Source organism: Cicer arietinum, chromosome 3 (genome assembly GCF_000331145.2).
Source record: "Cicer arietinum cultivar CDC Frontier isolate Library 1 chromosome 3, Cicar.CDCFrontier_v2.0, whole genome shotgun sequence".
In the NCBI taxonomy this organism is placed as follows: Eukaryota; Viridiplantae; Streptophyta; class Magnoliopsida; order Fabales; family Fabaceae; genus Cicer; species Cicer arietinum.
Genome location: NC_021162.2, coordinates 68,956,775 through 69,028,863, shown reverse-complemented (window position 1 = coordinate 69,028,863; position 72,089 = coordinate 68,956,775). Strand labels below are relative to the sequence as shown.

General features: G+C 28.1%; 6 protein-coding genes and 1 long non-coding RNA gene across 15 annotated transcripts; 3 read left to right on the top strand and 4 right to left on the bottom strand.

Moving 5' to 3' along the window:
• Positions 1–25,218: 25,218 nt before the first annotated feature.
• On the bottom strand, positions 25,219–27,404 carry LOC101508745 (transcription factor MTB3). 2 transcript variants are annotated; one of them, XM_004493700.4, is made up of 2 exons: positions 27,200–27,404; positions 25,219–27,082 (listed from the first exon to the last, which is right to left on the bottom strand). In XM_004493700.4, the coding sequence occupies exon 2, from the start codon at positions 26,912–26,914 to the stop codon at positions 25,400–25,402; it is 1,515 nt and encodes a 504-aa protein (XP_004493757.1). In that variant the 5' UTR covers positions 26,915–27,082; positions 27,200–27,404; the 3' UTR covers positions 25,219–25,399. The 2 variants fall into 2 exon arrangements, with proteins under 2 accessions (XP_004493757.1, XP_027188841.1); XM_027333040.2 differs by having other exon boundaries at positions 25,219–26,938; positions 27,200–27,251.
• Positions 27,405–29,765: 2,361 nt separating this feature from the next.
• Positions 29,766–31,830, bottom strand: LOC101508433 (cytochrome P450 94A1-like). The gene has a single exon (XM_004493699.4). The coding sequence runs from the start codon at positions 31,489–31,491 to the stop codon at positions 29,959–29,961; it is 1,533 nt and encodes a 510-aa protein (XP_004493756.1). The 5' UTR covers positions 31,492–31,830; the 3' UTR covers positions 29,766–29,958.
• A 5,904-nt stretch (positions 31,831–37,734) lies between these two features.
• LOC101508116 (calmodulin calcium-dependent NAD kinase-like) lies at positions 37,735–41,708 on the top strand. The gene is made up of 7 exons (XM_073366129.1): positions 37,735–38,160; positions 38,252–38,428; positions 38,758–38,981; positions 39,165–39,229; positions 39,960–40,181; positions 40,744–40,870; positions 41,268–41,708. The coding sequence occupies exons 1-7, from the start codon at positions 38,142–38,144 to the stop codon at positions 41,598–41,600; spliced, it is 1,167 nt and encodes a 388-aa protein (XP_073222230.1). The 5' UTR covers positions 37,735–38,141; the 3' UTR covers positions 41,601–41,708.
• On the bottom strand, positions 40,437–47,778 carry LOC105851821 (uncharacterized). 6 transcript variants are annotated; one of them, XR_012162345.1, is made up of 6 exons: positions 47,030–47,778; positions 46,865–46,905; positions 46,557–46,771; positions 42,869–42,919; positions 42,654–42,731; positions 40,437–42,542 (listed from the first exon to the last, which is right to left on the bottom strand). XR_012162345.1 is itself a non-coding variant. In XM_073366126.1 (5 exons), exons 1-5 carry the CDS (start codon positions 47,043–47,045, stop codon positions 42,707–42,709), a joined length of 348 nt encoding a protein of 115 aa, XP_073222227.1. In that variant the 5' UTR covers positions 47,046–47,778; the 3' UTR covers positions 40,437–42,706. The 6 variants fall into 6 exon arrangements, 4 of the variants coding, with proteins under 4 accessions (XP_073222227.1, XP_073222228.1, XP_073222229.1 ...); XR_012162346.1 differs by having other exon boundaries at positions 40,437–42,534; XM_073366126.1 differs by having other exon boundaries at positions 40,437–42,731.
• LOC140919848 (calmodulin calcium-dependent NAD kinase-like) lies at positions 41,696–42,503 on the top strand. Its single transcript, XM_073366522.1, has 2 exons — positions 41,696–41,830; positions 42,267–42,503. Exons 1-2 carry the CDS (start codon positions 41,696–41,698, stop codon positions 42,501–42,503), a joined length of 372 nt encoding a protein of 123 aa, XP_073222623.1.
• A 146-nt stretch (positions 47,779–47,924) lies between the features above and the next one.
• LOC101507794 (uncharacterized) lies at positions 47,925–49,265 on the bottom strand. Its single transcript, XM_004493697.3, has 2 exons — positions 48,979–49,265; positions 47,925–48,881 (listed from the first exon to the last, which is right to left on the bottom strand). Exons 1-2 carry the CDS (start codon positions 49,165–49,167, stop codon positions 48,135–48,137), a joined length of 936 nt encoding a protein of 311 aa, XP_004493754.1. The 5' UTR covers positions 49,168–49,265; the 3' UTR covers positions 47,925–48,134.
• A 17,338-nt stretch (positions 49,266–66,603) lies between these two features.
• On the top strand, positions 66,604–69,291 carry LOC113785674 (uncharacterized). 3 transcript variants are annotated; one of them, XR_012162273.1, is made up of 4 exons: positions 66,604–66,809; positions 68,081–68,351; positions 68,957–69,044; positions 69,131–69,291. It is a non-coding gene; the product is annotated as an uncharacterized lncRNA (long non-coding RNA). The 3 variants fall into 3 exon arrangements; XR_012162272.1 differs by lacking the exon at positions 68,081–68,351; XR_003471764.2 differs by having other exon boundaries at positions 68,957–69,291.
• The last annotated feature ends 2,798 nt before the right edge of the window (positions 69,292–72,089 follow it).

Below are 72,089 nucleotides of genomic sequence, written 5' to 3'. Positions count from 1 at the left end.
TAAAAGTTAAAATAAAAAAATGTAAAAAGTTTATATATATATATATATATATATATATATATATATAAAAGTATTTTAAATTTTTTCATAAAATTTTCTGCATTGACTCATACCAAATCATATAACTGATTCTCCTTTTTTTTTTTTTTGAAGTATGCTTCTTGCTACGATTTTCGGTGGGATCCTTCTTGCATGCGTACCTTTTTAGTCCAATATACGAAATTGAAACGAAAATTAACCTTACTATCATTAAGAAACAGTCAATTGACCTATTATGCAAGAATTAAATTGACCTCAAAGTTATTGACTGTCATCTTCTGCTTAGCATTAGTCATTAACTATTTTATTTTTTAATAAAGGATTACTAGTTACTATTTTCCGAGTTATATTTGTTTTATATTCAAAGCGATTATAAAATTACATTTAAACTACATAATATATTTTACTTTTAAAGTATGATTTGACTTTTTTTTATTATTTTCATAATATTATTATATGTTTAAACAATTTGTAACTCTGTACTTCTAAATTGATAGAAAAAAAAAATTGTTAATAAAATTGACAAATTTAAAATGATTGAAATTTATATCTCTTCAAATTGGTATTGTTAGCAACCAAGTCATTAACTTAATTTATTATAAATCAAAGTTGATATATCAACGCGAAACACCACATTACAAGACAAAACAAAATAAACAAACAATGTTATATTAAGACAACAAAGAAAACAACACTGCATTAAATAAAATGTAAAAGTATAATCAAATACATGGAAACCAAAATCAATGCACATAGTTTAATTTAGTTATGACAGTTTTAAGCCATTGCAAAAGTGAAATCAAATTGCCCAATACTAAAAATTGTTTGCAATATAATCAAACACTGACATAAAAATGAACGTAAAACTTAACTTGTTAAATTCCATACTATATTTTAAATTTGAACTCGAAAACTTGCAATTATATGTGAATTTATTTACTTTTATATTTAAAAAAATTAAAAGAACAACCCCACAAAATGATACTAGTACTAAAATATTTGTCCAGTAATTTTGCTAAAATAAAAAGCTGCTAAAGTAATTAAATCTTCAATAGTTATTCCCATTTTACTGCATTAAAATGAATGAATTTGAAAACAGAAAATAAAAACATATGACTGCATGAGAAGTGTTGCAAAATTTAATCTAATAGTATCCAACTGGTTTTCTTCTTCTATTAACAAAGTAAAAGTATATAGTCGTCTTCATTTTCAAACATTTGTTGCGCGTGGACTATAGCATAATTTGGAGTCCAAGTTTTTTTCTTTTTTTTTTAAAGCTTGGTTTCCGATTCTAATTCAAATTCCTACCTTAAACCATTCGCGGTCAAAAAATTATTTAATTAATGTTATGGAAACAGAACAAAAGGGCCCTATTTAAACCCCCCTTCCTTCCACCAAAACATTTCATATCACAAACTCATTAATATTGCACTTCTATATACCAAAATAATTGAATTAGCCCAAAATACAAAAAAGAGCTAGCATTTTCTTTTTTCTATTTTAATTTGTCTTATTAAGTTTCTTGGGAAAAAAGATACTCAATATACATATGGATTTCTCTTATAGAAAGATCCTCTTCACATTTGTGCAATTTATGTTGATATTGGTCACCATTTTTATTGCTTCTCCTCAATCTGGAGTAGCTTGTAGACCGTTGTCATTACATCGTGAGTGGTCAAGGGAATATGGGCTTCTTTGGCAATTGCTTTCAAACAACCCTGCGCCAGGGTCCAATGGAGATCCCACTCACCCGTAGACAACAATTTTTATAGGGAAAAGTTAATAACTTGTTGTTTATTAGAAGGCTGGAAATTATTTGTTATCTGTGTAATATGTAATTAATTATTTGAATTATTTAATTTGTATATAGGCACAAATTCATCTTTAAAATTCAAATAAAGTTTTTTTTAATTTCTCAAGTTGGAAACAAATGTTTTAGTAATGCATGCAGACACAAACTAATCCTAATTAATTTCAAATTCTTGAGAGCTGACACGTGGTTGGAATAATTACATTTTCATTTGCATATATAAGTTTTTTTTTTCAATAGATTACTTCTATTGAAGATAATCTAATTTAGAGACGAAAAACATGGAAATACTGTACTTTTCTAAACTCTTCACTTATTTTTAGTGAGAATAAAATTAGAGAGAGGTTTTATTTTATTTATCATTATTTTTCATCGCTAATTTTATTTTTAGTAATAGTGATAACAATCAATTTGGATATGACATAAAAGTTTCCATATTATTTATTATAAAATTTAACACATGACTTATGTTTTTTTATATTTGAGTTATTTAGGGTTGAGACAATTAAGATGTAATTTATTCTATCAATTTTAAAATAAGTGTCATCTTTGATTGTTTCATACAAATTAAAGAAAAATATAAATGAATTAATGAAAAAATGTACCGTTGCAAAAATAAATTAATAAAAAAAAGTTGAAATTTTACAAAATTACCTTTTTTTTAGTTTAATGAATTTGGATGTTAATATTAAATAATTTTACACTGACATATAATAAAAATTATTCATTTTGTCATGTTTTAGCATAAAAGCGAAATGAAATAATGCGATGTGGCAGAATACATAAATTTCATTAAAACATTGGTGTAAAACTATTTTACACCGACCAACCACATCCTTTTGTCACTCTTTTTTTTTCTTGAAAATATACAAAATTATCTTTATTAACCATTGATTATTAATCACTGTCATCAATATATATATAGTGAAATATATAATACTCCCTCGTTTTCATAATAATCGAACTAGTCGATCATTTTATACAAATTAAAAAACAAAACAAAATACTTATAATTTTATTAATTAAGCCATCCTCCTCTAGGATTGATGTATTTACCAATTTAAAGAGAAATATTTTGAAATGATAATGGCAAATGTAGTATTAAATAGATGGTTACAATTAAAGAGAAAATAAAAAGATAAGTTTGTTTATATTTTTATCCGAATGATAAACTTATATTTCTAAAAACGAAATCTAAGTAAAAATCAACTATACATATCTTATTTAATGAAAGTATGTCTAAAATATCATTCATTTCAGTTAACTTTTTTCATTAATTGGGTTTAGCTTATTAAAGAGCCTCGTGTGGTTTTTCATCGGTATGGAAATCTTGCTCGGAATTGGGTTGTGGATTTTGAGTATTCGTCCTCACTTATTGTTGATGCAATGGAGGTGGTGTTAGATCCCTAGCTAGATTATTTTCGGCTTGTGTTTTTGCGTTTTGTTGCTTGTTTTTTTCTCTTTTGTAATTAAAAAAAATATTTTAAATAAATCTATTATTTTATGACGAATGAGTCATAAAAATAAAAAATAATAATTAATATCACATTAAAAAACAAACCACGTTTAATTTTACACTAAAAGAACAAGTTCATAACAACAAAAGCTAGAATGAACAAAACCGAGTTGGTTTGACTTGCTCACTGCTCGTGGTTTGAAGATTATGAATTGACTTTCAATTAAAATGAATGAATTTAAAACAAGTAACTTGGACGCCAAACAGCAAATTAAGTATACGAGTCAAAGGAAAAAGTCAAGTTGCAGGAAATATTTAAATAAGACATTAAATTTCCATGCAGTTATTTTTCCATCAATTTGCATATATTTCTTCGATTTCATAAATATTTAAATTTCTATTTTATTCCTTCACCCATTTTTCTGTTTGTCGTTTTATCAATGGCTTCTATTATATTTATTGGTAAACTCACATATGTAAAGTGAATATTTTATAGTTTGAATTATAGTCACTACAAAAAAAAAAAAATACTAGTACAATTTAACAATATCAATATTATTAATTGAATTAAGTCTTAATAATTTTTTAGTAAAAAATAAAATTAGGCAAAAAAAAATTATGTTAGTGAATTTTGATTTCCCAATATACAAGTCAAAATAAATTTAAACCTACGTTATAAAATAACACCATATGACATAGTCCAACATTTCGTGTTCTTTCTAGCGTGTAATGAGACTTTCATTTGTGAATCACAAACAAAACAAGTTCCATTCACATAGCATCCCAAATTATACGTGGACTGCGGTAGTATATGAGATGGGAGACAAATAAATCGGTCAATAATTAATTTGAGTAAATATGTTTGGATGAATTAAAAATGAAGGAAATGGATTAGAGTAAACAAGACTTTAAGGAGTTTAATTAATAAAAAAAGGTGTTACCGTGTAATTCTTCAAACTTCATACACACGAAGCTCAATTTGACATGTCATAAGATCGATAAAATATGCAACATCCCAACACATGCATAATTTCACAAATATTAATTCACACGATGATGGTTGAGTATAGCAAAAGAAAGACAATAGTCATTTATAACGTCAATCTACATTTCAAACTCTCGTTACGAGAGATTCTCACATTTTAAGTTCAACCACTTTTCCATCATAATGTCTAAATTATGAAATAAGTTTACCAAAAAATTATCAATTCACATATGCCGATGGATCAAAATCCTAATGTTAATTAAACAAATAAAAATGTTCTTTCCTGGTTAGATTTCTGGTCATTCAATTGTTTTTCTTCTTCTTTTTTAAATAGCTTTTTAGCTTAAAAAAACAAATGAAAGAGTTATTTAATTTGAGGTTCAAGAATAATGAAATCGAAATTTTAAAAATAAAAACTAGAGATTGCAAGTTTAGGGAACATTTCGTTTTCTAAAAATATATTTTATTTATATTTATTAAAATATGTATTAATTTTACTCGACGATGAAGATATAAAATACTTTTAAATCGGACATTTGTCTATATTTTTAGAAATAATGAAAATATCAAAAAATTATTTTTATTATTTTTAAAAATTTATCTTCTTTAAGTACCATTTCATCATATCTCTATAACAATAGTTTACTTCAAAAGTCTATCGTCAAATTAAAATTAACACACGTCTTAAAAAATAAAAATAAAAAATATTTTTATAATTAAGGTGAAAAATCTTGCATTTATGTGCGATTTTTTTTGACTATTTCATCTTGAAAAAACTTTACTTTAGACATTGGTCAACCCACCTAGTAAACGGCTACAACTTGGTATTTTTGTTGATTTAATAATTATGTTTTAGTCCACCAATTTAGGATAGTGTTTGGTTTTAATCTCTAAACTTTAAAAAAGAAGTTTTATTATATATATATATATATATATATATATATATATATATATATATATATATTTTGGTTCCTCTAATATTTTAAATGTATTACGATTGGTCTCATTAATTTATTTTTGTCCTTACAATATTTTCTTGAAAATGATATTACATCATGGGACTAAAATAAAGAAAAAATAATGTAATTAGAAGGTTAAATCCTTGTAATCAAAGTGATTAGAAGGTTCAATCCTTGTATAACTCGAAGTGTGTGTGATATGACACTTAAAGGCATCAATAATGTAATTCTTCTATTTTAAGTGTTTAAGCGCATAGATTTATTTTATTATAATTTTAGTGTTGCTACTTAGTACTCTATTGTGAATAAAATATTAGCAAAAGTAATTTTAAAATTCAGATTAATTTCTTCTACTTATTAAAATTATTTTTATTTTTATTTCAAAAGAGTATCTAATTTTTTTTCTTCTGAAAGGAATACCTAATTATTAACACTATATTTCTCCAACTCATTACATAAAGAATATTTATTAAATAAATTTACAAATTATTATATCATTACATTTCAAAAATTTCATATATCCTAATATAATTTATTAAATGAGATCTATAAAAAGTGAAGAGAAAAATCTTTTAATAGATATTTTTTTTCTTCATAAATATTACAAAATATAACCTCACAATTAGGAGTGTGCATGGTTGGTTTTTATTTTATTTTAAATCAAATCATATTCATTTTAAAACCATTATATGGATTAAGATTTATAGCCAAATTTATTTTTTTGGTTTAAAATCAGTTATAAAACCAATGGTAAAATCGATTATGGTTAAATAACCGGTTTTTAGTTATGTAACGACAAATTCAATTTTAAAATCGATTTTTTTTTTCAAATATGTTAATATCTGATTATTTTTTAATTGATTTGTGTACTTTTAATTGATTTGAAAACTTTAACATTATATAGGAAAAACTTGATATAACTTGTTAATTTCAAGAATTTGATGCATTAAGAAACTATGATAACAAAACTACGAGCAAACTTAAGCATATTTTTCTTTTCATTACCTTAAACAAATCATCACCATATAATTCAATCAATAATTAGTGTATATAAATTATAATTTATACACCATATTACACAACAACCAGTAGCATTCTCCAAATTTGACATTCATCATCAGGTAAAATGAAAGACAAAAAAAGATGAGAAATCAATAAATGATTTACAACCGGTAAAATATTGACAAAATATAATATATAACATTTATATAAATATGTAAGGGAAAAAATGGTTAAACTTATATAAGATGTCAAAAGGAAAACATAAAGTAAAAGTTTAAGATAGACAAAAAGACTAATTTGTACAAAATGAGGCATGTTTTTATGTATTATTTTCAAATTGAATGAATGAACTTTAGTTTATAAAAAAAAGGCAAATATGTTGTTGTAAAAAGATAAGAGTTTGTTAAGGTCATAAAAATAATGAAATTTCTACTAAAGACTCGTGCTACAAGAATAATGATACAAAGCTTAATACATGTAGAAATAGAGAGAAAAAAACGAAGTAATGTTAAGCTAGGAAGGAATTGAAATGTAAAAAAAGAAAGATAAATGGAAGAATGGAATTGTAGTTTTCGAATGGCTACCTCATTGTTGTCGTTGAAATCAGATAAGAAACAACAATTTTTGTTGTTGCGTTAATAAGAGAAAGAGAGGATCTTGCTAATTCAATTTTAATTGTATGTAAATTATATTTTAGAGAAAGAAATTAGGATTCCAAAAAAAGATTTATAGTTCAAATCCAAAAATAAAATATGAGTGGATAATAACCGGATAAAATTCAAATCCAAAAATAAAACATTAATGGATATTCAACCAATTGTAAATGAGTTGGATTATAATCATATTATTTTAACTGAATATTTAAAATGAATTTGGATCTGATTATGAATTTGAGTCTCAGAACTTGATTCTTTGCACGGCCCTGCTCACAATAGAGATATCTATTTAGCGTGATACCAAATAGATAAATCACATCAATTATAGATGTAAAATAAGAAAAAAAGTTGGTTTATGTATGTTAAAACTCCTATTAAATAGATCTAGTTACTCTCAAAGGAAATTTATTGAGGAGTAATTAGCAAGAAAAAACAATCACTTTTAAAGGAGTAACTTTCCTTTATAAAGAGTTTAATTATCATGTACAATCAATATAAAAAGTGTTACCTTGTCAACACATAACAATTATTCATATATATTATTTATATATCTCATATATATTCCGTAGGATGATTGAAATTGAATGTGAATACAAGAATCTATAAGGAATACCATATCCTTGTTTATTGCATGTGAGACATGCAATCTATAAAAAAATAAAATAATTAAAGCATGATATATAAAATCCACGGACACGTGGAGCTTCGACCACGAGAGTTATTAACTACTTCATAAATCGCATATATCATAAAAAAGTAAGATTGATTTGGTTGCAAGCAGCTTCCTGAGCAATCATATAGTATGGTCCATATTTAATAAATTTGAATTGAAGGTGTATATGTAGCTTAGGGATGAGTGGTATCTCCCTTTGTGCCAGGCGCAGGACCATTTGGAAGCGATTGCAAAAGAAGGCCATGATCCCACGACCATTGATAATAATGCAATAATAATGGCCTGCATTCTACTCCTGATTGAGAAGTAATAAAAATGTTGATTATGATTAGTACAAGGACCAAAACTCTTGAAAGGATCTTTCTATAAGACAAAGTCATGCGTACGTTTTTTTGAATCAATAAATCTATATATGATGATAAAGATTAAATTGTGAAATGTAATGTGTTGTGGTGGATGAAAGGGAGACACAAGGCATTTATATAGAGAGTGGAATAGAGTTGTTTATAGTGTTTTGATTTGACTATGGATGGTTTGAAATTTTGAATATTGAAAAAATTGGAATAGCAAATACGTTGGACTTCAAACACCCGTATCTACGCGCGACCCATACCACAAACACATGACCATGTCAAAAATTTGAACGACAAAGACTAAACAACTTCTTTTTTCTATTGTCAGAAACAATAAACATTTTTATCTAAAAGAAAATGTAACATGTGTCTGCGTTACTTAATTAAATCAGTAAAAAACTTACTTCTTATATCTTAGAAAATTTGAATTTTATTTTAAATAACAATATTAAACTTTTATTACTGAACTCCCAAATCATGATGACAAAGAAAATTAATTAAACTAAATTTAAAAAGAAAATTGCATCACTTCCGCCATTTCATAAAGACCGTGATTTTAAAAAAGAAAATCAAATTGATTTTATTTGGTGACTTTTATGCTATTATTCTATAGCAAATGAATTTATTTAACGAAACGAGTGCATGAGCTACTACAACCTATCAAGAACAACTAGTGATCATAAATTAATTCCTTAGCTGCATCAAACTAAACATATATTTTGAATAAACAATGAATAAGAAGGTTATTTATTTTTATAGCCATACTAAATATGACGAATACTATTTACACGAAGTTTGATGATAGCATGATATGGCTTACCATATACAGACAAAGTTGTAATATAAAATAAATGTATCTAAAGGAAGTCTTTTTCTTGCATCGTTAAATCATTCTTCGTAATAAACAACAACATTAGTGTTATTTTTATTCTTTATGTTTGTACCCGCGAATATGAATCTATATATTATGCTAGTAATTAATTATACAAGCATGATTGACTGTTGATAATTTGATTTATTTTAAATGAAAAGTTGATGAAATGATTAATTATATATATATACAAGATAATAATAATGTATTTGGTAGTCAATGATTGCCAATAGTAATTTTATTCTCTAAAACTCATTTTAGAAGATCAAACAATTGATTTAAGGATTGAATGAGCTAGAACTTGGAATGCTTCAAAGAGAAACGTGGCTCGAACCACTAAAGGAGGAATTCAAATTAAAGTGGCGGAAAAAAAACTTAATTCAAAGAAAAGGAAGCAACATAGGAAGGAAGAGAGTGAATTGATGAACAAAATAGTTGACCACGACCTGACTTAATTAACAAGCGTATCATCTTCTTCCATATGAACATCACCACTTCACACCCTTCCTCTGTTTATCACATGGTAAAAACATAGAAACCTAAACTTAATCATTTCTATTTCTATCTTTAGTAATTAAATTGCTCCAATGATATGACACTTTATTCTTTTATTCTTGGAGCAAACATTTAGCTCAACTTAGATTCAGATGATGACAATTTACTCATACTCGATGATTTACCTATAAAACTTATCATAATATATAGAGTAAAAATAAAAATTTGTATTTTGAATATAAGTGTGGATACGAGTAATTACTATAAGTGGGTATTACATGTCTGTCAACACATTGTTAAATTACCGACAAAAATATTTAATAATTAAAACATCTATAAAGTTAACAATTAATTTTATTATAAAATGTTAATTATTTTTAAATTTTGCTTTGCTTTTTATTCAAATAAATTTTTGTATATAATTTTAGTTAATTTAAATAGTTTAATTTATTATTGTTGTGATTTAATATTACTTTAAATATTTTTTAAATATGTTAAAATGATATGGTATCATGTAATTTATTAGTTTATTTTAGTTCAAAAATAGATAACAATTGCGAGTATAAATAATTAAGTACCAAAATAGTATAGGTACATGGATTAAGACTATTAACCATGCAGAAACATGTATAAATGTACAAATAATTTCATAGGACTCTACCCTACACAAATTCAAATCATCGTCATCACTACCTCGATAGCTAAATCGACTGAGTCTTTAATTTATCTATGTAATTTGTGAACATAATATCAAGTCTATATAATAAGGTTAGTCAACATATTTTTTAACACACTCATTTTAATTTGTTAAAATTCATATAATTTTTATCAAATTTATATGAGATAACATAATTTATAATGACTTATGTAAATTTTAATTAATCTAAAAACCTGTATTAGATGTGTATTAAAGAATATATTACTATTCTTTAAATTTTTAAAACAATTATATGGTAAGATGTTATTAAACGAATATACTATTAAGTACAACCGTTGAGATGTAATTTTATCTTTCATCGCTTATTGATATATATTGAATAAATATTTTTTATCATCATTTTGACATTATTAATCTACAATTGTTTTCTATATAAAATACCTTAATGTATCTTGTCATAATAAATATATGTCAAGATTTTGTCAACTTAAAGCATGAGATATGCTCAAATGTTATTTGGAAGAAAAAAATATAGTCAAATATTTTTTTACCGTAAAAAATCAAAGAAATGTGATTTTTTTTTTGTCAACTAACGAAATGTGATCTAAAATAATTTTATTTCTGGTTTTAAATATAAAAAAGAATGAGTGTTATGTTTTTTTATCAACAAAATGAATATTATGTTGATAAAAAACAAATTAATGAAATACCAAACAAACCCAACAAAACAGTGATTAGGTTCTGTACAGGCCCACGGATCCAACAGATAACCCATTTTCTGATTTTGGATTCTAGTTCAATAGTATCTATTAAAAGAGTTTATTCTGTCTCTCCAATACTCTTGGAATTGGTTGATTTAAATGTGTATTTTTATAAAAATTATGTATTTGAATTAGACAATTCAGTGATGTATTGTAGAGAATTCTAACATAATAAAAATTGAAAAAGAAACTATTATAAAATAATCATACAAGAGTAATTTGGACGTTTTGTAAAACAAAATAGTAAGTATCACACACAGCAATTCATCCATTCACGCGGAAGTGATTTACTGATTATATTTTAAACATAAAATATAATACTTTAATATATTTATTATTATTATTATTATTTACAACATATAGTATAATAATATAAAAATAATTGGCAAACTCAAAAGTCATAACATAGTCGGCAAGGAACAATGACTTAGATGTCATTAAACATGTCGTGCCACACACACAAAAAAAAAATTATATATATATATATAACCATTTTAAAATAAGTGTAATTTTCAACTTTTAACTTTTCTTAATTATATCTTTCGATTGTTATTATGTATACTACTTTTAAATCATTAATTCCATTAACTATTTATGATAGTAAAAAATATACTAAGAATTAAATTTAATTATACTTTTCATATATTTTTTGTCTGTTAATTTATTTTTAATTTTATTTTATTATTTATCATTTTTAAATGAGTCGTATTTGTTCTTTTGTTCTCCACATGTTAATTTGAGATAGATAAAATTATATTTGATATAAGTAAAACTAGATGTGATAAGTTTTAATTGTTACACATATTTTTGTCAATCATCTTAAATTTATACTTTTCTTTTTGTTGGGGTGCTCTTTCTTACAAATTCAAATCCATAACATTTCAAACTTAGAAAAATAAAAAATCCCTAAATTAATTCTCCTTTTTTTGAATTTATATGTGAATCAACAAATCTATTATTTAATTTTCTTTAAAGAACTTTTTTTAAAATAAAAATTAATAATTTTATCATCTTCATAATCCAAATCTAGAAATTCATCACCCCATTCAATCAAAAAAATTATAAAAATTCTTCAAATCCAGAGTTTTCGAATTCAACCTTAAATCCAGAAGAAAAAAAAGCTCATCAAACTTAAACATTTCAAACCCCAAATAAGCAGAGATTGCATTAAATCAATATTGAGCATGAAATCCAAACACTGTTTTAAAATAAAAATAATCTATAAACCAAGCACACACACATAAAAGTATATCTAAAACACAACATTATGTGATATCTGCAATACATATAAAAACACAAATATACCTAAAGCCATACGCCAATAAAATGTAAAAAAAAATATAAGAAAATATAAATCCAAACCCCTTGAATCCTATAAAATTGAAAGAACATCCTAACGCGACCTTAAAGCGATATGAATCACGTAATTAAGAAATAAATATGAGATTGGTGTCTGTTAATTTATTTTTAATTTTATTTTATTATTTATCATTTTTAAATGAGTCGTATTTGTTCTTTTGTTCTCCACATGTTAATCTGAGATAGATAAAATCATATTTGATATAAGTGAAACTAGATGTGACAAATTTTAATTGTTACACATATTTTTATCAATCATCTTAAATTTACACTTTTCCTTTTGTTTGGGTGCTCTTTCTTACAAATTCAAATCCATAACATTTCAAACTTAGAAAAATGAAAAATCCCTAAATTAATTCTCCTTCTTTTGAATTTCTATGTGAATCAACAAATCTATTATTTATTTTTCTTTAAAGAACTTTTTTTAAAATAAAAATTAATAATTTTATCATCTTAATAATCTAAACCTAGAAATTCATCACCCCATTCGATCAAAAAAATTATAAAAATTCTTCAAATCCATAGTATTCGAATTCAACCTCAAATCCAGAAGAAAAAAAAAAACTCATGAAACTTAAACATTTCAAACCCTAAATAAGTAGAGATTGCATTAAATCAATATTGAGCATGAAATCCAAACACTGTTTTAAAATAAAATAATCTATAAACCAAGCACACACACATAAAAGTATATCTAAAACACAACATTATGTGATATCTGCAACACATATAAAAACACAAATATACCTAAAGCCATACACCAATAAAATGTAAAAAAAAAATAAATCCAAACACCTTGAATCCTATAAAATTGAAAGGACATCCTAACGCGACCTTAAAGCGATATGAATCACGTAATTAAGAAATAAATAAGAGATTGGTGTCTGTTAATTTATTTTTGATTTTATTTTATTATTTATCATTTTTAAATGAGTCGTATTTGTTCTTTTGTTCTCCACATTTTAATCTGAGATAGATAAAATCATATTTGATATAAATGAAACTATATGTGACAAATTTTAATTGTTACACATATTTTTATCAATCATCTTAAATTTATACTTTTCTTTTTGTTTGAGTGCTCTTTCTTACAAATTCAAATCCATAACATTTCAAACTTAGAAAAATGAAAAATTCCTAAATTAATTCTCCTTCTTTTGAATTTCTACGTGAATCAACAAATCTATTATTTAATTTTCTTTAAAGAACTTTTTTTTAAATAAAAATTAATAATTTTATCATCTTCATAATCTAAACCTAAAAATTCATCACCCCATTCGATCAAAAAAATTATAAAAATTGTTCAAATTCATAGTCTTCGAATTCAACCTCAAATCCAGAAAAAAAAAAAAAAAAACAAAAACAAAAAAAACTCATCAAACTTAAACATTTCAAACCCCAAATAAGCAGAGATTGCATTAAATCAATATTGAGCATGAAATCCAAACACTGTTTTAAAATAAAATAATCTATAAACCAAGCACACACACATAAAAGTATATCTAAAACACAACATTATGTGATATCTGCAACACATATAAAAACACAAATATACCTAAAGCCATACACCAATAAAATGTAAAAAAAAATATAAAAAAAATTTAAATCCAAACACCTTGAATCCTATAAAATTGAAAGAATATCCTAACGCGACCTTAAAGCGATATGAATCACGTAGTTAAGAAATAAATATGAGATTGGTGAAGAGCATTGAGTTACTTGTTTAGAATCTCTTGTGAATTAACAACAAAATGTATTTTCTATTTTTATGAGTTTGAAATGTTATGTTTGGGTTTTATGAATTTTGTAGGTTTATAGATTGAAAAAAAAAATTTATGGGTTTATGGATTTAAATATGAGTGAGATGAAGATGACAAAAGTTAACGTTTTTTTGACATAAATTAACGAAAATGGTCAACTTGACTAACAAAAATATAATTAAGGAACCAAAATAAAACGAAAAATAATTAAGAAATTAAAGTGAAACGAGAGAATAAATTAAGGGACAAAAAGAGTAATTTAGCGAATAAAATCTCTTTATATTAATAATTATTTACAAATTCAAAAATATAGTTAATGGTAGGTGAAAGAGAAATGAATAAAATTGTAAGAACAAAGAATAATACTAATAAAGAGTAAAAATATTAATATTTCAATGATAACGCAAAATAATATATGATTTAAAACTTTTTTTCTTTCTAAAGTGACTTAAAATTTAGTAATTGGAAAGTAATTAAATTTTGTGTACACTTTTTACGAGAGTGATAAATATCTTCAAAGAAGACATACTTACAAATAAATATGACAATAACTTTGACTCACATATTTTAATTTTTGTGTTTTTTTTCATTTTCAGATTATTTTTATAAAAACAATAATAATATATAAACATTTATAATTTTTCTACCTTTATTTAATACTTTTTTTCTTCTTTCTATCACATTATTAAAATATGATATTTATTATATCACTCGATGTATTTTTTCTTTCTCAAGTGATTGTTGAGGAGTATATGTGTCTACTAATTATTTTTCCTATTAAAGTCAAGTCATTTCTTGATGGAAAAATAACTCTTGAGATAGTTTTAACACTGTTATCATTCTATAATATGAAAAAAAATGAAGAATTGGTCATGCGATAACTATTCACGTCCCTTCACAAAAGTTACACGGACCGACCCATTCATAACCTTTTGAAAAAAATGTCACATTATTCATCACATTTAAATAACGTAAAGACGGTCACTTTTCGTGCTCTTTTTTAATATACCATTTATTAGATTTTTTAAAATAAATTCACTATCTAATATTATTTAATTGCAAGAAAAAAGTTAATAAAGAAAAAGAAAAAAAATGGTAAAAGAATAACTTAAATTATGTTGTTTTTAAAATTTAATTTTTTAAGAATAATTTTAGAAGTTAAAAATTAGAAGTTGATTTTTTTTAAAAAAAAAACTACAATAGATATTTTTGTAATAAAAAAATTAGTTACACTAAAATAATGTATTGCATTTATTATTCATATAGATTAATTATTATGACATGCATTTTTTTTTTCCAATACATATATATTTTGAAAAATTGTAGCACATTACATTTCTAATACATTATTTTTTAATTTATGTGAATTCAAGAAATCCATTTGAATTGAATTTTAACAGATTAACAGTGTGTTAAAAAAATGAGTTAAATAATGTTTTGCGGACTTCTCCTAGAGTAATAGTTTAGAATATCTCAGATATAGACTGGCAAAACATATTTGAAAAAAATAGATAGGAAAAATTGGTCATTCAATAGAGGGAAGTGGAATCACAATGGTTCAAAAAGAAAATTGGATTATTGAAAAACGTAAAGAAGCAACGTAGAAAAGGGAACTGAATTTTTTTCTATGTTTTGATCTAAGTGACTCATCTTAAAAGGGACTTATTTTTCAAAGTGTATATAATTTGGATACTGTTACACTATTTAATTAATTTTGACCACATATATATAGAAAATATCTAAAATACCCTTACTACTAATATATAATAATATTATCTAATATCTCCCCTCAAACTCACGATGCATTAACATGGAGCATCGAGAGTTTGTCAACTAAAAAACGGAAACGTTTAATGGAATGCATCTTTGTGAACAAATCAGCAATCTGTAAAGAAGAAGGGACAAATGGTAGAGTAATAGTTCCATGCTGAAGATGATGACGAGTAAAATGACAATCAATCTCAATGTGTTTGGTGCGTTCATGAAAGACCGAGTTGTGAGCAATTTGAATAGCACTCTTGTTATCACAGTGCATCGGAGTTGGCTCAGCAAGAGAGATACCCATATCAGACAAAAGCCAACGCAACCAAATTATTTCAGCGGTAGTGGATGCCATAGCACGATATTCAGCTTCTGTAGAAGAGCGAGAGACAATGTCTTGTTTCTTACTCTTCCAAGAAATAAGAGAGTCTCCAAGAAAGATACAAAACCCTGTGGTGGATTTACGATCAGTGGTATCACCAGCCCAATCAGCATCAGAATAAGCTCGTAACTTCAATGAGGATGACGATGGAAAGAGAAGACTTTGAAATTGAGTTCCTCGAAGATAACGAAGAATCCGAAGAACTGCTGCCCAATGTACTGTAGTGGGGGAGACAACAAACTGACTAACAACATGAACAGCATAAGCAATGTCAGGTCTGGTAATCGTAAGATACACTAAGCTGCCAACCAAAGTACGATACAAAGTGGAATCTGGTAAAGGAACACCATCCGAGGGAGCATATTTTACATTCAACTCAAGAGGAGTATCTGCTGCTCTAGTATCAGAAAGACGAGCCTGATCAAGAATGTTGGCAATGTACTTGGATTGAGAAAGAAGGTAGCCTCTAGGAGAGTAGGCAACTTCAATCCCCAAGAAATAGCGAAGAGTTCCCAAGTCCTTCATCTCAAACTGTTTGGCTAACTGCAATTTCAACTCATTAATTCCACTAACATCATCACCTGTAATAATCATATCATCAACATATAGAGAAAGTATAATGCGACCATGAGTGGTGGACCTTATAAACAATGCAGAATCATGTTCACTAGAGCGAAAACCAAGAGAAGTGATCACAGTAGAGAATTTCTCAAACCAAGCTCGAGGAGCTTGTTTAAGACCATATAGAGCCTTTTTTAACTTACATACTTCCCCTGGATCATGAGAAACTCCTTGTGGAGGAACCATATAGACTTCTTCATGAAGCTCACCATTTAAAAAGGCATTTTTGACATCCAATTGGGAAATATGCCATTGACGAATAGATGCAACTACAATAAGAGTACGAATAGTGGTCATCTTGGCTACAGGAGCAAAAGTTTCTTCATAATCCATACCATATTGTTGAGAGAAACCCTTAGCAACAAGACGTGCTTTGTAGCGCTCAACTGACCCATCAGACTTAGTTTTGATCTTGTATACCCAACGAGACCCAATAGCACGTTTTCCAGGAGGAAGAGGTACTAATTCCCAAGTGTTGGTTTTGTGCAATGCAGATAGTTCTTCTGCCATAGCCTGCTGCCAAAGAGGATCAAGAACAGCCTCTTTATAGGAAGATGGCTCAGACAAACTGTGAATAGAGGTTAAGAAAGAAGCAAACGAAGCTGAGTAAGTTGAATAGACAAAATCAGGTAACTGAGTAGACTTACGTTGACGAGAAGGGTAACGAGGAGGATCAACAATCGCAGGAGGTGGTTGGACAGCCGGGGGGACAAGAGGGATGTCATCATGTGGAGTAGTAGTATTTGTCCTGCAATGCTCAATAGTACAATCACTAGAAGCGCGATCATTAGGACCAAACGGATCAATATGGGTTAGTTCAGAACTCTTAGTAATCTGCGAATCAGAGGAAACAGAGTAAAAAGGAATGTGCTCAAGAAAAACAACATTACGAGATACATAAAGTTTTCTTGCATGAGGATCATAACAACGATAACCCTTTTGACCATCCCCATAACCAAGAAAAACACACATGGCTGAACGAGAAGACAACTTACTGCGCTCTACTTGAGGGCGAAGAACAAAACAAGTAGAACCAAAAACTTTCAAAGAATAGTAATCAGGGGTAGAAGCATATAATTTTTCAAAGGGAGACAAACCTGATATGATAGAGGATGGAATTCTATTAATAGCATGAACAGCAGTAAGAACTGCTTCTCCCCAAAACTCACTAGGAACTGAAGCGGACAACAAAAGGGAACGAGCAGTCTCTATAATGTGACGATGTTTCCTTTCAGCAACTCCATTTTGTTGAGGAGTATCAGTACAAGATGTTTGGTGGCGAGTGCCATCATAAGCAAGTAATTCAGAAAATTTATTAGAGGTATATTCACCACCTAAATCACAACGAAAACACTTTATAACAGAATTATGTTGAGTTTTGACCATTGCACGAAATATATGATAAATGTCAAAAAATTCAGACCGATTTTTCATAAGATAAACCCAACAATAACGAGTGTAATCATCAATAAACGAAACATAATATCTAGATCCACCTTTGGTGAGCACCGGTGATGGACCCCAAACATCAGAGTGAACTAAATCAAAAGGCGCATATGAAACGGAAACACTTTTACTAAACGGTAAAGCTGGAAATTTAGCAAGTTTACAACCACAACAATCTGAGATATCACAGGGTTTTAACTTTCCTAAGGCTCCAGTAGAAGCCAAATATTTTAATCTAGAAGCAGAAACATGTCCAAGGCGAGAATGCCATAAATAAAAACTAGAAGATAATGAATTCAAGCGAAAACTAGATAATAAGTCAGCAGTAGTTGTTGAGGCTGCAGTATCTGGGAGTCGTAGTTCATCCAAAACGTAAAGTCCCCCCTGTCTATGGCCTGTCCCAATCAGCCTCCCAGAATGTGGATCCTGCACACAACAAGAAGTGGAAGAAAACGTAACCGAATAACCGAAATCACATATTTGACTAACAGAAGCAAGACTCAAAGTAAGATTAGGAATATAATAAACATTAGAAAGAGACAAGTTAGGTGTGGAGACAGAACCAATGCCTGCTAGTGGCATAGGAGTTATAACCGACACAGACGAGGCAGGTTTCACAGACACAAAAGATTTATCATCGTATGTCATATGATGAGATGCTCCAGAATCAAGAATCCATATGGAAGGAGATATACCTGACATACCAGAGGAGTTCAAACCTTTAGAAGAGGTGGCAGACATGGCATGTGATTGAGTGGCAAGAAGTCTTTGAAGTTGTTCTGCAATATCAGATATTTGGGAAGCACTCTCAGATGAGTATACAGAACCAGAACTAGAGTCAATGGTAGGAGGAGCAGAAGCAACAACATTGGACGATGGCCCCCTAAAATTCTTCTTATGTGTTCTCCCCAATTTCGGACAACGTGCTTTCCAATGACCTTTTTCTTTGCAGAATGCACATTCATCATTACCAAGCCCAACTCTCCCTTGAGATGTTTTTTTTTGAACAGGAGCAACAAAAACAGATGGAGGAGCTGAGAGAATTTCCTTATTTAACATACCAGAATGAGTCTTAAGTCTGATTTCTTCTGCCAACAATTCACTAACTACTGATTCAACATTAGGAAGGGGGGAACGATGCAAAATACCCCCACGAAGGCCCTCAAAATCATCACGAAGAGCCATTAGAAACCAAACCAGACGTTGCTCCTCTCTTTGATCAATGTATGCTTTGACAGCTTTCAACTCAGGTGATTCCATAAGAGCCAATTGATCCCACAGATTAGTCATTGCCGAATAGAATTCCTGAATGGTCATACTGCTCTGCTTAAGGGCTCTAATATCACTTTCTAACTGATAACGTTTTGCAAAGTTAGACTGAACATACAAACGTTTCAAGTGATCCCAAATCTCTTTAGCAGTATCATATTTTGCTAGTTGTACTCCTATAGACAACTCAACAGAATTATTAATCCAAGTAATAATTTTTGAATTACTAACATTCCATGTTTTCAGATCTTTTGCATATTGAGTTTCATCCTTTTTATCTGTAGGCTTAACAGAAGTTCCATCAACAAAACCCCACATATCTTTTCCAATAAAAAAAATTTTTCATCACATAACTCCAATAAGAGTAATTTTTTCCATTGAGGTGAACACTAACAGCTTGAAGAGAATCATCCTTAACACCAGCCATAACAAATAATGACAGAAAAATACGACAAACACAATCACTGAGAGAAAATAAATTAAGGATAACCTGGTGCTGTGCGAGCACGATTTCTCCCTCTCCAGACGTCGTTTCGTCGATCCGACCGTTGAAGACGAAGACCTATATGTTGCGAACCTGCTGTCCAAAAATCAGCCCGATCCAACGGTTAACGAATGCGCAATCGATGTTTTTCTGAGACTGATTTAACAAAATCGGGAATATGGTTACTCTTCTCTTTTCTCTTTTGGTGGTTGTCTTTCCTATCAAAATAGTCTCTCTCTTCTCTACGGTAGATCCCAAAATCAACCAAAGCTCTTTGATACCATGTTAACAATGAAAAGAGGAAGAAAGAGGAAGAAGAGAAAACAACCACTCTAGGGTTTCATATCATATAATAAACCAAAACTGAAGTTAATAGGGTTACAATGAGTATATATAGAGGAAAATAGAAAATATCTAAAATACCCTTACTACTAATATATAATAATATTATCTAGTAATATCATTTCAATAAATTTTGTTAGTAAATTTGAAATCATCTATAAAGAATGTTATTTCCTTAATGATTAAATATTTTAATATATAATTATTATATTTTAATATTATTACGTGGACACTTATATTTTTCTTTAATTTTATCAATTATTTATTAATTAAGAGTCTTAATTGAATAGTAATCAAATTAAATAATAAAATTAATTAAAATTTTTTAATTAAATGATTAATTCAATCTTTAATTAATTAATAGGACTACGATATGAGTGAATGTCATTTATAGTCCATTTAAAAATAATGAAAACTATAATTGACTATCATTTTATATATAAACTATCATTCTGAGTGGATTGAACAAACCACATTGTTTATTTTCCACATCCGTCTCCCTATTTGATGATCAATTGCTTAGAGACTATATAAGTACAAGTATTTCTAAAAACCTCATCGATCCTTGATAGATGAAATATATCTTAGATCTTAAAACATCCAAATTTATTGTTTTTGTTTTTTTTAATGTTTATAATATGCTTATTTGACTATATTCAGTATCCATAATATTGTATTTCATGAAGCATGTCTTGAATGATTAATTAATAAATTAATTCTAACACTTAATTTATATATTGTCAAGCTTGAATAGTCGATTTAAAGTCTACAATTTTTGTAATAAAAAAATCTACCATTTCGTTATTCCCCTTTTTTGATAACTTCTCACGAAGACGGACTAATTAACTTAATAGAATTTATTCAATATATGGAATCTGAATACAAGAATATATGGAATTAATTAAAATTATGGAAAAAAAAAAAGAAACAGCTGCATGTGTAAAACATGCATGCTGCGTAAGTTATACACATGGTGAAAATAGTTCAACATTTCTAAGTACATTTGAAATTTCAAATGACAACAATAATTGATTAACTCTAAATTAATTGTATATTAAACAATCAAGGACTTTATGGTATTAACATTTCGAGACTCCTTTTGGATTAACATATTCTTGCTTCTCTAAAAAAAATAGCTAGGGATGATGAGGATCTCTTTGTGAGATTGGCGCAGGCCCATTTATAAGTATTTGCCACAAAAGCCCATATTCACTTGACCACTCATGTACTAATAATGGCCTGCAATCTACTACTCCAGATTGAGGTGAAGCAGTCAAAGTCATGATGATTATGAACACAAGCTGAAAAAATGTGATGATCATTTTGTTGTACGAAAATTCCATTTGTGTATTATAAAGTACTCTTTCTAATAACTTTGTATATATCTTAATGAAGAAACAAAAAGAAAATACACTTTTTGTAGTTTGATGAATGTTTTGGTGGAAGGAGAGGTAGAGATATATAGCGTTTATATAGGACTTGGAGTTCCCTGTTATGTTTTTACTTTGACTTCACATTGGTTTGAAGTTTGAAAAATTGGAATATATTGAACTCCAAAACACGACTGAGAAAACTTACCCGTAAATAATATAAGTTAGGTTATGCTAATATATATGTACTTGTGCTAATAACACATTTTTAATATATATTTTTCAACACACTTTTTTTATTAGTGAAATTTCATATAGATCTCAACAAATTTAAATGAAACCTACACAATTTATAGGATGAGGTGAATTTCAATTAATAAAAGAAAAATTGAAGTAAGTATATTAGAGAATAGATTAAAATTTACATTAATATATGTGAACCTGATATGTGTGAGTAAAATAAAAAAACAAGATAAAATGAAAACGAGATAAAAATCATAAAAGCCACCTAAAGCACAATATCATAGAGACATAGAGTGACGACTTCACCTTTTGTGTGTAAATATTATTTCAATAATTCTTGTTATAAGAGACAATTAGATATTATGTACTAAATACATTAAACTCAACTAATGTCTCTTATAGCTAAAGGGAGTATAAATTTAACATTTTAATCCAATTTGAAATAGTATAAATTATGTTCTTATGACCGGCCAATATTAGATACTATATAATTGATAAGTTATAGGTGAGCTTCTAATTAGCGGCAGATACTATTATTAATTTTTACGAGGATATATGTTATCTAGTATAAGAAAATCATAAGTTATATATTCTAAAATGTTTGTAATATTTGTCTCTGAGTATATATTTTGTAAGAAATTTATGTTAATAATAAATAGACTTTAAATTATGCGGAACTTAATTATCACGACATTAGGAAGCAACCTAGAAAATACAGGTAATTTATGAACACGACTCGATGTTGTAATTAAGCACGGGGTCATACAAATTGAACATGACCGGACTTCACCTATATTGCTTTCCCTTGGCTTTGATCCAAATTACTTAAGAGTTATCTAGTAAAGAAACATGTAGCTATTTGAATATATAAGTCGGTATTACTAGTCTCTAAGCATATCAAACTAAAAAAAAATAGATATTAAATTGACTAAAAAATATATTAGGTAAACTACCATTTTAGTATTTTGACTCAAAGAAACGTTGTCATTTCAGTCCACTTAACAAAAAGTTCAGATCAATTTATGACTCGATCAAACATCTGTCACTTTAGTCATTGATGTTAATTTTTCTGTTAGTCATTTTAAGTGGGTGACATGTACGTGTACATGGCTGAGTGATGTATCACTATTTCTCTCATGTGGATCTGATAAATAGACCGAAACTAAATTGACATTGAGTTATTTAAAAAAAATGTAGCTTTTAATGGAAAATTGTGTTTTTCTCTTCTTCAATTACCTTTTCTTTTTTCTTATCTCTTTAGTTACATTTTCTCTCATGTCATCTCCTTCACCAAACCCAATAAATTATTACATACAAGAACTACTTTAATTATAAGTTATCACTTTTAGGAGCTACAATGATGGTAAGTCTTATTTTTAGGTACCATTGTGATTATATTTGTAACTTTACAATCTATAATGTCCATTCAGATTTTACAACATTTAAAAGTCACTTGAAATAACACATTTACAATATGAAAGAACACAAAACACTTCAATTCAAATACTTCATATGGGTTGATAAGACACTTGCAAATGACGAAGCACTTCCAACATGTGTATTAGATGAAGGAAGCGATGGTGAGATCCACTAAGGAAGAGAGATTGAGAGACACCAAAATTCATAGGATTATTCGAGGTTGGAGTTAATACTGAACGTGATTCCATGGCTTCTCAAAAAAAAATGTTTAGAACACTTGTTCTTAGTGTATTTGTCATGCAAATGTTGCATATGATTTGATTTCACAAGTAATAAATTGAGTTTAGTAGTTTTGATAGTTTGTAATGTATTTTGTGTTTGTCAAGTGACTAATGACTTGAAGTTAATGTATTTTGTTTTTTTTTTTTTCAAGTGAAATAAAGTGTTTGAATTGAAGTGTTTTGTGTTTTTTCATATTGTTGATGTGTTTTGTGTTATTTCAAGTGATTTTTAAGTGTTGTAAAATATAAATTGACATTATGAGTCGTAAAGTTACGAATATAATCACAATGGTCTCCAAAAATAAAATTATGGCCATTATAGTCGTTATGTAATAATTTATTGGGTATGATGAATTGAGAGGAAATGAGAAAAAAAATGTAATTGAAGAGAGAATAAAAGAGAAATGAGAAAAAAGTAATTGAAGAAGAGAAAAACAAAAAGAAAAATCATTAAAAGCTTTTTTTTAAAAAAAATTAATGTCAATTCATCAGATCCACATAAGAGAGTGTGACACATCACTCAACCACATACACGTACACGTCGCCATTTAACATGACTACAAAAAGTTAACATCAGAGACTAAAATATATTTGACAGAATCATAAACTAATCTGAATTTTTTTAGTAAGAGACTAGAATGACAACATCATAGTAAATTAAGGACCGAAATGATAATTTATCCAAAAATATTTGAAGTCTAAATTAATTATCGAATGTCATGTTTGAGAACTAAATCAACTCAATAAATCCAAATTCAGTGATATTTTTCTATGTTTACTGCGTGTTACAATTTTAAAGATTAAAATGATTGTGTTTACTGAGTATAAATTAAGAAAATAATATCACAGTGATATAGCTAGTTAGATCCATATTCAATTCAAACATATACATATATCCGTTCCTTTTGTTTGTATGCTTTTGAAGTATATTTTTTTAAAATGAATGAAATATAATCTAATTAGTCAGCGGTCTAATTTAGGAATTTTGTTTTTGACAATTAAAAAACATCACAGCTAAAATAATGTGTATCTTTGTTTGTATGTTGACCTTTGTATTTTGTGGTCCTTTGTAATGTGTTTTGAGAACACTTTTTGCCCATATGCAACTGTAACTAACAACAAGAGAGAATAAATTAGGATATATTTATAGTATTAAGTAGGTAGGTTGGAGTTTGGAATGAAGAAGCAACAGCGCCAAATGAAGTAGCTTCCATATTTTTCTGGGTTTTAACTTGTACCCATTTTTAAAGATTAAGAACCTATATGAGAAAAAATAAAGAATCTAAATATTATAATTAAATAAGATAAAGGATTTATAGTCTATCTTTGCCTAAAATCTTCATTGAAACGAATAAGTAATAATTGCAGCTAGAATCAGCAAACTACAAACTGATACTTAGAAAATGATAACTTTGTGTCTACAAATGAAATCTTTTTTCTTTTTCAAATAGCCTAACAGCTGAACTCACACACTTAAATTGTAGAGAATCTCTTATTCGAACTCAGACCTCTGTATATCGATGTCCCTGCAACTACAATTTAAATTGTACATACAAGACAATAAAATATTAATTCTAAAGATTGCAAATCTCTACACAGAGCCAGTTTATCTCAATGGTGAAGTGAAATAGCTAGTTATGGCAAAAATATAAATATCTTAGCCGCTACAACTATATGGCACCTTATTTGGTTATACTCCATAAGTTCATAGAATGTTGCATTTAATTCAAGCTCAAATCATGCATTTGGTAAGAGATAATCAATGACGGATTAACCATTTTGGGATGTTCAAAAGGATTTCTAGCTCCATATCTTACAATTTAGATTATAACAATTAACAAAAGTTTCCTAGCAACTCTAGCATGTCATGTCAGCTAGCATAAAAAACCATACAACCATAGTTTGCATTGAGATATACACTACATAATAACTATACTTTCACCATTAATTTTTGGATAACGATGCTTCAAGCTTTTCTTTCAACTGTACAGCAGCTGCTTCACCTCCTTGAGTTCTGATGGAAAATGTATGAATTACCTTATCCTGTGCAGTTGAAACATTGGCCTCTTGAGCTACAATTTGATGCTCTCTGAATATTTTCACAATTCCAGAAACCGGGTGAATATCCATGGGACAGCTCACTCTCACAATCGCATCGTCCTGTCTAGCCTGAAAATCGATATCTTGAAACGACAACTGCTGGCCCTTATTGTTTACCATGTTTTTTTCGGTTTCCAATAGCTTGATCTTCTTCTGGAGATCAGTGATATGGGTGATAGCATCGCCAAGCAAAGAAGCCTTGTCCATTTTGGAAATGTTGGGAACAACAGCTCTTAAGGCATAGAATCTCTGGTTAAGCTTCTCCCGTCTTTGCCTCTCGGCTTCAACGTGATTCAGCGGTTCCTCTCGTCCATTGGCAGGCTTTCTCCCTCTTTTTCTCGGCTTCCGCTCGTCTGCAAGAGGCGAGGAAGACTCTTCGTTACCCAAATCTGCAGAAGAAACTCTTGCTTGAGAAGTAAAGTTCCCAGGAACCATTTGACCTAACTGAGGGAACATTTTTGCCTCAGTACTGTCTCCTACACCCCCATTGGAAGAATTACCATAAGCATGGTTTGCCCCAAGCGTATGTACTTCGTAAGAGTCAGAAGTGAAACCAGATTCATCTTCCACCTTCGGCGAGAAACTAATAGTTATAGACGGAGATTTTGCATCCCCCAGACTTAACTCACGCCCAAAAATCTTGGGTACTACCTTAGCCTGTCCAGAACTAGATTCCCCAAATGTTGTCCTGACCAAATCCAAAAAACCCTGCTCTTCAGGCATCAACTCCATCGAACCAAACTCGACAACCCCGGTCTTGAGAGGTACAAAAACCACAGTTTGAAAACCAGCCGATTTAGCCAGAAATGACCTCGATTCATACTGGTTCGAACAACTACCAGCGTCAGCAGCCCAAGATGGTTTAACACACTTAAAAGAATTTCCAGGACCATACTGAGAATTAAAACCAAACACATAATACACTGAGGTCAAGTAAAGCATATACAAATCCGAGACGTTATCCAATTTCTTATAAACATTCTCAATCGAGTCAGATCCACCCCAACATGCATGAAGCTTCCCTAAAACCTTCCTCCTGAAATCATCTTTCTCCCCATCCTTCTCATTCCTTTTATCCACTTTAAGATCCTCACAGTGTCCATCACCATATTTCAATACATAGCCACCAGATTTCAAACCTGCAACCTGCCACAAAATCGCGTAACTCCACTTGGAACCCTTAACAAGATGACACAACCTTTTGTGGATACCCAAATCCATATTAGGCGGAACAACAACATCGGAAAAGACATGTTTGGAAACAGCTGAGCTAAAAAAGGTAACAGCTTCAGTACCTAATACAGATTCCAACATAGCCTTGTCTTCTTGGTTCTCAAAAAACCTCTCACCTTTCTTCATCGTTCTGTGCAGTGCCTTCAGTTACTAATTAAAAATTCAAACTTTCACTGAAAATACAAAATTCTAAACAGAACCCAAATTGTGCAACAGTTTCTTCTAACTATTCATCCACTAAAAAAGCTCAACAAATTTAGAAATAAGCTGCGAAGCATATTCTTGAAAAAAAACCTAACAAAATAATCAGATACTAAATTAATATCACAGAAGAATCTAGTGGGCACAATCGTAACAAAAAATTGCTCAAAATAAAGGTAATTGGAAATAGAAACTAGGGTGAGGAATTACCTGCAAGAGGAAGAAATTAGGGTTTATACTCCCTCTTTGTAACAGATATAGTAGTAAGGGCTGAAAGATTGAATGAAGAAGAAGTTTCATTTACTCCAGATCCAACTCTAGATCTGAAGTGCAGAATGAAGATATACAAGAGTAACTTCTTTCAGTTTCTTCTTTTTTTTTTTTTTTTTTAAGAAATATTATTTTCATTTCCTTTTATTTTATTTATTTATTTTTTTGTCCAAATTTTCATTTTCCGTTTATAAATCGATAATATCTGTTGTGGTCCTAAGGAAATGGGCCTCAGGTATATCTACCTATTAGAAACTGATAAACAAATGGCTATAGTTTACCTATTCCCATTCTAATTCTCCATTGAGTAAATTTCGAAGTGGTACATGTTTGGTACTTTAAACTTATTTAAAATTTTAATATTAATGAAAATAAAAGTCGGTGATGTTTCAGTTTTCAGAGTTATAAAAGTGATTTGGATGAGTTTGTTCTATAAGAATAAAGAAAATTGAGTATATATTTTAAAAGAAAGTTAAATTAATTTTATTGAATTAACATAAATGAAATTATTGTCTTGTTTATAAATAGAATTATAAACTTTAAAGTTAATTCAAAGTTGAAGTTAATTTTAAATTTGAAGTTATTTTTAAAGTTGAAGTTATATTGAAGTTAAAGTTAAAGTTTAAGTTGATTTAAGATTAACTTTGAATTGTCCGTAATTTTAATTTTAAATTGTCTTCTATATTGAAGTTATTTTAAATTTTAAAAATTAACTTCAACTTTAAAGTTTATAATTCTAAAAATAAATAGACTTTAAAGTTTATAACTCTAAATTTTTTATCATTATTATAAATTAAAATTAACTAATTTTTGATTATTTAATATTATTATTTTTAATACATTTTTATTTAATTTAAAATAATTAATATTAGGAGTTGAATGTTTGATATTTAAAAATAATAATTTAATAATTTTAATATATTTTATAAGAAATCTAAAAAATTAATTATATAATTATATTTCTTAATATAGAAATGGAGTAGTTCTTTTAGAGGTACTAAGACTATGGACTAGTATCTCATATTGAGCATAATGTCATGCTAGTATTTGTTTGTCAAAATTTAGGATAAACACACTCACGTGAAACAAACTACCTATTACATAAGTTTTGTGCCAATGGAAGGAAAAGATCCCCAAAAGGTGTAAATAACACGTGAGAATCTTCTGGTTATGCTTTTAGTCACGGATTTCCTTTGAGAAGTGGGCCAGTGTAACGCAATATTCACCCTTGACGACAAAACGAAGTTGTTCTTTTATGCGGATTTCAAAATATAATTATAATCAATCTTTTAAAACTAACTCACATACTCTCGGCAAGTTCAGACGGAGTCAAAGAGTAATTGGTGGAATTATAGAGTTGTTAGACCAACTGTATCACTGAATCTCATTAAATCAAATGATCTAATTGTACAAATTAGATTTATGATATTTTTTATTATAAATATAAAAAAGTTAATAAAAAATATAATTTTTAAATCAAAATTATAAATTTTAATAAATCATATACATATATTTATCACAACATTATTACAAGCGGCTATGATCAAAGTCACAAGACATGTGCTCTTGGTGTTGTTATTATTATATTTCAATTTTTTGTTATTTTAAAATTCTAATATAATATTGATTATTGACTTGATAATTATAATTTTAGTTATTTACTGCAGAAATGAAATAAAATTAGTAAGAATATTATATGAAAAATAAATAATGATATCAAAAGTAATAATATTAATTTTTTAGATAAAATAAAAATAAATTAAAGTAATAGAAAAATTATATTGATTAACGAGATAATCAATTACATCAAATAATACATAAAATATATATAATTAATGAAAAACAATTAATTAATATAATGAACTAATATACTTGATCAATAAATTAATATATCTAATAAATACCTAAAAACACGATAGTTAATAAAGAATATTTGAAAAATGTAAAAATTTTATGGAATACATATTTTTTTAAATAATAGTATTCAATCGAGAATTTCATACTTTCTTATTGTTGTTATTATACATATTAAAAAATATTACTCTCTTCATTTTAAAACGAGTGACATTAAAAATTCTTGTTTACATATTAAAAGTATAATAATAAAAATAAACATTTAATCGAATTACCCTTATTAGTTATATTAGTGTATTTTCTATTACTATAAATATGAAATAGAATGGTTATTTTAAAAGTAGTGTACTTAATAATAATCCACACACTTGATAGATACAATTGAAAAAGGATAATTAGAAATAAATTGAAAATACTGTTATTTTTTAGATTTGAAAAATGACATTTAATTTAAACAATCTTCTTATTAAGGAAAATACTTGGATCACTTGTCAACAATTCAACAGTAAAAAAAAAAAAAAAGAGATTTTTCACTTAAAATTATCATTATTTTCTATTAACAAGTGTCTTTTGTTAAGACGACTTTTTGTTAAAATGATAAATAATAGTAACAGGTGAATCATTGAAGTTCTCGATCCATTGGTCAACTTAATAAAAAATAATAACGAAATAAAATAAATAAGCAGCTATACATTGCCTTCAAGGGTGAAGCTACAAGCAACAAGAAGAGACAAAACAAAACACGCTATATGAATTTACGGAACGAGTCTATCCTAAACATGAAGTCAAATAAAAACTAGTGCATTAATTAATGGAAAGTAGTACTAAAATGAAATACATATTAATTAAGGAATCCTTTTTTGAATGGTGACAGGGAACCCACCTTCCATCTGCGAACTCAAGAAAGAAATGAAATTCGGATGTTCATCTAAATGAGGTTCAGGCACCACCTTAAACTTCCCAACAATACCAGCAACCATCCTCTTCATTTGCATAAAAGCCATTTCCTTCCCCAAACAAATCCTCGGCCCAGCCTGAAAAACAGGATAACTAAACGAATCTCTCCCAACAAAAACCCACTTCCCATTCACATCTTTCTCCAACCACCTTTCGGGCCTAAACTCGGCCCAATCATCACCCCATAAACTCTCCATCCTCCCCATCGCATAAACATGAAAAGTTACCATTGTACCCTTTTTAACAACCGTCCCATCCGGCAAAACGTCGTCGTTTACCGCTTCTTTACTATCCATGGGAACAGGTGGATACAATCTCATACTCTCGCTAAGCGCCGCGTGCGTATAAACCATTTCTTTCACTTCATCATAAACCAGTGACTCAGATTTCAATTTTATTTCCTTCAATATTTCTTCCTCGACACGTGGATTTTTCCATAATAGCCAGAAAAGCCACGTCAGCGCTGCTGAAGTTGTATCTTTTCCCGCTAAAATAAAACTTATGATTATATCTGTTACGAAATCTTCTTCTGCGTGACCAGAGCTTAAAAAACGTGATAACATGTCTTCTGTTTCAAGCGATTTTTTGTTTAGTTCTCGCTTTTTTTCTTGAATTATTTTTTTTGCGAAATCGCGTATTTCTTTTACTGCTTCTTTCAGACGCTTTTCCGAACCTATGTTGAAGTGTTTTTTTAATTTCCAGATGATTGGTAACGGTGCACGGAACCTTTTGCTACTGATTTCGGTTGCGTCTTCGAAAGCTTGTGCGAATTGGGTTCTGTTTGTTGACGGCGTTAGATATTCTGGGTCGAAACCAAACGCGATTTTGCAGATGTTGTCGAAAGTGAAACGTTGGAGGATGTCTTGAAAATCGAGGGTTGTTTTGTTTTGGGATGATGAAGTAAGGATTGGGATTAAACGGTTGGTGAGTTCTGTGTCGACGACGTGTTCGACGAAATTACGGAGTGATTTTGTGTTGAATTCGTGGCTAGCGACTTGTCTTTGGAACTTCCAGGTAGCGCCGTCTGTGTTGAAGATTCCGTTTCCTAAGAAATCGGAGAGGGTTTTTGTGAAGGTGGTTCCTTTTTGGTAATTGGTGAAATGGGTTTTGAGAATGTGTTGAACGGTGGATGGGTTACCGGTGATGATTTGGCGTGAGCCTAAGGGACGGTTGAGTCTGAAAGTGGCGGCGGGTGCGATTTGGGTTACGTCGGAGAGCCATTGGATGCGGCGGGTTCTCATGTTTTTTCTGATGGATAAGTAGGAACCGATTATTGGGTATGACTTTGGGATGGTGATGTTGTTCTTGTTGGTTGAAGATGAAAGAGGTGTTTGTTTCTTCTTTGGTCGTGTGAAGATGAAGAGGATGGGAAGGATTAAGAAGAGAACAAGTAAGAGATATGGAAGAAGTATCTCAATCATTGTGCTAAGTATTCAGAATTTCAGAGTTGAGAGAGAGGGAATTGGTTGAAGAATATAAAATAAATAATTAAAAGTTTGTTAATTTGAAATGAGGTTCATTTGTTTGGTGTATGTGGTTTTTGAGGAGAAAGAAAGTATATACGTGTGTTTTTATAGTCAACCACAGCCAAGACGAGGTATCCGAGCTGAACTCATGAGCGCCTTTTATTTGCTAAAACAATATAGAACTTTATGACGACTTTTATCTTTGACTGTACCTTCATTCATTTAGACATTGCCGAGAGAGAATTGTATAAAACAGGAAACAGGGGATTGAAAAAAATAGATAGATAAATAAAAACTGAGACAATTTTATGTCTGAACTAAAAATTATCAAAATATTTATTTTATTTTATTCTAAAAATTTATGATACATCTTTATTTTTTTTATGTATTTTTCTATTTCTTTTTTTTTCTCTTATATTTTTATATTATCTCATATCTCCGATTTTTTATCTTTTCATTTCTTTCTCTCACTAACAACGGAGGAGTTTGACTAAAAAATTTGAGGTGACCAACATAAAATTATTATATATATAAATCAAATATAAAAATAATATTATATAGAAAAATAAGTTGTAATGGGCACAAGATAAATTATCAAATAATTGAACTACATTACTTAATAATACCTTAAAGTAATGCTCTACACTATTTAATTATCTTAAAATCATCGATAATAAACTCGGAACTAATACTTGCAGCTAAATTTAAAGAGTTGCATTCTAAAACCTGCTTCTATTATTTATGTTTATTTATTCTAAATCAACCAAATTAACAATTTTGGAAACAAATTTAAGAAACAAAATCAGCAAATAGGCAGCCATTCTAAATCTGTCGTATATCTTGTTCAATAAACAGAGCAACAACAATTTAAATCAACCAATTTAGCAACAACAATTTAGCCATCATTCTAAACATGCGGCCAACAATTTAGAAAATCATTCTAAAATCAACAATTTAGCAATTTAACGATTTAGACATTATTCTAAACAGTGAGCCAACCATTTAACAAATCATTCTAAAATCAACAATTTAATAATTTAGCCATCATTCTAAAATAAACAATTTAACAATTTAGCAAATCATTCTAATATCAACAATTTGACAATTTAACCATCATTTTAAACATGCAGTTAACAATTTAGCAAATCACTCTAAAATCAGCAGCAATTTAGAAATTTAAAAATTTAGCCATCATTCTAAATAGAGAGCCAACAATTTAGCAAACAACAAAAGCACAAACACCTTGTATGCAACAAAAATCAACACAAACATCTTGTTCAAACACCTAGTTCAACAAATCAGCAAATTCCAAACCTTTGGAGTTTTGACGACGAACGACTGAGGCGAGCTGAAGCAAGGCGAGGCATCAGCGGCGCAAGAGGGCGACACCGTGCGCAGGTGAGAGAGGAATAGAGAGTTGCTGCACAGGTGAGAGAGGAAGAGATAGGATATGATTTAGAGTTTAGGTATTATTGTAATTTTGTAAATTTAATAAGGACATTTTAGTCATTTTACCTATAAATTTTGTTAGTATTCAAAACATGTCCTAAATTTTTTGTAGCTAGCTTTTGTGTGCAATTGACCATCAAATTAAAAGAGAGAAAATATTCCTCTTTTGATTTAATGTTCCACCAACTTCAATATCAATATCGTAAAGTCGAACATAGATATATAATTAATATTTCTTTCTTCTCATTATACTATCTTTTAGTCAATAATATTCTTTCCATTTTGTTTCTCGATTTTACTACAATAAAAATATTATGATAGAAAAAAATCTCACAAATTACTGATCGAAAAAACCTCATAAATACTAAAATTAAAATTGGTTGTTATTAGTAGTTGAATAAATCATGTTAATTTTTGGTTGATTGTAGTATTTGTGGCGGTAAAAAACAGTCACAAAATTATCGGGGAAAAAAAATTATTTGAATTTGTGGCGGTCAATACACTCACAATATACTTGATTAATTGAAAACATCAACAAGATTTTGTGGCGGCATATACTCTCACCTAATCAAAACGTTGGAGTATTGTGCGGACTTAATCTACCACAAAGTATGACCGTACAACATTTTTAAGGATTTAGGCCGCCACAAAAGCTGTATTTTCTAATGACTCGTGTCATCACAAAGGCAATAGAGTCATTAGTATTTTGTGGCCGTTTGGTCGCCACAAATGCCCTTTTTTCTCCCTATATATATCACTTTTCCTCCCATTTTTATCCTTTTTAAAAAAAAAAAAAAAAAAAAAAAAATTCTCTACTTTATCTCTAAATTTTCTTTCTACTTTCTCTTTACAAATATTTTTTCTTAATTTTTATTAAACTCCAACTTTTCTCTCTATCTTTGCTCTTGAGTTTCTATAAGTCTTTATTTTATGCTTTATTTTATGTTTTATTTTTTAATATTACTTTTTTATTTGAAGTTATTTAGTTAATAAATATTATTTAATTTTTTGTTTGACATTAGTGTTATTGGATTAATTGCAAAAAGTTATTATTTATTCATAAACTTCAAGTCAGATATTAATTTGCATAAATTAATATAAAATATATTTTAAATATATATATATTAATAATTTATATAATTATTATTAAAAAAACTTAAATGATTATAAATTAATTTTTAGAGTGTTAATATTTTATTTTAGAATATGAAATGTATTCTTTTTAAAATTAGTTATAATATTGTTTTTAAACTTTAATCTTAGTAAAATTGGATTAAAAAAAAGTTTTAGTAAAATATTTAAACTTTAGAATGCAAATATGTTTAATGTTAGTTTTACACTTTTCACCTATCTATATTTTTAAACTAATGTTTGTATAAGTATTTTTTACACTTTTCACCTATCTATATATAGTATATATGTCGTGTTCTTATTTATTTTTTATTTTTTGGTGAAATTGACGTGTACTTATATGTTCCTAAACTATTAATTGTCGCATCATTAATCATTAATTAGTGTAAGAAAAAAATAGATATAAGAATATTATAATTGTTTATAAGTATAATTTTAGTGATAGTACAATAAAAGTCAAATATTTTTTTATGATCTTATGGTTATAATTTATTGATAATATAAAATATTTTTATATTATACATTATTTTAAAAGTAATACGATAAAAGTCAAACATATTTTATTATTTAATAGTTGTAATTTACTAATAATATAAAAAAATATTATACTAAATATATATAAATTATTTATATAAATTATTTATATATAAATTATATATATATATATATTTATATATAAATATATATAAATTATTTATATATAAATTAAATCTTATATTGATAAGTTTAACTTTGTCTTCGATTTACTTGAAACACTTACACTTATAGTTATTAAGGTACCCCTCCATCATTTTTCCTCCTCCTCAAAACATAATAATTTAATTCTTCAAAATCTCACTTTGAAAAATTTATTTCATAAGAAAATAGATAATTTGTTATAAATCTAAATTAATTGAAGAGTATTTTAACAATTATATCAATAAATATCGGACAATCAATTAAAGGTTGTTCATATTTTAGACCATCAAACTAAAAAAAGTAGATTATTTTTAAAGAAATCAAAAAATTGTTGCCTATATTTAAAATTGAAGGAAGTAATCAAATTATTTATTATTTTTAAATATCAAGACAATAATTATTAATTTCTTTTCAGCAATATATTCATTTAATCAAATAATAATCCACCTAATTACTTTATTCCATTATTTTTAACTATTCAAATTAATATGAATATTTTAGTCTCAACATATTATTTTATTACATAAATCAACATAATTAATTAAAGCAATTATTTTTAAGCAACATTTTTAATGAAATGAAAGGAGAAATAGTTATATTTACGAGGGATTCATAATGGTTTGGACCGTTTCAACATCAAAAACAACAAAAATTAAAGCAAATATATATTGATAGATTTAAAATTGTAACCAAGCATCGTTCTTTGAGTTTAATTTATTTCTTTAATAAAAGTTAACAATTAATTATTAATATTGATATTTAAAAAAGAGTTAGATTTAACGTAATTAAAAGGGAGTAAGAGTGTGAGACAACTGATGACTTTCTAGTTTTTTAATGTCTCGGCATATATATCAAGAAAAATATATTAATTTTTTCAAGTTTAATTATCATCTTACTTGACATAATTTGGAGACTGTAATCAACAATTAAATGTATTATTAATAAAAAAAGATAATCAATATCATTTAAAAATTGCAGATAAACAAAGGTAAAATATATATTTATTCTTAAGATAATACACTGTAAAATTTAGAATTCGAAATATAACATTAAACTTAAATTTTTGTCTCTTAAATTAGAATTCAAGGTACTGGAATTTATTTGATGATTTTCGGAACCATTTGGAATTTTTGTTCTTTAAATTAGAATTCAAGGACTATGTACTGGTATTTTATTTTATGTTTTTCTGAACCATTTGGATTGCTATGACGTGGATGAACTAAATGTAATTCCTTTTGTGCCGACTAATAATGCAATTTTTGGATTGCCGTAACGTGTATGAACTAAATGTAACTCTTTTTGTGCCGACTAAATAATAAAATTACATAAACATTTTTACAAGGAAAAATCAAATTCGGTATTTTAGGATTTACAACCTATATACATTGTGCAATAATCATTTTTTTAATCTGTAAAATAAGTCTTCTTTTAATCAGTATTATAAAAAAAGAATCTAAAATTTTGATTGCAATTATAAATAAAAATTAAATACTTATAACTCATTTAATATTATCATTTGTAAATTTAAAATATTAATATTAATAGTGAAGTATTTGAGATTTAAGAATGAGAATTTAATAATTTGATTTTTATTTATATAAAACTTAAAAAATTAATTACAATTAATTATATATTTTAAAACAATATTTTTGTTTTCAATAATAATGATTGGAGGGAGAGAGTATACCTCAACTTCAATATGTGTTGAGTTGGGCTCACTATGATCCGTTATAAATCAACTTTATTCGGGATATGCGTAAGCAAAGTCGTCAATTTTATTTCCGACAATTAATTCGGCAACGAGCGAACATGGAAAAACAAATATTAAGTGTGGACGTAAGAAAAAAATATCAAGTGTAAGACGTAAGTATTTTTATTAATATGTCTGACATGTGTCGTACATTTTTCGTTCCCCAAACCTTGCAGGACAAACAAAAAACCTTGTAGGACAAGAAAAGTTGGCAAAATGAAAAGGAAAGAAAGGGTATCGTTCCTTAATTCGAATGTTCTTCTTCCCTGCCATCTGTGATGTATTTTTGTTTGGTTGGTACATACGCGTACTTTATCGATCAAAGAAAAAGTTGTTGTTGGCAAATAAAAAAAAGTTTTTATGAATATGTATTTATTATTGTAATAAGTTTTACATTAATAGTGAAATTTGTTTATATTAATAGTGTATTATCTATTTTTTTATAAAGTAATAAAATTATGTAATAATTATTTTATTATGGAAGTTATATTGACGATTAATTATTTTATGATGAAAGATACGATGATGTAGTAAAATAATAAAATCAACGATATTTATGAAATGTAATTAATTGTTTCTATTAAGTTTCAATGTAAAATTGATTTAATATTTATTTGTGTCTTGTTTTTTATATTGTTAATGTTTCGATATCCATAAATTAAACTTTTAGTCTACTCTTTGATTCTATGTAAAAGTTTTAAATTTTTTATTTTTTTCAAGTTATAACTCATTCTCTCAAAACTTCTATCATCAAGGATGTCATCTAACATGACATCCTCTAAAAAATTATTGAATTAAATTAAATATTGATAGAACTACTTTATGGTAGTTAATATGCTGTTTGTGGAGGTATATTTATGGACAGTTATGATACTTTTCCGAGTTATTTTGATGTGAATTTAGGGTTTCAATTGAGAAGAAGTTAGTGCTAACTCACATGAGAATAAGTTAGTGCTAACTCACAATGTTGTGGGCTTAACTATTGAGGTCGATGTAAGGACTTCTTGGGTAAATGATGTATAAGTACCTATGTTAATTCTCTTTAAGCCTTTGGGTCTGGTCTAACCTTGTTGAACCTTCAGAGTACAACTCATCTAAATTTTTTTAAGAGCCTCTATAATTTAACTTATCTAAATTTTTATAGATACAAAAAATAGACATAAAAATAAAAGAAATGTGTTGAATAAGTATATGAAAATTAAAGTTATACATGTATTTTTGTGGTTTAGACTTTGTAGCAAACAATATTTCCATATTACAAATCAACCTAAAGAGAGAAATTTAATTTTTAATTTGGGATTACAATTTTGATGGTGAATCAATCCCAATATCCCATGATGGAGCAAAATGAAAAAATAAAAAGGTAAATTTCTTCATGTGACCCTGCCAATAGTGCCATGCAAAGCTGTGGATCCACATGTCAACTTTACGATCTAAACAAATATAACTGTTAATGTCCAACGACAAACGCCACATGAGTGAAGAATTGCCTTCGTCAATCAACTACAAAATCAAATTAACCTTCCAAAGGAAAAACAAAGCCAAAGACACAAAATTATCATCCGTTACAACTTGTGTTGTCTCTGGCCTTTGATTTATGGGAGACATAGAGAAAGGTAATACACATAAAAATAACTCAAATTTCATCATCATAACATTCTGTTTGTTTTTAGCAAATTCCTCACACAGCTCAATGTTGTTATTCAGATTATAATCTCAAGCCCAGCTTTACACAGATCGTGGTAGTCACATCTATTGGGTTGATATTTGTCATAGCAATACATTATCGCCTAAAGCAGATTAGAGATCAAAGGATCATCCCACGTTTAAGATTATCACGTGCAGGTCACACTCCAAAGCTTGAAAGGTTCTCTCATTACGTAGGTAAACAAATATGTATCCTATTCAATTACACACATGGTTCCACAAGTTCCGTTATGTATAGTATTTTATCATTTGAAAATGTATAATTCTTGCATGCTCTTTTTAGGATTTGTTTCATCTAAATTGAGTAGTTAGTAAAGTGGAAAAAAAAAAATGGTTCATATTTTTAATTACCCTTGATTTGTTTTGTATGTGTATGAAATATCAACTATTAATTTATTTATCAACAATTACTATTACTCATTTTAAAGGAGTTTGATCCCTTTTTCTATATCAATATGCATTGAATTTGAATGAGTCCATGTGCAACATTCTATGATTTGTTGCAGCTAGGCAAATGGGGTTCAAGGATAGGAGAATTTGTCCTCAACTATGTAGATTGGCTTCTGAATACATAAGCAAATGTGAGGAGTGTGAAGATGATATATATGCATTCTTTGAGAATGAACCGCATGCAGATTCACTCTATGTCAAGCTAGTGGAGGAGTTTGAGAGATGCATTCTTAGTTATTTTGGATTTCATTGGGACCATTGTGATATAATGATAAGTCAGGTATGAAGATTCTTAGTTATTTACAAAATATAAGGTATAAAGATTCTTAGTTATTTACAAAATATAAGATGAGTGCTAGCAATATATACTCTAAAACTTAATAGCACACAAATGCTTAATAATTAATTATACATTACATATGTATATTAAGGGAAAATTGAGGGCTTTTTTTTGGCTTTGCAGGTATTGAGTTCTGACACTTTTGAGCCGAAAACAAAGTTGAAGCACATAGTTATGGCAGCTACAAGGTGAGCACCATCAGTGTCTTGTTAACCAGTTTTTGCATTGAAAATAATACCTTTTAAATTTTCAAAGAATTGAAAACACAAGTTTTTGTCAACTTTTAATTGACTTTTTCTATATTTGGTTCCTTAACAAGTAGACATTTGTTAGCATTTATCTTTTTATTATTCTGAGACACCAAACATACCATATTTTAAAACGACATAAGAATTATATGGTATGAAACAAAAATAGGATAAACATGGCACCTTCTTGTGATTTCAGTTGTCTTTTGTATATATTTATACATTTAATAGTTTCCTTACCAAATCATTTTGGTAACAAAAATTAGTTTATTTACCAAATTGCTTGTTAACATCAATAAGTGCATGTACCTCCTCTGAGCTTTTTGTGTTTTATTGCATACACAAGTCAGTTTAATCCACTTTTAGGTTCAGGGAAACAAATTTTATGTTTCTTTCCATAAAAGAAAGGTCCAAAACTGCTCCTCAGATACATTTATGCAAATAAGTGGGATGGAATCAGATTCTGTAAAAAGAAAATCCACGATACCTAAAACACAATATTAATCACACAATGATAGTAAGGTCAAATCTATCTTTATTATAACTAGAAAACAAGTGTGCCAGAGTAATAGAAATACTCTTATCTTTGTTGTCAAAACATACGCAATTATGTTCAAAAGGGTTCCTTCAGTGTATCTTATTTAAAGGTAAATAAATGTTCTTTGCACAGGGATCAAAGGTTCGAGAGAGTTGCCAAGAATCTGAAGGTGGCTAGTGTTTTTAATACATTAGTAGAAGAGATGAAAGCAATGGGAATTGCAGTAAATGATGACTCTCAATGTACAGAGGTAATGGCTCCTGTAGCTCACAGTGATAGGAGCCCAGTCCTTCTTCTAATGGGGGGAGGTATGGGAGCTGGGAAGAGCACTGTGCTCAAGGATATTCTCAAAGAGTAAGCAATTGCAGTAACAAATTACAGTTTCTTAACAAAAATTAATGTTGAAAATTTGAAATTATAATGAGTTTTTTTCATTATATTTTTTAAACTTTAATTAATGAAGATGAAAAGATACAGGAAAAGAAAATTGGAGTTTGCAAACATTTGAAGCATAATCCAAGTTAGAAGTGTAAATTTTGTTATTGAAGAAAACTCAGTCACAATTTCAAATTCAAATATGCTTTAATGTGAACAATATGAATCAATAGATAAGAGACAGAACAAAGGGAGCTAGGGTTTCAATCAAAATAGCAACTCATGAGAATACAAAAGTTACTCTAAGAATATATCGTAAGGCATAAATAGGCTAAACTACCCTTAGTCCAATTATAACAAATGGCCCATTACATATTATCTAACACTTAAATGAAGCGACATGAAATTGTTATCTAGTTTAGCCCATTACATTTACGCTATCTAGTTTTTGAGTTTTGATGTACAAGACTCATCATGAAATTGTCAAAATAAACGGTTATAAGAACCTAATGTTGTTTCTTTATGAATGAAATTTAAACAGACCTTTCTGGGCAGGAGCATCTGGAAATGCTGTAGTCATTGAAGCAGATGCCTTCAAAGAATCACATGTCATCTATAAGGCGCTTTCCTCAGGAGGCCATCATGACATGATTCGAACAGCCGAATTGGTGAGATCATTGAGACTTTTCTCCACTCTTACCATGCATTCCATGCAATTTAATTTCTGTTTTGTGGGCTGAGGACAATGGCTCTTTTGAACAATAGCATAAAAGAGCATTTAGATAAATAAAATTATTATAATATGAGAGTTTATATAAATTATTTCTACTAATGTTCATATATAAAGTTATTTGGTGTTCAGCACCTTTTTTATCACAAAATGTTATTTCTATAATCAAAGAATGAAAGAGTATAAATGTGTTTTTAAGGTGTTTTTGTAAAATATCTTGAAGAACTTGTGAAAATAGGTTGAAAAAATGTATACACAAGTCACTTTTATAAAAAAATTCAAAAGCATACACATGTACTTTCATTTTTGCATCATGAAGTCATTGGTCCAAACAGGTACACCAATCTTCCACAGATGCAGCATCATCCCTCCTGGTAACAGCATTAAATGAGGGCCGTGACGTAATTATGGACGGCACACTCTCCTGGGTGCCATTTGTTGTGCAGACAATAACAATGGCTAGGAATGTCCACCGCCGCCGTTACCGCATGGGAGTTGGCTACAGGGTGAATGAAGATGGGACCATAACTGAAAACTATTGGGAACGGATTGAAGATGAAGAACCTGTACAAGTTGGAGGAAAAAAGAGAAAACCATATAGGATTGAGTTGGTTGGAGTAGTTTGTGATGCTTACCTTGCTGTTGTTAGAGGCATAAGGTCATCTTGAATCTTTCCATTTGACAATATTACTCACAAATCACAAGAAACGAATTCCTTGTAAGAGATTAATGAATAGATTTGAATGTGGACAGGAGAGCTATCATGAGTAGAAGAGCTGTAAGAGTAAAATCACAACTGAAATCACACAAGAGATTTGCTGATGCATTTATGACATATTGTCAATTAGTAGACAATGCCCGTTTATACTGCACAAATGCATTGGAAGGCCCAGCCAAGGTACCCATTTCCCGCTTTCTTATTCATCTTTAGATGACAAAAACTAGACAGTGCACAAACGACACGCTACATTTTTCCAGAGATAAAATCCAAATTTTGCATATTCAAATGATTGATCCAAGTGATAGTGAAGTATAAGTAATTCAAGTGTACTCCTCTTTGACAAGGTATTCCCTTAGTAACCAAGCTCTTCCAGCTCAAGAGTTAGTAACAATAATTCTTGATAAAAAATGGTAATTACAAAATTAAAATTAAAAACCATCAGTACATAACAAAACATGGATGATGAAACTTGGATGCAATATACCGTAAATGCTGCATGTAGATATTTCCATTTTAATACCAATGTATTCATTTACATTTACAGTCTTTATCACAGCTTCTTTTTTCTTGTATATTCAACATCTACTGCTGACATTATAAAACTGATGTAAAGTTGATAGGATGGAAAGATAAAGACAGGACCTTGTTAGTTGATCCCGACGAAATTGACTGTTTGAAGAGAGTTGCAAAGTTAAACGAAGATTCCAACTCCATATATGAACTCTACAAACAACCCAATCCAGCTTGCAAAGCTGGATCAGTATGGAAAGACATTGTATTATCTCCCTCAAGGTTGAACATCCAAAAGGAGCTCAAATTTTCAATCCAAGAAATTGAACGCATGAAATGAAAACTTCATGGAGCACATAAAAACCTCCCACCTACACAACTTTTGAGACAAGGATAATTAGGTGAAAATCATCAGCGTAGGCAAGTAAAGCATGTTGAATTTAGTGACACAAGATTTTATGTATGTTTTACCAATGTGATTATAACTTACATGTATAAACAAATAGAATGAAGTCGAATCTTATAGCAAAACTGCAAATATGGTTAATATCCCATTTGCAGCCAATACCTGGAGAGTACATAAAGGCCAAACTGATCAATAAAACAACCTACTTGGAGAAGTTCTTTAAGAAGAAGTTGCTGTGGATTCATAAATCTGAAGAAGAGAAACGAAGTAAATGTGATAAGGAGTTGAGTTCTTCATACCAGACCCTGCAACTCACTTGTTGCTGTGTCTGGATGCTTTGATGTGAAAATCTGTGAAAAATCACATGATTTTAGTTCCAACATCTATTTATTTTGCTAACAAAAAGAAGAAAAACAGAGAGACCAAAGGATTTCTGCCACAGTATACTACATAGTCCAGTATACTACAGTCTTTCAAGATTGTCTCTGCAAAATGTATTATCCCATATGACTTCTTTCATTGCCTTACTTAAATCATATAACCTAACTAATTCAAATATCTTATAAGGAAACACAGTTTTTTTAAAGGATCACTTGGAACCCTCACATACCAGTTTTCTCAGTTTACAATAAAATTTTATCTGTATGTATCGGTTACCAGTCAACAATTACGATTGTTTGAACCTTCTAAACATATATGGTTCGTTACCAATTAGAAATCTCCAATTTCATTGTGCAAGATCTTTTGCCAAATAGACAAACATAAGACTTCCAAAAACCTCGGCCACAACAATAATCAATAGTGGCAGTTTTAACCATTGAAGGCAAACCAAAATGCTGATTGGATAAGAAAAACATTAGGCAGCATGTAATACAATTTTTTTAGAAACATCTAAGTTACATGATTAGACCAAAAGTACACACATGCTTAGCTGCTGACGTTCAGAATGTTCAGTAGATCACCACAATAATTAATAATAAAGCTTGTCCCGCCGGGTTCATTAATTTAATTGCTTCTAGAGCTGAAGTCATTTACTACCATTTTTTGATCTCTTCAACACAATCTTTCACTTCACAGGAATTTAAATGCATTCATTAACAGCTAACATGCACAACTACAATTTCCTTTATTCAAAGAACTAAAATTTCTTACTCATTTCATTTTCCCAAAACTCTTATCGCAATTACCATCAAAATCAGAGAACATCATACCAGCATCTTAGTGTACCACTTGTACCAAATAAATCTATAGTTATTAGTATTTCCATACCAAGAAAACACAGCGACATAGCAAACCATGGTACACGTAACTAAGAACAGAACTTACATCTTCCCATTCAAGTAATCAAAATTGAGATCTTATATAGGAAGGGATTATAACTCCAGTCATAAGAGATTATTTAAGATTTATATTTTTTGAACATATAGATGTATGCATATAAATTATGGTGAATGAACAAAAAACCTCTAAGCCACACTTAAATTTAAGTAAACTCAAATTTAAAATTTAGCAAGCCAAAACATAACCTTAAGTTACAATTTAGCAACTAATAATATAGAAAAGTTCTGGAAAATCCATTAAATTTAAACACAAAGAGAAATATCAAAGTATAGAGCTAAACACAAACCCCAAAATAGGGGTTGACTTTCGAACTTGAAGTCTCTTACAAACGATAGAACCTGCACAAACTTAAATCTGGTACAAAGAATAAGAGGACCACTGAAGAACATTAGGTCTCGACACAAAAGGATGATTTACAGGAGCTTGTACCACCAGTTTGAGATGAAATGACAAACAGTGATTACAAACTGAGACCCGACAAATTGACAGTATAAAATTCAGAGTTCAGATCAATGTTTTCAATGACAGATGACAGATTATGAAGGGCAGCCAAACTCCACCATATAAAATAGTGTAGCAGCTGATGACATATATAATAAGCATAGCAGCCAATAATGTCATCGCGACAAATTTACAAGGCTAAGAAAAGGTCCTTAACCCATCCACATGGCAAATGCCCAACTACGGGAATATCACTTATTATCTACGGAGACCAGATGTCAAACATATAGCCCTTAAGATCTGATAGCCGGATTTCAAACAAGCAACCTAAAGCGTGGAAGTAAAAAATGGAACTTCCTAGCCCTGCAAAAGTAATGCACCAAGATAGTATAAGTAAAAGAATCTTTAACATCCATCAAAAACCTTCATTGCTTGATCGAGATGACAAGCTTTACCCAAACAATCAAGCAAACAGTTAAATGCCCTTAAAAAAACAGTTATATGCCACCAAATTAAAACCAAAACCGAATGTGGTCAGGTATTCCAAATACTTCTCAGCAACCGCGAAATCACCAACTTTACACAATCCATGGATGATAATCGTGTGTGTATTGATCACATTTCAGTCCTATCTTCTCTATCTCATCCACAAACTTCAACCCCTCAACGAACCTTCCATGCAACGAACGTGTAACCTTTCCTCCTCATCTCTGAAATATCTCCAACCCTTGCTCTAACCAGAACAGAAGGCAATATGAAACTTCGAGGATCATCTGAACCAAAGTGGAAATATACAACTTGATAACCTTAACATCACTCTAAACGTAAACTACAGAAATAACATAACGGAGAATTGGGCAATCTTTTGTAACGCATTTTGAGCACCCAAAGATTACTCATTAAGTAACTTTGAAATTGCTTACACCTATTAAAAACCAAGTCACATAATAGCTTAAGCAAGTCGGACAAAGTACGTGAATTGTTTTAAATATCTACCAGTACTCACAGAAATCAGAGAACTCAAACGAGGAGGATTTGAAAGAGAGAGAATATTTGTACTTATATTTCCTTATATTTAAGGTGACCTTAAATATCACAAGTTGAAAAAGTAAATTTATACTTCCCCTCCATTTGATTTCCTCCCTTCCCTCCTCTCTGTTGAAGCAAAGAGACTATGAATTGTCCAATCTTCAAAATCATTTAAATGAAGGAACATGTAAACAGGGAAGTGTCCAATACAACACAGAAGATCTGAATTTTGAGAGCATGTGCTCATTTTTGCCAAAACACTTCAAGCAACTTTACCATACTGAAAACAGGAATTATAACATGGATAGTAAGATCCTATTTAAAATACAAAACTATAATTAAACATATCCATATATGCCTATAAATAAGATAGATAAGAAAACATAACCACTATATCACACTTAACATTTGATTGAATAAAAAATTCCTCAAAGACAAATTGACAACTCAATATATAAAGGCACAAGTTCTTGGAAAAGGACAACATTGTGTCGCAAGCCTCCAGCCATAATGGGATTCAAAGAATGGCTAAACCAAATTGTGGTTCTATTACAGGCAAAGGCTAATTCATAACCAATGTTGTCAATTACGGATCGCAGAAAATAGTTGGTAGTTCAAATTTCGTTATTCTAAAGTGCGATGACGCTGCAATAGCGGTTATTTGACAACACTTTGTACTAAATAGTATATTGCGAGCAATAATATTCTGTTTAAATTCCGTGAACATTGTTCAAATAATATGTTATAGCGGTTATTTGACAACATTGTCCATAACTGAAACCATGACCTAATAACATGACTATAGCTCTAATCGTTGCACTTGCATCAAGCTCCCTTTCCTAGAAGAAAAGGACCTAATTACTATAAGACATAAGTTCTTGAAAAACCATAAAATTAAAACACCAGAACTAAACAGCCCAATTGCTAAATTTATCTCTGAAGAAAAAGTAGAGAGCACGAATTTGGCAAATAGCGGCTATAGCAGCGCTATATCATAGCGGAATTTGAACAAATCGCTATTGTTCTGCAATACGTTTTTTAGTACAAAAAATTGTCAAATAGCCACTATGGCAATGTAGCATAGCAGAATTTTAACAAATTACTATTTTCAATGACTAACAACACTGCATCAGAGTAGCGAGCAAAACAGGAACAGTAAGATACAAGGTGACTCACAAACTTGAAGTCTGGTGAAGAGAATGAGAGTCGCGACAAACTTCAAGTCTGGTACAGAGAAATAGAGAACCACTTTGAACTTCAAGTTTTAACACAAGATATTGATCAGGAGCTTGATCTACCGGTACGTAGATGGATTGAGATTGAGTGGAGTGATGATAGAAGCTCAGAGTAGGTAAACACCGTTCAAGAACAAAGCCGCTAAAAATCTTAAGCTGGTGGGACAAAACACACAAGTTTTAAATATCTAACAAATCTCAAAAGAATTTGATGTACTTACAGATTAGAGTTTATGTTAGTAGTCTGACCTGTGTTAAATAAATCACAATCGAAAGTAGAATATTTTCCTCTGCATTTACCAACTTCAAATTCAATTAAACCAAGGAACAAGGATACGGGGGAATGGCCAACTCTAGTAGAGATACATGAATGCATCACCAAGAAAACTGCACTCCATAATACCTAGGAAATACCTGATAGAAATGGCATTTGTATCTTGAATGATTTGCATAGATATTCCTACTTAGTTTTTTGAGGATAGGGTGTTGGACAACATGCTAAAACTCTATTCGCCCAATAATTTCATTGAGACTACATATCAAACGTGTTGAGACCAACAATATGCTTCGACTAAATCCACACGAAATCTCTTGCGCAATTTGCTTTAAATTCTCGCTGTATTAAACAACCCTCCATCAAATACTGCAAAAAAGGCACAGATTTAAAACATCACTTCCTTTAAATTATACAATTAAATGAAAGCCCATTCAATAATTTCATTGGTAAAGTTGACGAAATCAAGCAGTGAATTTTCTTTAATGTTTATACAGAAGGAAATAAACCACTATCAATAATTGTTTTACAGGATTACCATATGTATATCTTCCATCAATCTGGTCAAAATTGGTTTCCTCTATAATCAAAGGATAAATCAACTAAATGAAGAACATAGATTCATAAATTAGTTAAAACACAGTAAACCAACAAGGGATAATCATAAACCAACAATTAGGGATTTTATACCATAGTTGCGTAGATATCAACAATTAGGAACTTTATACCATAGTTGCGTAGATAAGAACAAAGAACAATTAGGGATTTAATTCAATTATAGAACCAACATTTGGGGATTTTATACCTAAACTACTTAAATATGATGCGTAAAACAAGATCTGGAAAACCAATAACAAATCACAGATTCATTCAGTTATAATACCATGAAACCAACATTTAGGGATTTTATACCAAAATTGGGTAGATATATGAAGAAACGAACAAGATCTGAAGCATAATCAATGACAAAACGGCAGATTCATCATTCCATTTGTAAAAAGGATTCCAATAACACAACAAATCCATCACAGAATCTAAAAAAAAAAACTTTCTAGCCTTTTCATTTATGATTTAACTCAATAAGGTGAAAAATACATGCTAGAAACTGTGTACCTCGCACGGAAAAATAAAAAAGTTTAATAAAATTCATGTTTTCGACAACATCTGTGATAAAACTACAGCGCATAACAAAGAAAAATTTACAGCTACCGCTACAAACACTAGCCTCTAATTACGCCCCAAACATCATTTCCTTCCCCCCCTCTTCGCCGGTGTCTTCTTCGCCGGAGATTTCGCAGTCTTCCCCTTCGCTGCAGCTCTCGCCGGAGCTTTCTTCACCGGCGTCGTCGCCTTCTTCGCCGCCACCGGTTTCGGAGCAGCAGCTCTCCTCCCAGGAGACGTTCTCGTCGAGGTTCTAGAAGACTTAGCAGGCGATTTCACAGCCTTTGCCTTGGCTGCAGGTTTCGCCTTAGCAGCGGCAGCAGCCTTGGGCTTTGCAGCAGGCTTGGCCTTGGGCTTAGCTGCGGGCTTAGCCTTTGCTGCAGGCTTAGCCTTAACAACAGGGGCAGCTCTAGCCTTGGCAACTGGCGGCCTGGCATTTGCAGCGGGCTTGGGTTTTACTGCGGGCTTAGCTGCAGGCTTTGCCTTGGCAGCAGGCTTAGCCTTAGTTGCTGCTGGTTTGGCTTTAGCAGGAGCAGCTTTAGACTTGGCAGCTGCTGGCTTAGATTTAGCAGCGGGCTTTGCTTTGGGTTTGGGCTTAGCTGCAACAGGCTTCTTCGCTGGCTTTGGAGCAGAAGACTTAACCGACGGTAACTTGAAAGATCCTTTGACCTTAACGAGCTTTCCAGAAGCAACAAGCTTCTTGGATTGAACAAGCAGAATCTTCCTGAAGTTCGATGGAAGTTGCTTGTGCTTCTCCTCAAGGAACTTCGCAATCGCGTACTGGCTTGAACCATTCTTCTCCTTAAGCGTAAGGATCGCGTCCTTGATCATCTACAAAATTCAAATGAAATTCAAATTCAAATTAGAACTCGATCAGAATCAAGATTGTGAAAATTGGTTAAGTTAAATTTGGGGAACAATTAAGTACCTCTTCATAAGGAGGGTGAGTTCGAGGGGTCCGGGCAGCAGGCTTTCTGGGCTTGGGCTCCTTGGGTGCCTTTTTGGGTTTAGCTGCAGGTTCGTCCGATTCGTTGACCACCGGAGGTAGAGTGTCTACGGCTGCCGGCTCCTCCGCAATGGGTTGCTCGACGGCAACGGTGGGGTCTTCAGACGCCATAGCTTGAGAAGGGAGAAAGAAAAACAGAAAATGGATATGATTAATGGATCTACGAAAGACGTAGGTTGCAGCGAAATTTTTGGTGTGTGAAATAAACGAAAATTACGTGGTTTATATAATAATGTGTATGAACAACAACATCCAAATGCTGAATTCTCATTGGTCAACTCACCCTATACAAGGATTGCTCCCTTACTAAAGTTTAAATGTCGGCCCTTGGATCTCAATCTATCGACGGTTGGTGTTCCCTGCGGGGGAAGCATATATGGGAAAATTTTAATACAATGGATGGTGTTGGTAACGGATTAGGTGTGCTTTTGAGCTCAATTGATTCGGTCATATCTCATTACTTTCTAGATGAATTTCAGTGAGGTTTTTTTAATCATCTAGTTTATTATGTGAGCTTTCTAATGAGTGTTTTAGCGAATTAAATGGTTAAGTAACTTGGGAAAATTTTGGTTTTGAACCCAAACTGGTTATGATTAGGGTTTCTTGTGATGTTATCATGGTTTTTGCGAAATTCAGAGAAATGCTTTGACCTTGGATGAGATTGATTGATCACTTGTGATAATAGGTTAACTGATTATTCCAATGCATCAAAAATTGTGAAATTCTGATGAGATTTGAATACATAACCATTGATTACAAAGTCACTAAGGTTGAACAAAGTCTACCAATGAACATAGGTTGTCATGTTAGTGTATAGAACAATGCAATTTTCTCATTTTGTGGTAAAAATTTAAATTCATTTGCACACATATATAATGTTGCAACAATTCAGTGGTGTTTTAAGGACAACATATATTTACTTTTTATTTCTTTAAAATTAATTATAGTAATTGTGTTATGTTAATATATGTTTATTTCATCCATAGGTAGACTATTAAATAAGTTTTGTGCTTCATTCTCTCATAAGATATTTTTATGAATGAGAATATATGATTTGAGATTATCTACTATGTGGTGATAAGTTTTAAAATAAGTTTATTAGTTGGAGTTAGTATCATTTTTGTATGAAAAGTCATGATTACAAAGAGAAGATATTTAACTATATTCATATCTAAACACACAACTCTTCTACACTAAATCTCTAAACTATCAATTATTGAAATCTAATTAAGAATTTTATAAATATTAATTTAGATCATTTTTACATCATATAATATTTAAGACTTAAATGTTAACATTCTTATTCCTAATATGCATATTTAAATTATAACAATGAGTTTGTTCACATTAAAATATGAACAAAAACAGAGACAAATTGTTGAATAGAAATGTAATAGTGCTACATACATTTAATTTGAAGGAATTTCGACTCCTAAAAAGAAAGAAAATATAAAAGAATATATGTTTGAATTTTGTAGTTGTTTGTTTAGTTATGAAGTTTTTCCTCTAAACTTTTTTTATTATGAAATTTACTTAATAGACTTATGTTAGTTCACAATATTTAGAGTCTTTGATCTCCATATTTGTATTGGATATCTTTGTAACTTAAACCTTGAGATTGTATTCATTTATGAATATATAGTGGGGTATCAATTTTTTACCGCAAAATTAGATTGTCTCTCAATTGTACTACTTAAAGATATAAAACTTATTTTTCTTTTTTCTTTTCAAATAAGAGTAATGATACAAGTTTTAACACCTATTTGACAATAACTTTAACCTAAAATAACATTATTGTAACTCACATGACTTTATTTGAATTAGTCATGGTTCAAGATAGCTTTGTGTCTCATTCCATGATAGGTATTAGTCTAAATATTCTATTATATTTAGTAAAAACTTCACACTCGAAATAAATTCAAAGTTTTATTAAATGAAGTTGTCTAGGCATTCGTTAAAAAGACAAAAATACATTTTAAGTTTAGTTGAATGATTATTTTGGTTATTTTTATTTTTATTTCATTTTTTTATTTGGTCATTTAAGTAATATTTTATTTAGATAGTAGTATTTTGTCTCATTTTTAACAACGACCAGTACAATTGAAAGCATATGATCATTAGAAACTCTATCAAATACTACAACAATATATCGTTCATACTAATTATTCAAAAAACATTAATCAAACACTATAAATGATCTACATTTATTGATATTATCTACAACCATTTAGACATGTGTATAGCCTCAAAAGCTTGATAATAATTGTCAATCTATATAATCAACGTCGTTAGTTTTCTCCACTTGCAAAGTAATTTGGACAGTCACCTCACTGTGATATTTTGATTAGATTTTAATATTTTATGACATTATTTCGAGAAAATTATAAAATTTAAAGAATCACGTGTACAATTTAATATAACTTAAAGATTAATGGTGTAAATTTTGATTGTAATTTAAAAAACCAAATTGTTGAGAAAAAAAAGAACTTTAAAAACCTAAACAATAACTAAGTTAACAAATATACGCAAAGACATAGTCAACAAAAAAAAGTGTGTACAGTTACACTATATATCAAAAACTCAAGCAAAGATAATAAAAAATTTCATATTTAAAATTTTGTATAATAAAATCAATTTTAATGACTAGGGATAATATATATATATATATAAAAGTATGTAAAATAGTTTTCTTATTCATTAAAGGATAAAAATTAATATACGAGCCTAATTATTATTAAGAATTGAAAGGATAAAATATTATATTTAATATAAGGGAATTGACTGTTTTGCTTATAAAATTATATAATTAATCAAATAATTAAGTTTAAGTGGTTAATAATGTTCAATGAAAATTGACTATATAAAAAATAACGAGAACGTGTGAATTCAGTTTTGATTATGAAAATGTTATAAATATTTTATAAACAAATTTAATTACGACATAAAAAAAAATACAGCATTTAAAATTATAGTAATCAATTTATTTATTTGTTAAAAAATTTACATTTCAAAATATTTTAGCATAGGTTATTTCGAGTTCAAACTTGAACTCATAGATATTATTTAGTAAAAAAAAATTAATTTATTTTTTTAAAACATGTATTAGAATATATTGAAATTACATTTCAACCAAAAAAAATGTGTTAAATTGCATTATTTTAATAATTATTAAAATAAAATGACAAAATTTATATCTTATCATATAATAAAATTAAGAACCGAGACCCATGATAATAATCAGTTAATTAATTCGTTAAATAGCTTTTTGATTTAAAAATGTTTTAGCAACTTATGATTGTTAGATTCAACGAACCAAGGAAATAGTATTTTCTTTTTCTTTTTTCTTAACAAAAGGAAATAGTTTCTGGTTACTTTTAAAGAAGAAAAAGTATACAAGTTATATTAATTTTTCATGAAGAGTTGGACAATCGATTATGACATTGACTATATGTTAAATTATTAAAATGTATGAAAATATCAATATTGTTAGTCAACTTACGAAAATATAATTAAGGAATTAATACATCAAAAAAATGTTATTTTAACTATAATTTAATTTATATAATCTATGTAAAGAGTTTTTCACGGTAAGGGACAACTGTGAAACTATTTGATTTCAGTCATAATTATTTTAAAAATTACATAAATTTAATGATTGTGATATATTGATAATGTAAAATATATATATATATATATATATATATATATATAATGTATAAAAATAAAACTCTTAAAATAAAAATTATTAAATATATTGGTTTCACAATTTAAAAAGTTCATACATTTTTTTTATAATGTCGATTAGATTATCGGATATTAATTTTCGTGACTAATATTATATTTAACGAGTAGAAAGATGAATTAGACGAACCTTTATTTTTCTTATACCTTAACGAGTTTACAAGATGCAAATGACCTGAAAGATTATTTTTCTTTAATAGAAAGTCACATATGGGGATGTGACCATCTATTGTCTTTTATTTTAATTTTTTTATAACAAATTATTAATTTCATAAATAAAAATAATAAAAAAAAGAAATTATATTAATAAAATAAAACAAAATCCATTTAAAGAAAAAATACATTAAAAAGATAATGCGGTCGAATAAATGTGTTAAAACAAATAATATGTTGTATTATTTTAATAATTTTATCATATTTTGCAGTTTATTGCAGATAAACACATATTAATATAAAACATTATTTGTTTTAGCACGTCTATTAAACTACATTATTTTTTTTCTTCATTAAATATATTTTGTTTAATTATATTAATATAATTTAGTTTTTTAAATTGTTTTTATTTATTTATTAAAATAACAATTAATCATTTGTTATAAATAAAAAATAATAGATGAGGATCCGACCTCCTATTGGAGAAAACAAAATCATGCAATTGATCGCATCTTCGTCTTGCAAGCTCGTGAAGATATAAAAAAAAGACACTTTATATATAAATGCAATGTATGATATAATGGAGAATTTTGAATAAAAATATGATATAAAAGTAAAATATTCTTGATGTGTCTATTTATTCGTTTTTATTGTATTTCCTTGAATATATATTTTGTTGTATAATATATGTTTTATTTTAATCCATTTATTTCAAATTTATAATATCTATTTATTTAAACTTATCGAAATTTTAATTTTTCAACCTTAATTTTATATGTTTTTTAAATTTGAACTTTGAAAATATGCAATCATTAAAGAGTTTCTTATAATTATGGTGCTTATTAAAATTTAAGTATAAAAAAAATATTTAAAGTAATATTTTTCATAACAAAGTTTGACCAAAATTAATTTTGCTTTTATACAATAGTATGGATAACGATGTATGTTTATTGATAAAAAGGTAAAACAATAACAAACAATAATAATAATAATAATAATAATAATAATAATAATAATAATAATAATAATAATAATAATAATAATAATAATAATAATAATAATAATCCGCGGGTGCGGATTTTTTTGCCATCCCTAATTTTGAGGTCATATAGGAGGATAATTAATTTTATTAAGTATCTTGCGCATATAGATAATAATAATAAAAATAATAATAATGATAATAATAATAATAATAATAATACTAATAATATAATCATAATAATCTACCAATTAGAATATCTTAAAATTCTAATTATTTTTAATCCTTTGATTTAGGATGTTACACATTTTCTTGTGATTGTTTTGTTGTTGTAACACCCCAAATTTTTTAATAAACTACTTTATTAATTAAATAATTCAACAAATTACAAAAATTGATTGTAAAAAATAAGTTAAATTTATGGCTAAATTACATCAGTGTCTCTTAACTTAATTTCAGGTAACGTTTTAGTCCTTTATCTTTATTTTTTTTCTTCTATGAATTAGTCCTTTATTTTAATTTTAAGTGACAATTTGATATTTTATGTTTTAAAATTTTAACAATGATATCATTTTTTATACAAAAATTCAAAAAAATCATCAAAATTTTCAACTAAAACCCATAAAATTAATAATCATTTTCAATATAATACAAATTTTATCAAATCTATAACTAAAATATTCAAATACACTCATATTTTCATCTCCAACAACATCAAATAAAGAATGAAAATATGAGTTTATTTCAAGATTTAAGTTATGAATTTGATTAAATTTATATTTTATTGAAGATGATAATGAATTTTATGGGTTTTATTTGAAAAATTTGATGATTTTTTTGAATTTTTGTAAAAAAAATGACAACATTGTTGACATTTTAAAACATAAAATATCAATTTGTCACTTAAAATTAAATAAAAGACCAACTCGGGAAAAAAAAAATAAAAGACTAAAACGTTACCTGAAATTAAGTTAAGGAACCGCGAATGTAATTTAGCCTAAATTTATGGTTAGTCCTTGCAAATATACGGTTTTTTGTTTTAATATTTGGGAGGTTTTTTGTTTAATTTTTAATTTTGTAAATATTTTTGTTTTGTTTTTTATCTTTATTATTTTATTTTAATTTTTACAAAACTAATTTTTTATTTTGTAAACATTTATTTTGTTTCTGTCCCTATATAGCTAATAATTAAAAGACTAAAATCAAATATTATATATACTATAACGACTTATTCCATTAAATTAAAAAATTTACTATGACTAAAATAAATAAAAAATCTGTGTTTACGTAGACCAAACATATATTTAAGAAGAAAAAAAAAAGTAATAATTTTTTTATCATAAATAAAAAACTCATCGTAAAAAGGGGAAAATGGAACTATTTTATTTTATATCTGTCTAAGTTTTTTTTAAAAAAAATTTATATGATGTTGATTCTCTTCATTTTTTTTTCATGTATCTTTTTATATATTTCAAATTATAATCTTAACAATGTTTGCTTGTTGCGCTAAAAACACACACACTTAAGGGAAAGTGCATTTTTTAGTAATAAAATGAAGATGAAAGTCTTAGATATTGCATTCAAGAGATTACATTAATAATTATCAAATTATTCGAATTTCCTTGTTATTTAGAGAGTTGAAATTGTGATTAATTATTTGTGAGACGACTTAAAATAGCAAATCAAACACAAAGAGATTTGAGAGTTAATTTATGGGAATACTAAGGCATATGATTTCATTTATGTCAATAATCAAATAAAATATTCCTATTAATCTATATTTTATGTTTTCTATTGATGTCAATCAACTACTTATTTCTATTAAAAATCATTATGATTGATGATAAATAATATTTGTTTCTTCTAATTAGCTACCCTCAATAGTCATGTAGGATAATCTAATAGGAAAAATATAAATAATTAGCAGACTCATAACTAAATACTGATTAAAATAATTGATAGAGTTACGGTCAAATCAATTTATTCTTACCAATTAATCCTAATGTTCCTTAATTAGCAATGGGAAATTTTCCTATAAACTAATCACCTTGTTAAAGGTCTACTATTTCTTATTAAAAATATAATGATTAATTCACACAATATAAATAAAACATAAGTAATGAATTAACAGATAAAATATAATTAAAGAGACATAAAATTCAGTGTAGCCTTGATTAAAATTTAGTTACACATATTCAATTCTATAAACCAAAATAAAAAATAAAATAAAGCTAAAAAGATTTTGATATGGTTATGTTGTTTCACAATTTCTCTGACGTCTTCAAAATATATGTTTTGAGTATCTCATTTTATAGAATAAAATAAATCATATCAACCATTAATTAGTAAATTCATAATTAATATTAAATGAATACATATAATTAATCATGAGTATCATTTTAGAGGAACCAACTTATTTCTTCTATGTAATTGTGCCTACTTATTTTTTAATTGTAACCAACTCCTATTTTGTTTAATATTGGGGTACTAGGATTTAGGCATTTCGTTTTACAATTCTTAGTTAATAATATATATGTAGACCGATGACTAATAATAATATAATAGGATGAGAGATCAAATTATCCTAAGTTAGTATCACCGTGGCGGATTTTGATAATTTTTTATTGGAGTAAATATAAAATAGATTATATATAAAATATTTTTAATCAATTTAATATATTTAATTTTAATGTAGTGATAACTTTAATTTTTAAATATATTAAAAATATTTAACTCGAATTTAATTATTTATTATTTTGTTAAACAAATTGCTATATTTATAATAAAATAACAAAAATCACTATTATAGAGATGACATAAGAAATAATTATTATAATTATTGTTTAATATTAAAATTTGTAAACATGATCTAAATGAAGTTAACTTTAAATTTATACGGTGATCTCTCTTTTAATATTAAATATAATATATTATATATTAGTATTATACATTATTTTCTTTTTAATGTTTTCATGAAAGTAGCTATGCATATTGTTGCATAAGACGAGGCCAGGCGACTTCAATCAGACTTTTTTCGTTAAATTTAACTTTTTTGCAATTTGTTAATCATAAAGATTAATTCTGCACAAATTAATGATAAATAAATATAGGAGTGCATCAAAACTATAAAATAAAATAAAATAAAAAATACGTATTCTTTTAAAATCCTACAAAACATAGATTAATTATTTATCACTTATTTTTATTATTAAAAACCCAACCCGCCGTCCTTTGAATCTAAGGTCTAAACTCATCCTCTCACATGTCATGAAGGAAATGTACATCTATTTTTTTAATTTGTACAATATTGCATACAATAAGTACTTCCGTTAGTATTTATTTATTTATATATTACCGTTGATATAATCAAGATGGACCCATAAATTTTGGTAACCACATGTGAATTCAGAATTTGGTATCTAATTTTTTAAAAGTTATAATATATATACATATAGAGATTATCAAATGCACATAGCGTTTAACATAAAATACAAGGAACCAAATTCTTTATTAATTGTTTTAATACAACCTTAAGTGAAATTAAATATTGTAGAAAAAAAAGTATGCTAAATATTGTTAAGGTGTTTTTGCATAATAGCATCACATCCAACAATTATCTCAACAACAACAAAATTCATTGCTTTTAACATTGATCTTCTTGTTTGTTTCACAAAAAGTAAAATTATTTTTAGCAAGATGCCTATATAATTATAACAAAATTATGTTAGATGTAGTCAATGTACTCTTGCATAATAGCATCATATAATTATTTTTAACATTTATTCTCTTGTTTATTTCACAAAAAAGCAAAACTACTTTTAGGAATATATCTAAAATAAAAAATTATAGGATAATAAGTGTGTGTTTAATCTTAAAAATATGTTGAGTTGTTAGTCGAAAATGACAAACAATTAACTTTATTGAAGTCGAGTGATGATGTAGTTGAATTTTACTCAATCACGCAATATTTGATTTTTCTTTTCAAGACAAAGATAAGTTAAAAATGACGTGGGTTGATATTTTAACTTGTGGAAACTAATTCATATTGTTTTGCACTAAACCAAGCGATAAACAAAAGAATAAACATGAGACAACTATTCTTCAAGAACCATAATGACCAAAGAGACAATAGCACACACTGAGAAAATATAATGTCATAAAAAGTGAAATAGTAGGCGACCCACAGTCTCATGTGAGTTTAGATAAAAAAGGTAGTGAAGATACAATCTTTAGTTGGTCATGATCATGGATGATAGAATTTAGACTTAACTTCTTGTTTATAAATATCATGTTAGACACATATAAATCAATCAATATATATTTTACGCACAATTATCTTTACTTTATTTTCAGTTATGCTTAATTTAACTTGCATTTCTTAAACAATTTTCATCACCTAACTTAATATTATTTGGAAACTTAATATTATTTGGAGTAGTTAATGAACCTATATATGACAAACAAAGTCCCTTATTTGGCATATTGAAGCAAATAAATGATCATTATTTGAGAGGACACTAATGCAAACAATTATATTTTGGCGTGTCTAGTAGGACACCAATGCAAACAAAATTAAAAAAATTATTTCACTAGATCACGATTATATTTGATGAACAAACTTACGTTCTTGTAGAAGTCTGAACAACATGAATTCTCTAACAATATCAAATAAATTTGGTCCTCAAAGACCAAACGAACCAGCTCACGCTTTCAAAATACTTGTCAACATAGCTCTTCCCATGTAACAATGCCGACGTCACTCTTTCAAGGAATAACAATGTCATCAATGAAAAAAAAAATTAAGGATTTTTTTTTTTAAAAAAAAAGTTACAATAATACCAATTCATTAAAGTGGTGCTTTTAAAAGAGATGGTGAATTTTTTTGTCCAAATAAAAAATGAGTAGGTTGCTGATATATACGTTCTATTTTTTATGCTGAGTAAATTAACAACTCCATATCTTATTTTAATTCATTATTTTCAAATTTATAACATTTGTGCATCTAAACTTATTTAAATTTTAAAGTCAATATTTCGTGTTATATATGTTTTAATTCAAAAATTGAAAATATCGAGTTACTAAGGAGTTTCCTATGATTATGGTGTTGATTTAAATTTAAATAAAAAAAATGAATTGTTAAAGGTAATTTTTTCTTAAAAAATTCTTACCAAATTTTAAGAGTTTTTTATTTATTTATTAAAAATGGTATTCATTCATTTAAATTGATAAAAAATTATATCGATTAAGAATAATACAATTTGAAGTAACTAACACTAAAAATGACGAATTTGTGAACAAACTCATATCATCCAGATTAATGACAAATAAAGGAGAGGCGTCTAAAAATGTGACAAAATCATAAATATGACAAAAATGAATTGTCCGAAAGACCCGTGCCTTCAGAGATGTAACGTTTAAGACACCAAAGTAATTGGTTAGATCTGCACTAAATCGAAACTAATTTATCAATTCAAATAAAATAAATGTCGCAACTTGATGGAAAATCAAAATACCACATTAAAACAGAAAATTAAAATGTTGCCTTAACACGATGAAGTAAAAAACAAAATACATATAACAATCATTTAATTAAATAATAAATAATAAAAAAGTAATTTAAAAGAAAAGTGAAAAAAATGTACATAAAAAAAAAGGTAAAACAACAACAAACAAGGAGGACAACAATAATCATGATAACAACAAACAAGGAGAAATAATAAAAGTTACTTTTATATTAGTAATTATTAACCAATACATATTCAAAATGAGAAGATATCTTAATAAATATTTCCTTTGATAAGTGATGTGTACACCACTTTTAATTCAAGACACTCACTATGGAAAATCTAGTTATTAACTGTTTTAATACAATCTAATGAAATAAAATATTTTATAGGAAATTTTAAAGGTTATATATATTGAAAAAATTCAAATCAAATCAAAACTATATTAAAATTATAGCAAAATTATATATTAGATGCGAACAGTATATTTTTTATGATAGTATGCCATTCGACCAGTGTCAATTTGAGAGAGAAAAAAAATTATTTTTTATATTGATCTTCTCACTTGTTTCACAAAATGCTAAATTGTTTTTAGGAAGATAACTAAAAACAAAAGTTATCCCAAGTAAAACATTATTCCAATGCCCTTTGTTATAAACTCTTGAAGATAGTTATCAATTGTTGTGTTTTTATAAAAGCTATTTTTTAAGTCAGCATATTCACTAATGAAAATCATGTGTACATCCTTGATTCATGTTCATTAAGTTTTTAGAAAGGCGAGTCCAAGTCTAAAATTATCATTTGATAAGTGAATTATTTTATGACTTCTACCAAATGAATTTAAAAAATACTTTTAAATTCTTTTGAATAAACTACTCAATTCTTATTTTGGTTTTCACTATTGGAACAACGATGAATACAATTAATGTGATGATGATAAGTATTTATAAGTATATTTAGGACCATTGATAATTAAAGTGCGTGTGTATAAATAAATATATTAAAATCATTTTTTTAATCAATTCATCCTTCAAGTCACTTTTAATGTTATTCCATGTTGCTAGATAATAAAATGTTTGTTTACAGCTAAAAATTGATTAAATTGTTAGTTGAGAACGACAAACAACCAAGTTTAATGTGACTTGAGCTATAGGAGGTAAAGACTAGGGTCGACCATGGGTCTAATTTTTTTTAATTTTCGTTTAAGAGTATTAGGGTCCAAAAATACTTGCACAAGAATGTCCAAAATAGTTTGAGTTTTTTACTCTTTTTGATGTTATTAAAAATTTAAATTAAGTAGTTCCCATTTTTGGCTCTTTTGATGTTATTGATATTATTTTTAAGTTTTTCATATTATTTACAATTTAAATAAAAAATGATTTTTTTTATATTTTATATTTTTATTTTTATTATGATCTAATTTTTAAGATCAGAACTGAGCCTCCAAAATATTTGAGACAATCATGGTCAAGACCATCATGGATGAAAAGGAATCTTGCCAAAGATGATGGAGTTGAGTCTTGTTCAGTCACACTATGTCAATTTTTTTTAAGTCAATAATAAATCAAGAATGGTGTAACTCGCCGCTGATTTAATATGTGAAAATTGATTTTCATGTTGATTTTTATACTAAACTAAACAATAAACAAAAGAATAAATAAGTATGTTGTGATTGTTTTACGAAAACACAACAATAAAAGAGACAATAGTGTATATGTGAAACAAAACATGACACAACTTAAGTTAGTAGGCAAACTACAATATCATACACGATCGTATGAGTTTAGTTGAATATAGTAGTGATGATATTGTCTTTAGTTAACCACATTCATGAATGATATAATTTATACTTAACTTTCAATCTATAAATATCATTTAAACGATTTTTATAAAAGTCTTTTTATGATGAGTTGAAGTATAAGCTTCATATGATACACATACAATTTTACTCTCTCGCCTAATACAACTTGCAGCCACTTAAATAAAAAATTAAATAATTTTTATATAAAAATTATTATGTAATACTTGAGGATCAAGTTTTTCAAAACGCATATATTTTGAAAATCTGGGTCCATTTTTTTTGGCACTCACATGTCTACATAATTATTGTACCAACTTTTTTTGGACTCTTACTTGTTCCACAAAAATTAGGACATATTTTTCGGTATACACACACATTTATTCTGAAAAATATTGAGAATAATTTTTTTTTTTGAAATAGACGTGTGTTCTAAAAATATCGAGCCATGTTTTTTGAAATGATAGAAAAAATGACACTCACTCTCGGTTAAGCAAATCCATAACTTTAGGTTAATTGAGATGGTATGCATATAAATATTGAGGTATTAGGTAAAATTTTCAGAGGGAAAAGAGTTGAGAGAATTGAGTTTAAAGACTTCTAGTGAGAGACATGTGCATCCACATGGATTCAAAATTTTAGTTCGAAATATATACCGTGGATAAAACGATTATTTAAATATTATATAAAAAATTAAGATATATTATTTTAAATAGTTGACCGAGTTCGATAATCACATAAGTATATTTTTTCGTTTGTATTTTGCACAAATATTAAAATAAATTATAACATTATATCATTAATAGCTTATAATCGAAATAATCAAAACAAAATACTATAATATTGAAACATACACAACTATATAATTATGCAATAAAGGTAAATAAAAAGTTAAACTTAAAAGAAAGTTGATCTACCATACATAAATAGTTGAAGTCATGATTGTTAATAAAGTTATAAACTAATGATATAACAAAATATTTTACGAAAGTTGTATGTCACCGTTAGGGATGGGAATAGGCTAAGTCGTCCAACAGGGGCCTATGGCCTGACCTACTTATGACTTGACCTGACTTATTTAATAAAAAGGCTAGACTCAGATTATTTTTAAAGCCTATTTCTGTAAATAAGTCAGACTCAGACTTATAAAAAACTATTATGTCTGACAGGTGGGCCTATATATATTGAACTATTTATTAATGTTATTTTTTATTATTATATTAATAATATTATTTCCTATTTTAAATTCTATCAATAAAATAATCAGTCATTCCATATTCGGTAACCATTCAATATTTGGTAGCCATTCAATTAGTCAATAACTCAGTAGTAAAAAAAAAATTATACTCTTTGAAACCAATAATTATGTTTTATGATTTAAATGATGTTTGTTTCAGATTTTTTAAAAATTAATTTGTTTAGAAAAATTATTTTTTGTTTAATATATATATATACATTGATATTAGTATGTGAAGAGCATCTGGTATGCGTATAACTTTTAAATGTTTTAATATGAATAAGGCTTTTAAATAGGCTTCCAGGCCAGACCAGACTTTTAAAAAAGTCAGGCCAAGCCGGAAAAAAACCTATGATAGGCCGTAAGCCAGAATTAGATCTAAAAAATTAATCGTAGGCCAGACTCAGACCTTTCAAAGTCTGCCTTGACATGACATATTCTCACCCCTAATTGCTGTATACATAAGTAAATTATTCTGATTAACTATCATAAATTTAAAATGGATTTGATTTTTTGATATAAAGTCATTGTGTAGAATATAAAAATGAATAACAAAATTAACCATTTTCTTCTCTTTGTCATATAAAGAAGAAAAAAAAATATTAATAATCTTTAACTAATAGTCATTCGGTTGTTGTATATTCTATAGAGTAATGTCAAAAAAATATTATACGCCAAATTTGGTATCGACCTCTCCAGTGATTGAATAATACCATCCACATGAATACTAAATTTAATTAATTAATTATGACAAACAAGTGTCTTGTGTATATATATATATATATATATTTTTTTTTAAGATTTCGTGGTTTTTTAGATTTATCAGCAACAAATATTTGTCTGTCTTATTTTTTGTATTAATGATATATATTTGTCATAATTTTTTTAATAAATTGATAAATGTAAAATATATGTCATTTATTTGTTATGTATCAATGATAAATATTGATCCCACAATTTTTTATATTAATCAATGACAAATATTTATTTTGTGGGAATTTTTAATATTTGTCGGTGACAAATTTTTTTTCTTGTCTTTTTTATATTTATCACTGATAAATATTTTTCCTGTGTTATGTTTATGTATCAATGACAAATATTTATCCCATCTTTTTTTTTTATATATTTATCAGTGAGAAATATGTGTCATGTATTATTTTTTTTCATGTATCAATAATATATATTTGTTTTATATTTTTATTTATTTATCACTATGATAAATATTTATCTTGCATTTTTTATATTTTCTCATTGATAAATACTTATCCCGTATTTTTTTAATATTTATTCACGACAAATATTTATCTTGTATTGTTGTTATGTATCAGTTATAAATATTTATCTCATATATATATATATATATATATATATATATATATATATATGTATGTATATGTATATATGATAGATATTTATTTTGTGTTGTTTTTATGTATCAATGACAAATATTTGATCCATATTTGTTTTTAATATTTATTAGTTGTAAGTATTTTTTCCATTATTTTGTTATATTTATGAGTGATAAATGTCTATCTTGTGATTTTCTTAAAATTTATCGTTGAAAACTATGCATCTCGTATTTTTTTTATGTAACAATGACAAATATTTGTGTCATGTTTATTAGTGATAAATATTTTTATCGTATTTTTTTATTTATAAATATATATGAGTGACAAATATGTGTGATGTATTTTGTATCTATCAATAATCTATACTCACCTCGTATTTTTTTTTATATATTAATAACATATATTTTTCTTGTGTATTTATATTTATTAGTGATAAATATTTATCCTATAAATTTTTGATATTTATCACTGATAAATATTTATCTCATATTTGTATCCATACCTTTGTGATCATTATTTGCCCCATGTTTTTATGCATTAATGACAAATATATATCTTGTGTATTTTTTTTAATGTTTATCGATAATAAATATTTTCCCATGTTTTTTTTTATATTTATCAGTAATAAATATCTATCTCGTGTTTTTTTATAAATATTTTCCAGTGATATATATGTTTCTCATTTTTTTTTTTGTACATTTATTCGAGACAAATATTAATTTTATGTCGTTTTTATGTATGACTGATAAATTTTAGTGATGTGTTTTTTTATTTATTTTTTATATTTATTTGTGATTAGTGTTTACCCGTAATTCTTTTTTATTTTTTAATTTATCAGTGACAAATGTATGCCACATATTTTTTATGTATCAATGATAAATATTTATTCCATGTTGTTTTATGTTTATTAGTGGTAAATATTTATGTCATGTTTTTTTTTAATTTAATTTTTTTAATTTTTTAATTTATATTTACCTTTGTTAAATATACACCATGTATTTTTAATGTATCAATAACATATATTTCTACAATATTTTTATATTTATCAATGATAAATATTTATCACGTGTTTTATATATACATATTTGATAAATATTTGTCTAGTATTGTTTTTATGTATTAATAATAAATATTTAACCCATATTTTTTATATTTATTGATTATAAATATTTTTTTTATATTGATCAATGATAAATGTTGATCTTGTTATTTTTTTAAAATTTATCGGTGAAAATACGTGTCTTATATTTTTTTATGTATCAATGATAAATATTTATCTAATATTTTTATTTATTTATATTTATCAGTGAGAAATACGTATCTTGTATTTTTTATGTATCAACAACCTATATGTGTCATGTAATTTTATTTATTTATTTATCTCATGTTTATATATACATGACACATATTTATTTCGTGTTATTTTTATGTATCAATAACAAATATTTATCCCATATTTTGTATATTTATTGATTATAAATATTTTCTCCATGTTTTATTGAATATTTAACAGTGAAAAATATATGTAACGTATTTTTTTTATGCATCAAGGATAAATAGTTGTTGATGTTCATTGTTTTTTAGTGATAAATATACGTATCGTATTTTTTTATGTTTCAATAAAAGATATTATTTTAATATTTTTTATGTATCAATAACAAATCTTAGTTTTAGAATATTTTAATATTAACTTTTATTTTTATAATTTTATCATAATAGTTCATACTTTATGTTTTTAGAAAGAACAAAATAATAGAAGGATGATACACAAAGGAAGTTAATAAAATTTAGAATGGAGAAATGTAACGAAAAAGTAAGAGAAACAAATAATCTATTGATGAATATATAACGTAATGAATTATTAATAAAGAACTATGTCAAAATAATTTTTTTGATATTATGATAGAAAACGAGACGTGTTAGATTATTATGTCTTTAATTTTGAGTAAATATCAATAAATAAAATAAAAATAATAGAATAAATTCAATTATATATTTTTTCTTTTATATATATATTTGATATATTATTAATATAAAATTATTTTATACCGATTACTGATCAAAACATGCCACTACAGAAAATAATAAATAAATAAAAAGTTATATTATTGTTTAAGATAATAAATAATTATAACTGAAGGTGATGGTGAGTATAAAGTAACTTTACATTTAAAGTTGAGATTATTTGCCAAATTAAAAATGAATAAAACACGGTGTTGAAGTAGTAAAAATGTAAGTGTGCAAAGCAACTTTCTAATGAGTTGACGTGAATGTAGTAGTACCTCTTTTGAAAATTATACCCTTTAACCTTATACTTATACTGTTAGCTCTATATTTTATATTTTTTAATTTAAAAAGAAAGTTTTTCAACACTCACGTGTCTTTAAAAAATTTGATTTTGTGTGTGTTTTAGTAAGATTTATGGTTTGAACTCTAAACTTTAACTTTGTATATCAGAAAACTTTTACACAAATATGTTTTTTATGTAACAGATTTTTTTTTAAAGTTTTTTGTTACACATGTATTTTTGAAAATTTAAAATTTATATATCAGAAAATTTTAAAAAAAAATTCCGTTTAAAGTTTGTCTCACGAATAACTTTAAAAAAAATGTATTATGAACAACTTTTTTTAAAATTTTTAAAAAATTTAGTGGAGTAAATATTTTTTTTAAATAAAAATGAAGAAGGATAAAATAAATAATTTGAATAAAATGTAGAGTAGAACTATACATGAAATAATTTTTCACCCTTTTTTCCGAGTTGAACGGGTAGAATTGGACTAAACACCATTCAAATCCAATTATAGAATAAAGACCCGACTCATACCCGCTAAACAACCTTTTTGAACCGTGTTCAACTATGATTCAGTTGCAGCCATGGTTAAGTCTCATTACTTTCATTTTCCCGCCAACAAAATAGTTCTTACAATTATTTTTACACAGCTAGATGTTGAAAACGATGTGGCTCCAGTACAAGAAGCTGCGCAAGGCGGTGAGATTTTTTATTTTATTTATTTATTGTTTTTTTCATGGTTTAATATGGAAAATTAATTGCGAAAACATAACTAAGGTTATAGATTATTGATTTTGCGGCCTATATGAAATTTAATATTGTGTAGTTATTATAGATTACAGTTTTATGTAAAACTGAATACTAGCATTTATGCAAAATCTACTAAGTTGGTTCTGTTATTAGCATTTAGGTATATCACAGAATGCTAATATCACTAGTTTCATTTTGAGTGTTTATTATAATTCAACTTTACTAAAAGATCTCTCTAATAATCAATAGTTTCATTGCATTATAACCTCTTGATTGGCACATTATCTATGTTCATTCCTTGAATCTTGCGAATTGCATATTGAGAAACAAAGTTATAATGAGTACCCTAGAAGTCTCAAAATGTTGCTCGCTTAATTTAAAGAACATGCCATGCCAGAGAAAAATTCTCATTGTCATTATTTATGGCTAGAAAATATGTGGTAGTGGGAATCATCATGTTGTGATGAGGAATTTTAAAGTCCACTTGTAGTCACTTAAAGTTCACTTGAGAAGTTGGAAATGGGAGTCAAAGAAGTTTAAATTTCAAAGTTCACTTGTAGTCAATTTGAATTAGAGTACAGTGGGGTGCACAATGATGTTGGTCTTGGTGGGAGTCAATTATCAGAATGCTAGGTTGTGTTATTGAATGTGATAAGAGGGAAGGGGGTGAAGATGTTAGTGCCCAAGGGGAGGGTACTAAAGTTGTGTAAAGATCCGGTGTGGGAAAAGTGGTAGCAAAGTATAGAGGGTGTGAGTTAGGTGTATGTTTAACTGCAAATATGGTGAATAATGGATTTGCAATGCTTGGGGCCATTGTTTTAGATACAGATTACCGTAACTGCAAATCAGTGGATTTATTAAAATTGTTAAAAAACCAGAAAAATACCAAAAAATGATATGTTAAAAATCAGAAAAATACAAATAAAAATTCAAAAAAACCAGAAAAAAGATCACGTGATAACAGCTAGGTTGTGCAAATTGTTAGCTTATTGCTGTTACTTGTACTCAAAGAAATTAGTAAACTCAACCATAGAATGACGAATAAGGCTCATTTATTTCATAATTGTCAAGCCTATTTATACATGAATCATTCTTAATCAATTAGCATATAAGCTAACTAAATTCTAACCAACTAACTAACTGAATGGTTAGTTAGTTGGTTATAACACTCAATTGTTCATTACTTAAATTACAAGTCACCTAATACAAATTACAAACAGATTGGGCTATGAAGTGGATCAATCACGAGATTTGCTAGATAAACAAGTAATAGGGGTGGTAAGTGGTTTGACTAGCACCCGCCCAACCCAACACCCAAACCAAATCAACCTGTCAAACAGTGAATGGGATGGGGTTGATGCTATGTTCCTGATGTTGTGAATGGTCAAAGCAAGGTGAAGAATATTTCAAGCAGCTGTTATTTGCCATGGTTTTTTTAATCTCAATATCTACAGGAATCATCAAAGGATCGAAAGCTTTATATGATCACTAGTAAGATACCCATGCGAGCGGAATTTCTACTTCTATGCTATTTGAAATATACTTGTTTCTAAGAAATAAACAATTTCCTTCACCAACTAACTTGAATTACATTGTTAGAAGTAAGTAATTTTAAATTTTATCTATTATCTATCTATATAGCTTAATTACATTGTTGACACATGCTGCACAACACCATTCTCTCGCTCAAGAAAAATTCGTTCTGCTTTTTTTCTTCTTCACAAACAAAATAACAGTATTACTCTCACTTGCTTTTTTATCTTCTTTATTTTGTTCTTCTCAAGAGTTTTTTTTATACCAATTTTTAGTTTGTTGCATAGATTCTACACACAATGTTTCTTGCTCGCTATGCTTCTTTACAAATCATTATTGTTATATATTTATATCAATTTGTTCATATTTATATAAGTTGATATCTATATGAATCGACTTTCTACTTCATATATATTAGTTACCTTCCTGATAAAAAGATTGTGAACATTGTAAAATTATATTTTCTTTTAATTTGTGGTTTAATAAAGGGAAATTAATTTTCAGTTAAGAATGTTACACGCATGATAGATATTTGTGGGTTTTGATTATTTTTTTGTATGCAGGTACACAGACTCAATATCACAGTTTCAATACAAAGTGATAGACAAAGTGTTGTGGTGCTGTAAAAATGGTTTATTATCCTCCAATCTGGTTAGTTGTTGGTTCTATTTATTTGTGTCTAAAACTAAAACCGTTGTTAGTTTTGGCACTGATGAACTTTGCTTACTTTTTCTTAGGTTTTGGTTGCTTTGAGTTCATTCTCAAGATTAGATAGAATATATTCACTTCTCTAAGATGAGAGTATCTAGACATTTAATATTGCCTGAATTTCTGTTGTTTTTGAAATTCGAAAACCTTTGAAAACAATTTATGCCACCGGAAATATTACTGGGTTGAGTCGCGGCCCAAAATTGTGCAAGGCAGACTATCAACCACGAAGTCCCCATGATAAAACAGCCCAGATATCGGAGTTCTACTGCACTGTAGAAAACCGTTCTAGAATTACACCCTCCCATGATAAAACAGCCCAGATATCGGAGTTCTACTGCACTGTAGAAAACCGTTCTAGAATTACACCCTCTGTATGCTGAGAAAAGCCTCAGAAGAAACCGAACCGGCGGGCAGCGGGCGGCGGCGGCGCGCGCGTGTGGTGGTCCGTTTGCTTGCGTTCTCCCTCCTTCACAAAATTGCGGTGCCCCTTGGGGCCCAACCCAATTGTGAAACTAACTCCTTATAAATGTCATAAATGAGTGTGTTCCCTCCAATGTGGGACTTCTCATTTTTCAATTCACACATTAAAGCCATCATCAATGCCAATTATGTTTCATCATTTCCAACAATTTCCTTTTTCCTTTTGTTTTTGGAAATGGTTCGAACATTTCTGTTTTCATAAATTAACTGGACTGAAATTTAGTTTGATGTTTCACTTAAAGGTAATTGGCAGCTCAAAAAAAGGCAATAAAATAGAGGCTAGGTAGTGTAGGAGCTAAAATTATAAGCAAATTCTTAAAATTTCATAATATTGCATCAATATGTAGTTGACCAAAAGAAAAAAATAAGAGTTTCGTGTGGTTTGCATGTAATAAAAGTCCCTTTTATTCTGAATCTTTTATCTCTTGCAGAAAGAAGCTTTCCATTTTTTAAGTTGAACCAATGTGTTTAATTCCATCATACTTTATTCATACATGTGTTTTATTATAGAAGCCATGCAATTAACCAATAAGAATAATGCTACCAACACACTCTTTAACACACATTTTTTATTTCTTTGATTGATTAGATAGTGTTTTGCTAGCACTCCTCAACCAATAAATATCTATTGCAGCCCAACCATGTATATGCCAACTTTAAAACCAATGAACCATAAGCTAAGGGAGACATCTTTATGTAAAATCAGCCTGCCACATAATAAACACCACAATCAATTTGAAAGACAATATTATAGCACAAATTTCATGTTATACCTTAAATTGTTCCCTGAATATATCTCATCATGTGTTTCTATTTTTTATAGCCAAATTTATCTCAGTGCACAGCTAAAAATTTGACACATAAATAAAGCTGTCAAAATAGAGCGGGTCCACCTAGTCGTCCCACATTTTAGTTTGGGTCGCGTCGTAAAAAAAGGTAGTCTAAAAACAACTCGGTCTTTTTAGTCCAACCCATTTACTCTAGTCTAAAATTAGAGTCGAGTCAAGTTGGACTTAAAGACTTCTGAATGACCTATTTTAGAAGAAAAATAATTAAATCCTATTTTTTTCTTCCCAAAAGCAAATAATGTTTCTTCATTTGTTTGGTATTCTCATTGTCAAACAAAAAAATTATTCACCTTATCTACGAGCCTAACTTAATTAACTTACAAAAGCAAAACTAAAAAGCATAAAATAACTAAATCAGAAAAAAAAAAAAAAAAAAAAACCTTAAAACTTAAGGCCTCGATAAATTTGTTGTCGAGGGCCGTCGTCTCGTCCTCTGTTGGAGTTAGGGATGGCAATGGGTACCGTTCCCATACACGCGTTTAAAAAAAATATACATACACGTGTCTGTATTGTATTGGGTATCAGTTTTAATATCCATACATTTACCCTTTGGGTACTTAAATGCCTTATTACCTACGCTTTAACTAAAATTGATCAATAAATAAATGATATTGTTGTAATTAAATTAAATAAATGATATTGTTGTAATTAAATTTAAAAATTATCCAAATATCTTAAATACAATCATAAAACAACGATATTAATAGATGTTAAAATATAAAATAAAATAATTAATTAAATTAAACACTAATATAATAAATAAATAAATAAATAAATAAATAATATACTTATATAAGTGCAAGGTGAGGTAGGTACTGTAGTAGTCGTACTCACTTAATTTTGCAGATAATTATTCCTCCTCGTACCCATACATGTTTTTGCAGTGATTTTTTTTTTTGCGGGTATCCATTGAATTTAGATCTAATTGCCATCCCTAGTTAAGTATTATTTGTTACATTGATAATTGGGCTATCTAATTTTTTTTTTTGTTTACAAATTTGAAGTATTGCATTTAAAAAAAGAAAAAAGGGATGGGCAAGCCTATTAGCCTTCACACTCCCCCACCCCAGACTTAAATATTTAGAGATGGCCTGAGAGGGATGACTGGACTATGAAGGATTAGCAAGACTTCCTGAGTTAGGATGGATGACTAGGTTGAGGAGGGCCAATAATACCCTAACCTGAAGCTAACTGAATGGGTGCAGGAAACTGACCTGGCATCCTCCAACTCATTCAGTACGGATGAATAACATGGCACTTCCATTTTCCCGTTAATTCTAGAACGGGAATTGAACAGAAGATCTACTGATTAATCTAAATGGGCCTGGAGCACATAGGGTCCATTTCGCAATAGGGGCTTGCCACATCTTGAACAGTTTATTTTCCTTATAGGGTTTTTACTTATTGAGCTTTTTGCTTGGTATGCAAAACATTGTCTCCTTGCGTGGTTCAAAGAAGCAAAGTCCTAAAACAACCATGTCTTGGTTTCATTTTTCGTTTTAACCTTGCTTAGCGAAAATGTTTTCTCCAGTCCCAAGTTACTGGTATTTATTTTCTGGTTTATAGGTAGTTAATGGGATTGAGTTTTTCCAGTATTTACTCATTTATTGGTAATTTCAGGTTTGCTGGTTTATTGGTATTTACTGATTTAATTTAT

Bases quoted from the DNA above. Each gene is read 5' to 3' on its own strand.
- LOC101507794 (XM_004493697.3), bottom strand. From the start codon at position 49,167: ATGGCGTCTGAAGACCCCACCGTTGCCGTCGAGCAACCCATTGCGGAG. The intron at 48,882-48,978 runs GTACTTAATTGT...TGAATTTTGTAG, and splicing joins CTCACCCTCCTTATGAAGAG to ATGATCAAGGACGCGATCCT.
- LOC101508433 (XM_004493699.4), bottom strand. From the start codon at position 31,491: ATGATTGAGATACTTCTTCCATATCTCTTACTTGTTCTCTTCTTAATC.
- LOC101508745 (XM_004493700.4), bottom strand. From the start codon at position 26,914: ATGAAGAAAGGTGAGAGGTTTTTTGAGAACCAAGAAGACAAGGCTATG.
- LOC101508116 (XM_073366129.1), top strand. The intron at 39,230-39,959 runs GTGAGCACCATC...TTCTTTGCACAG, and splicing joins ATAGTTATGGCAGCTACAAG to GGATCAAAGGTTCGAGAGAG. The intron at 40,182-40,743 runs GTAAGCAATTGC...AAATTTAAACAG, and splicing joins CTCAAGGATATTCTCAAAGA to ACCTTTCTGGGCAGGAGCAT.
- LOC105851821 (XM_073366125.1), bottom strand. The intron at 46,772-46,864 runs GTCAGACTACTA...TTGTCCCACCAG, and splicing joins TTGTGATTTATTTAACACAG to CTTAAGATTTTTAGCGGCTT. The intron at 42,920-46,556 runs GTGAGTCACCTT...GATTTTTCACAG, and splicing joins CTTCACCAGACTTCAAGTTT to ATTTTCACATCAAAGCATCC.
- LOC140919848 (XM_073366522.1), top strand. From the start codon at position 41,696: ATGAGTAGAAGAGCTGTAAGAGTAAAATCACAACTGAAATCACACAAG. The intron at 41,831-42,266 runs GTACCCATTTCC...ACTGATGTAAAG, and splicing joins CATTGGAAGGCCCAGCCAAG to TTGATAGGATGGAAAGATAA.